Source organism: Sceloporus undulatus, chromosome 3, assembly GCF_019175285.1.
Source record: "Sceloporus undulatus isolate JIND9_A2432 ecotype Alabama chromosome 3, SceUnd_v1.1, whole genome shotgun sequence".
NCBI lineage: Eukaryota > Metazoa > Chordata > Lepidosauria > Squamata > Phrynosomatidae > Sceloporus > Sceloporus undulatus.
In genome coordinates, this window is record NC_056524.1 from 95473399 (window position 1) to 95529352 (window position 55954).

The following is a 55954-nucleotide window of genomic DNA, read 5'->3' on the forward strand; positions in this document are numbered from 1 at the left end:
TGTGTTTTATTTGTTCCTGTTCGAGTTCCAACTTTAGCAACAATTTATAAAATTTAGAAATTTTCTTTTTCCCTCTATCTAATATGATCACATCTAATTCAGTCTTTTTTATAGTTATTCCAAATTGTTTTATATCCATCTTATATCTTTCTATTAATTGATAATATAAAAACCAATTTACTTTAAATCCTTCCCTATTAAGTTCTTCTCTTGTTTTTAATATTAATTTCCCTTCTACCAATTTCAATATATCTTTATATTTAAGCCAATCCTTCCCTTCTATTTTTCCTCTTTTTAGAATCGCTTCGTGTGGTGATGCCCAGTCTGGTAATTCCTTATATAATTTTTCTCTATAAGTTATCCATACTTGCCAGAGTGTTTTCCTTAGAATATGATCTTTAAATTCCCTGTTTAAATCTACTTTATCCCACCACATATAAGCATGCCATCCATATCTTAAATTAAAGCCCTCTAAATTCAACAGTCTTTCGTCTTTCAATTCTATCCATGTAATCACCCATTCTAGACAACTGGCGTAAAAATATAATTTTAAATTTGGAATCCCTAATCCCCCTCTGTCTCTATCATCTATCAGCGTTTCCCATTTTATTCTTGCCTTTCTTCTTGCCCAAACAAATTTTTTCAGATCTTTTTCCCATGTTGTAAAAATATTCTTGTTATATATTATTGGCAGATTTTGGAATAGATAATTAATTTTCGGTAGTATACACATTTTAATTAATGCTATTTTCCCCAATAAAGAAAGTTGTAACTTTGACCATTTTTCCATATTTGTTTTAATCTCTTGCCAATTAACTCTATAATTATTATCAAATAACTCGCTATTCTTTTTTGTTATGAATATTCCTAAATATTTTACCTTTTTTTGTATCTTAATTCCTACTTTTTTTTGTAAATTATCTTGTCTTTTCTTGGTCATATTACATATAATCATTGCCGATTTATCTTTATTTATTTTATTTTTAAGCCCGCATGTTCTCCAAATTCATTAATTATTTTTAACGTTTTATTTACATTTTCTAGTGGGTTTTCTGTTACTATCATCATATCATCTGCATATGCTCTAATCCTGATTTCTTTCCCTTTAATTTTGCATCCTTGTATTGATTTATCTGATCTTATTTTGTTGCATAATATTTCTAAGCACGTTATAAATAATAATGGTGATAGTGAGCATCCCTGCCTTGTTCCCTTTCTAATTTCACACTTTCTTGTTCTAATTCCATTAACTATTATTCTTGCTGATTGCTCTTTATAAATTTCTTCTATCCATTTAACCATATTTTTCCCTAAGTCCAATTTTTCCATTAATTTCAACATAAACTCCCAATTCAGATTATCGAATGCTTTTTCCGCATCTAGAAATATCATTGCTGTTTCTATGCTTGGATTTTTTTCATAATACTCAATTAGATCTATGATTATTCTTATATTTTGTTTGGCCTGTCTCCCTGGGAGGAATCCACATTGATCTTCATTTATCCATTCTTTTAATACTATTTTTAATTTATCTGCTAGAATTATTGTTAACAATTTGTAATCTGTGTTTAGTAATAATATTGGTATATAATTTTGTGGGAGTTTAGAATCTTTTCCTTCTTTTGGGATGAGAGTTATATTTGCCTCTTTCCAGGTGTCCGGTATCCCTTCTGTTAATATGTTATTAAATACCTTTTCTAGATGTTCTAATAAGTCTTCCTTGAATATTTTATAATAATTTATAGTAAATCCATCTGGTCCTGGGGCTTTCCCTTTTTTCCCTTTCTTTATTGCATCCTTTATTTCTTCCTTCGTTATCCTTAAATTTATCTTTTCTTTCATCTCTTCTTTTATGTTAATTTTTTTCTATTCCATCTAAGTATTTAGCCAGATTTTCTGTCCTTATTTTGTTGTCTTCTCTCCCCCCATATAAATCTCTATAATATCTATAAAAAATTTCTCTAATCCTACTTTGATCCGTTATCACCTCTTTATTTTCCATCATCTCTAATATCTGTCTTTCCTCTTTCATTTTCCTCACTTTGAAAGCTAAGAATTTACCTGCCTTATTCCCATGTTCAAAAAATCTTTGTTTAGCAAATTTCATTTTTCTTACTAATTCATCCGCTAATTTTTGATTAAGTTGATTTTTAATGCCTTAATTTCTTTATCTATCTTTCTATTATTGGGTTTTTTGATTTTTTCCTCTTCTTTTTCTTGTATTTTTTCTGATATTAGCCTAATTTCTTCCTTTTTCAACCTATTCTTTTCCGCTTTTTTCTTTATCAAATATCCCCTAATTACAGCTTTTGCTGTATCCCATATTACCTTCATGTTTGTATCTTTTTCTGTATTCTCTTTAAAAAAAATTTTAGTTGCTCCCTTATTTCTTTTATAATTTTTTTATCTTTGAGCAATGTATCATCTAATTTCCACCTAAAATCAGTTTGCCTTTGTGCTAGCTCTAGCCAAATCTGATTGTGATCCGATTTTTTATTTATTCTAATTTTGGTTTCTTTAATATTTTCCAATAATTCCTTTGAAATTATAAACATATCAATTCTTGAAGCTGAATTGTGTGGTTGTGAAAAGAAAGTATAGTCCTGACTTCCCCCATTTTTATACCTCCATGCGTCTACTAGTGAGATTGTATCTAATAAATCAAAAAAGCTTTGTGGCAATTTCCCTTGTTTTTCATTTATCTTTTTTGATGATTTTCTATCAATTTGTGGGTCCACTACCCCATTCCAATCTCCCATTAATATATGCGAATCATAATTTGATTTTTTAATTTCTTTGTGTAATTTTTTATAGAATTTGGCTTTATTCTCTGTGGGTCCATATATACCTAATACCAGGGTTTTTTTTCCCATTTATTATCATTTCTAATCCTACATATCTCCCTTCCTTATCATTCATTACCTCTAGCACCGGAATGTTATTTCTGACATATATAGCTACTCCATTCTTTTTTTTCCCACCCGCAGATATGTACACTTTCCCCAATTTTGGATTTTTAAAATATTTTTCTTCTTTCCTTTTAATCCTTGCTTCCTGAATACTGCATACATCCCATTTTAATTTTTCCAATTCATGATAAATTATTTTCCTTTTGTAGGCCGAATTCAATCCTTTTATGTTCCAAGAGAGGAACTTCATTTCCGTTTCTTCTTACATTTCTTCTAGGTCTTTGTTTCTTTCTTCTTCCTCCTTCTCCCAGTCTTTCTTCCAGTCAATTAGCAACTCCGTATTTTCCTTCGTCAGTTTTGTTTCTTCATCCCATTCTAGATCCACTCCTCCAACCGCTCCCAGCAGTTGTACCTCTTCATCTTGGTCATTTTCTTTTTCTGGATCTATCTGTCCTTCTTCTTGTTCTTTTTCTTCCTGTTGCTTTGTCTTTTTCTCTTGTCCTTTCTCTTTCTCTTTCTCTTTTTTCATCTGTTCTTCTCTCATGTCTCTGTTCAGCTTTTCTTCCTCTTTCAGCCATCTATTATAAAAGGCTTTAGCTTTTTCAATCGTGTCTATCTTATAGAACCTCTGTCACCATGTGAAGGAGATGCCCTCTATTGGTTCCTACCTGTATCTTATATTCTTTTCCTGTAATATTTTTGTTAGGTTTGCATAGTCTCTTCTTCGTCGCAGTATCTCTCCAGGGACATCTTTAAATACTTTGATCTCCACTCCGTCTATTGTTATTTTCTTCGCATAGCTCTCTTGTATGATTTTGTCCTTAATCTGTTCTCTTGTAAAATACACCACAATGTCCCTGGGTAAATTCTGATTCCTAGCTGCTGCTGAATTAATCCGGAAAATCTTATCCACGTCAAGATCCAAATAGTCTGGTGTACAGTCGATCAATTTTGCCAATACTGGTATCACTTTATCATATAGGTTTTCATTATATTTCTCTTTTAATCTTCTGATTTTAATGCATTTCCTTCTATCTTTTAAGTCTCTCAATTTATTTTGCTCCTTCTCTTGCTTTTGTGTTATGGCTAGTTCTTGTGTTGTCCTCTCGAGTTCCTCTGTTTTGACCTCTAATTTAGTTGTCTTCTTTTTCACCTCTTTTACATCTTCTTGCATTCCTTTTGTAGTATCTTTCAGTTCATCTATCTCTCTCTTAAAGTCCCGTCTGAGTTCATCTCTAATTTCTTGTCTTATGTTAGTTTCAATTTTTTGTATAGCTTCTAATATTTTCAAATTCGGGTCAACTGTCTTTAATTCCAGAGAGGGTCTTCTTGGCATGGTATATCTTGCTTCTGCTTGTTGCATCATTTTCCTCTCTTTTTCCTTTTCACTTCCTCTTGTTACTATTGTTCTCTCTGGTTTCTCCATTTTGTTTGGTTTGTTTTTCTTTATTTTATTTTATTTTATTTGTTTATGTTATTTATTTATTTATTTATTTATTCTTGTAATAACTCTTCCCAGTCGCTGGGTGGCGCAGTCTTCCTTATACTCCCTGTCTTTCTTAGTCGCTTTTCTCTTGCCGCTTTTCTTTGTTAACTTCCTTATTCTCCTCTTGTAATTATAGCTCCCAACCTCTTGGTGTCGCTGCTTTCTCTGTCGCCTTCTCAAAATAGGTTAAGTCCACTCTCTTGCTTCCCCTCTTTGTCAACTCTTACACTTCCTCTTCCTCTCTACAGCTTCCTATCTTACATGCGGTTTCCGACCTTGAAAACGCCCAGCCCAGCCGCCATTCCAGCCACACCACCCCTCACAGCAGCACCCAGGTATACTTAAATTCCAGTTCCTTTGTCTTTTTCTCTAGCACTTTCTGTCCGTTTTCCTTCTCTTTCCTTCTCTTTCTATCACTATCGTCTACTTCTCTTCCTCGTCCGCCGCCGTCTTCTTCTCCTCCTCGTCCGCCACTGTCTTCTTCTTCTCCTCCTCGTCCGTTGTCTTCCTCTCCTCCTAGCCCGTCAGCCTCTGCTTCTCCTCCTCCTTAGCTTCTTCCAGAACTCGCTGATCTGTCTTTAATTCGGTTCCAGGCCCCTTCTTCGGTCGAGTTTTAAACTCCCGCTTTGTGCCTTACTCTTGTCGCTTCAGAGTCAGGACAAGCCTTCAATCCTATAACCCCAATTTTTGGTCCTCTCCTCCCTTCTTGAGTTTCTTCAGATCCTCTGACCAGGTCTTTCCGATGAGGATCTTCCTTATTATAGTAACAATTTCTTTTTTTTTTTCCAAGTCTTTAGCCCCCCCCCCCCCAAAAAAAAGCCGGCTCGGCGAAGCTTGGTTTTGCCCGTTTGCGGTCGCGGTTCGCTCTCGTCTTCCAGCTTTTTTTCACCCAGAACAGGTGTTTAGCTAGCCCAATTCCAGGCTCAAAAGCTGAATGAAGACCCCGTGAGCCCACCTGGGTCCCCTTTAACGGGGGGAACGATTTTCCTTCTGTTAAAGAGGCCGCAAACGGAACAGCAAGGCCACCTGCTAATGTGGGTTGCTGTTAACACTTCGCCATCTTGGCCGGAAGTCTGCATGCATCCTATTTCATTGGAATAATAAGGTGATGTTATTTTAGTATGAAGTCATATCCCAAATGTTGTTTCTTATAAGCCTGGGTGAGTTCATGTTAACAGAAGCCTAATTCGTTGTTCTCATATTACAGTTCTGGTTTTTTAAAAAGTAGCATTTCCTTTATTAGCATACTTTTTCACTCAGAAATGCAAATAATTGTTGTACTCTATATGCCCAGCTTTTAAAATATAGTTTATATCATAGTGGGAATCCTGGTGGTAAATTTTACAATATTTTTGACCCTGCATTTTCAAGTTAGAAGTTCAAATGTGTTTAAAAATATGGCCTAAATTTTGTTGTTAATCCTGGTTAGAGTAGACCCATTCAGTCAGTGTGATTTATTGACATGTTGATTCATCATTCAACAATTGTTTGCATAGATCTACTCTAGCTGGGACAAATCAACAGAATGCTAACCAAAAAGTTCAAAAGATGCTGTGAATGTACCAAATAGGAAGCATTAAATGGATAGGTCTGAAATTTGTTCCTGGGCTGTCAGTGAACTGAAAAAAATATATGAAATTTGGCTATTCTCTTAGAAGAAAGAAAAAGAAGGAAGGTGATATCGGTTCTTGATGGAACCAAAATATGAAATGGAGTATCAAAGGACTAGGAAATGAGTAGCTTCCAAAGGTGATTTAGTGAAAATCCATATGATGCCTTTTTGCTGTCATATTCCAGAGACATAATAAGAGCCTTGGTGGTGCAGTGGTTAAATGCCTGTTCTGTAGCCACTCACAACCCACAAGGTCGACTCAGCCTTGCATCCTTCCAAGGTCACTAAAATGAGTACCCAGCTTGTTGGGGGCAATTGGCTGACACTGTGTATATCACTTAGGGAGTGCTGAAGTGCACTGATAAGTGGTATAGAAATGCAATTGCTATTCCTATAATAGCTGAGTTTTTGTAAATTAGGCAAGCAAACAGATAAATGCTATACAAGCAGAAAGAAGACAGAAAGTTGTGGCTGGCCTGCCTTGTCCAACCAAGTTAAAGACACATCAACTGCTGGCTGACTGAAATCCTCAGTATGGGTGAGGGTACTCCGATTGAGATATTGGTCTGAAACAATGGCACAGTTAAGATGAAATAACGCAATGTACAGTGGTGAACTAATCTACAGAAATAATGTACCTTCACTGTGTGATGTTTATAACTAAAAGGTAACATGCCTAGGCTGAGATGTAGTTTATGTGATATGATGATCCTCCTCATGGAATGTGTAACTGCATAAGTAAATTGTTTATTTAATAAATATATGAAAGCAGCAATGCCTCATGATTATTCCATGTTGTATACATTTTCTGGAAGTCTACCAACTGCAAGATTCTTAAGGAGATGTTGATATTTATCTATCTTCTAAATAATACTGCTATTTATAGCCTTGAGAGCTCAGATGACTAAAATGATAATCCTAAGGGACTTCACTTAGATTCAGACTGACAAAACTTTCTTCCCTCAACTAAGAGATAAAAGTGGGCAACCATGCCTGTTTCAAAAGAATAGGTTGCACAAGAATACACACTGACTGAAATCTTAGAAGCATCAATATAGATGAGAAGGAAATAGTAGAATATAACAAGCAGATCCATGCATGCCCAAACTCTGCCAGAAACTAGAGTACCCCAGAGAAATCAGCCTTATGCTAATTGGGTTTAGTGTAAAAAATGCTTGTAAAATGACAGAGTTTGAAGTTCATGATAATCAGGGAAAGGAATTGGGGGGCACTTCTTCACATAATACCAGCAATGTGGTACATGTAATTCAATGCATTTCTCTAAGGAAAAAAGAATTTGACCCACAAACTGGGGAATGTCAGAATGAGCAATGTTTTGTGAAGTACATAACAGCATTGGTTATAAATTTGAGGGAAGCTGACAGATTAAACACCACTGGAGAAAAGATGTGTATTAAAGCAGAGGAAATGAGTGGTTGTTCTAATTTTCAAAAACCTTTAGAAGAGCCTTAAAAGGATTCATATTAGGATTTCTCTTTTGTAACCAAAAATATTTATATGTGTAGTCCCTTAAGATTCCCTTTCCTATCAAAACAGAAGATTCCCTGGCTACTAATCCCTGAGTTATGCCCAACCTCTGTGGAGACAGAGAGCTATTTAAACTAATTATTTCAGCATTCATTCTAGTAGCAAGTTATTTGCTTAACAGAGTTCTTTGCAGGCTTTTTAGTTTAAGGAAATATACATAAGCCATAGGGCAATTACTGTTTAACCTATTTGATCCTGCCTTTATTATGTATGGCATTTTTAATGCATTTGACATTTTATTTTATAGTTCATCAGGAAGCTCCAAAGTCTGGAGCAAGCCAAAGCATTTTAAGTTTATTCTTATTTATCAGAATCAAAATTTGTCTTTTGGCCTTTTGAGGCTTGATCTCCCTTTGTTTTCATCTGTTGATGGATGCCTGGCAGTATTTCCCCCCTTTATCCCTCATTTATTTCTCTGATGTAGTCCTCCTTCAGCAAATTACTTGTCAAAGAGTAAAGGCAATGTCTAGATTTCAGGCTTTGGTTTCAGAAGCCAAAGTTGTTTGCTTTCTTACATTTAGATTGATGATCAACTGTATTCTTAAGAGTGAAGCCATGAAGCATATTGTTGGCATATTTATCTTCTTTCTAAAGGTTCCATAGCCCCTTTGAGACGTTTTCATATTAGGAAATGGAGTATGTTATAGATGGTGTAGATGCTAGAGGTGGTGATGGACACACGGACACACACACACACACACACACACTTGTGAAGGAAAATACCTATCTATCTATCTATCTATCTATCCATCCATCCCAAGATAAGCCATTACTATCTATCCCAAGATAAGCCATTACTCAATCTGCTATCTATCCCAAGATAAGCCATTACTCAAGTGAGCTAGCATTACAAATATAAACTCTCAGGCATGTTCTGTTGTATCATCATCATCATCACCACCACCACAGTCTGAAATCTTTTATCACAATCTACGTTATGGACCTTATCACACAGGGCCAATCCAGTTATGATCCCATCATTAACCCATTATTATGCCATTATAGGTAAATCATAACCTATATTTTCACACCATAGCACACCACAGCATATTCATAGGTTAAAAATGGGAGAATCACACTTTTAACTTACATACCTGGAGTGACTGAAGTGTTAACCTCTTGTGTTTGAGGCTAAGGCGACCCCAGGCTAATATAACAAGAGTTTTAGTGCATCCGAGAATTATATAATTATGGAATAAAGAACAGAAACAGCATGGAACAATACAAATGCACGTGCACATGCGCGCACACGCGCACACACACATATATATAGTGTGTGTGTATGTATGCACACACACACATATGTATACACATGTACACACTATTATACACACACACACACATTCACACACTGTTTATATATATGTATATATATTGAATAAAGAACAACAGCATGGAGGATAGGAATTATAGATAGCTATCATTATTGACTCACAGGAAGTAATTTTGCCACATAGCAAACTGGAGTTAAAAACTAATCCCCACAATAGCGCTAATGAAGCATTATTGAATTTCGTACTAGTGATACTAATGCTTCATTGGCACTTTCAGCAAATTAATAATGGGATAAAGCATTATTACAAACCTACAGGATTATGACACTTTATTGGCAGAATAAGAGCGGATCTGCGTGACGTCGTTTGAAAATCTCAAACCCCTGCCAATTCAAAAGTCGTTTGAATTGGCAGGGTTTTGAGAATGGGTTTTTTTATTATTATTATTTTCACTTGTTTTTACTCTATAAATTGTTATGTACTTTGTTTTGTTAACTTTACTGTATTTTTTGTTGCGATTTGAACCTGTGTTAAGGGATTAGGAAAGGAGTTAATTATGAATTTTATTAGATTGTAATGTTTTTATTTTCTTTGTTTGATTGATATTGTATTTTTTTATTGTTATTGTATTTGTTAAATTTGTTTGCTGGCTTTTGTAATTGTATTTGTATCTTATTGTTATTTTTATATTGTATTTCCCCACTGCTGTTAGCCGCCCGGATCCCCCGTATTTGGGCGGGATACAAATAAATTATATTATTATTATTATTATTATTATTATTATTATTATTATTATTATTATATTAATATTAATTGTACAACCCCCCCGTGTGATAAGGTCTTATGTAACTTTACTTATGCTTAACTATATAGCAGAAATGCTAAGAAACCGTGTTAGTGAATTATGAATCTGTGTAATAGGACATGACAAGAACATCCCAATGCACACTGGGTTCTATCAATACACATTGGCACTTCCTAGCTGGCAACCCAATGCATCAGTCACTTCTCTGGCTTCCCATGTAGTAGGATAACACCAGCCTCTTATTGGATACAGATGTTATGGAACTGTCCAATTCTAATTCCCACAAATGTAAATCCACTTACAAAGACATATATCTCCAACAGGATCCTGGCCACTATTGATGATGATGATGATGATGATGATGATGATGATGATGATGATAATAATGATGGTGATCCATACATTCTCCGTAAAACTGAGATTTAAGACAGCTCACAAATTAAAACAAATACAATATAGTTTAAAAAAACATACAAAAGGTCAACATTAAAATAGAATTAAAGGATTGTTTTTATGCCAACAAGTCGTTTCCAGTCTAAGACAAAACTATTGCAGGATTTTCTTGGCATAATTTGTTCAGAGGAGGTTTCTCTTTGCTGTCCTCTGAGGCTAAGAGAGTGTTACTTGTCCAAGGTCACCTAGTTGGTTTCTATGACCAAGCAGGCCCAAATCCTGGTCTCCAAAGTCATAGCACAGCACTCAAACCACTACACTATGCTAGACTAAATATTAAAACAATTTAAAACACAAATTAAAAAATAATTAAAAGAAATTTTAAAAACAGCCTAGTAGAGCACCCTCTTAAAAGTGCTTTCTTTCAATACCTTCAGTTTGTCAGAATAATAAAGAAAATGTCTTTGTTTGCCAATTAAATGACAACAAAGAGGGGGCCACTCTGGTCTCCCTGGAAGGGAGACATCAAAAAGGCCATCTTGTGTGTCCCACCAACTGATGCCATGGTCGCCCTCCTTTGGACACGCTCCAGTTTCTCAATGTCCTTTTTGAATTGTGGTGCCCAGAACTGGACACAATATTCCAGGTGGGGCCTGTGAGCTTCTCTCCCCACTTTAATTCTTGTCTGGCTCTTTGCTATGGAATTCTGGGAGTTGTTTGCTTGCTTTTGTGTGGTGCTCCAGAGGAGCTTTTGTGGGTTCCTTCCTGGAGGGAAGGAGGAGAAGGTCCTGGGCATCCCTGCCATCCCTGTTTCCTGCAGGCTGCCAGCACAGGAGCCCCGCTGGACATGACACCAGAGCGCCGCCCCCCCCCCCCCCCCCCGCAGAAGCAGCAGACCCTCTCCCTCTTGCTCTCTGCCCTGGCCCCTGTTTCCCTCCTCTCTTTCTCTCTCTTTCCCTCCTTTCCTCTTTCTCTTCCGTCTCCCCAACTTCCCTCCCTTCCCTCCCTCCTTCTTTCCCCCCCCACCACACACCTTCCCTCACTGCAGTCGCTCGCCTGCCTGCCTCCCTGCCTCCCTGCCTGTCATTCTTTCAGCCAATCATGGAGGAATGAGAGAACGGATTTGAGAACGGATAAGAATACCGCACAGACCTCTGTTGGAACGTTCTCATCACGTTTCAGCTCGCTGGGAACACATTCAATCCGTCCCCTCCTGGAACACATGTAGAACACATTTAGAGCGTTCTGAGAACCCGATTGGAACACATACGTGCGGTATTCTTAAATGTGTTCCGTTCTCATCACGTGATGAGAACGTTCTCAGAACGCAGTGCGGTAATCTCCACTATTAGCTTAACAGTGACAAAAAACTGGAAATGTCTCCTAAAATATAACTTCAGGCCTAGCATCTCCAGTTTGAAAGGATACACTCTGAGTATTATTAACTAAATTGAGATTGAATTACTGCCCCTCACATCATGTATTAGCCCACTGCTCTGTTCTCATTATATATTTTATTGTGTTTTTAATAGATATTTTAATTGTAACATGTTTAATCCTGTTTTAAGGGGGGGGGATTTGGGACATAATGTTGTGAATGTGGATATTTTAATGTGTTGTGAGCCGCTTTGATTGTCTCATCACAGAAAAGTGGGATACAAATAAAAGTTTTATTATTTATTATAATATTTCATGCTTTAATATAATTTAGAAAATTTTAGGGTTTGATTTATTAGGTTGTTAGTCAAGCATTGTTTTGGAAAAGCACCAAAACATTGCTGTTAGAACATATATCACTTAACTTACCTTAGTCAATGAACTTTCAGATAATTCTACATTAGTTGGAAATATGAAATAAGATGATAAGGAAGTTTGGATAATAATAAAGTTAATTAAATGTAAGATATTAGAATTGACTGACCGGGATAGAGAAACAGGCAGAATATAAATGATACAGATGGTCACTGTTTGTTTTGTTAATGTCATATTTCATGTTGTGTTGTACGTTTTGTGCTATGTGGAATGTGTTGTAGGTAGAAATGTGTGTTTGTTGTATTTGGATTTTTGTATTCTCTTTAATGCAATAAAATCTAGTCTTAAAAAATTAGTTGGAAATATGAAGCTTTTTATCTTTGGACATCATCTATTTGGATACTTTTAAGTTCCTTCCTACTAAGACCTTGAGTTGGGTAATTGATTCAGTGTTCAAATCGCTTTTCTTATATCTTGGTTAAAAAAAATAGGGATGCTTTTTTGCAGTTTTTTTTAATACCATTGCCTCAGTTGATGCAACTTTAAACTCAATTGGATTTCTTTAAACTATTTAGATCTAGTTACATGTACACACTTTCACACAGACACAAAACCCTTTTCTATTTTAAATGAAAGAGCTGCTAGGAGGAAGACTCTGGCCCCAGTAAAATATCCTGAAACCACAGTTGAAGACATCATTTAGAAACACTACCACTCCCTCTTGCTGACAGCTGCTCACTTGGACTATTTTTAGAGCCAATAGATTTGTGAGGGAAAGGAATGACATTCCATATCTGTCCCATGGAACAATTCAGTGTCTCTGACAAAGCTGCATGATAGTGATTCATCATCTCTGACAAGACCTTTGACAAAGGCTGCAGAAGTAAACAGAAGTATCTCAAATCTTTTTTTAAAAAAAAAAAAACAAGATAGAGATTAGAGGAGGGCTGTATGTTTATCTCCAAGGCCCTGAATGTCTTTAATTTGTTCTTCCTGTGATGGTGATCTCCAGAAGGTCCATTATGTGATTCCCCAAATTCATCCAGAACTGTCCTGTTATGGGGGAACATAACAGTTCTGGGAAAAGTATACTCACCACAAACATCCCTTGCATTTGTGACCTCTCATTTGACTCTTCAGAAGTCAACCAACTACTGAGTCATTCAGTCACCAACCACTGAGCCACTTTTTAACATTGTTGAAAGTGTGAACATTAACAACAACAAAGATAGACTAATAGTTACAGCAAATATAATCCAAATTGCTTCAAAAACAGGTAGATCATTTGCTACATACTATATTAAATGCAAAGTGTGCAACTCAAGACAAGTCACTTTTAAAACTCTTTAACAGACTCAATTTACATTGCTACCCTTGCTACCAATGGAGTGAAGCTTGAAATCTCTCACCACTTGACTTATAATCTAAAAATTAGGGATGCTCCAGATTATTTTTAAAAGTAGGGGATATGAAAATATCCCATTGGTTGCCAGTACAGCTTTTTTTCAAGGGATGGGGCTAAAGGTACAAAATAGATCCAGTGGAAAGATTAAACCTTTCTGTCCATTGCATGCAGGTCCTGATGCAGTCTGCTTACTAGAATTTAAAAAGGCAGTAATCTTATATTGCACTCTATTTGTTTAAACTAACACATAGTTTGAACCAAACCTATCCTTGAAGTGACTGAGTCCAAGAGTGAAAGAAACTGTGAGAGAAGCTAATGGAATGGATGAGATAAGGAACACAATCCGTACAGCTTAGTAAGCTTTCCAAGGAAGGACTTTGTACACTGTTATTCAGGGTTTCCTGTCAATTTTTAACAAAATCGCTGTCACTGAACTTTCATGCCAAGGCATTAATGCTGGGAGAAATAGAGACATTGAAAAAATGTAGAGAAATTTTTTTGAAGGCTCTTACTTCCAAACACCTAAATGACCAATGATGCTTAACAGGTTGAAGACTAGGTGTTCCAGGTAAGAGAGAAGCTTTCACCCAGTTTATTCCTCATGCTTATTTTTAAAGGGAAATAATTTGCAGTTCTTTTAAGTAGCAACTAATAGTGGGTCTTCTCAGGCTGTCAGCTATTTGTATATTTTGAAGAGTTGCCAAGAAAAGCTTTTGTGTCATGGTTGTGTATGCTGTGCAGGCAAATCCCAGCAGTACCAAATCCTCTGTCGTTCTCCCCTGATGTCTTGAAATTATGGTGGTAAACATGGAAACTGACAATATGGTATGGAGTGAACTGTTTTAAGCAAGAGTGACCTTAAAAAATTCCCCCCAACAAAAGTAGGGGGCATCCCACTGCTGCAGCAAATAAGAATTACTGGGCTGTTTCTGAGGGAGCATTTGGGGGCTGCTCTTGCAAATGATCAAGGATTTACAACTGGTTCCTTCAGGACAGGAGTAAGCAACTGCGATGAGGATACAAACTATTTCTTCTCTCACACCATAACTTGTGACCCAACTGCAGATGACATTATGTCACTTCTAATTCCAGAATTTGGAGGGAAAGGCAAGGTAGCTGAATTTTTACATTTTTTCCAGAATGTTAGGGATTGTGGTAGGCAGGGGGATCCAAACCACAAAGTTTTTTAGTGCCAAAAATTTTGGTCAAAACTCCAACACCCCCCCCCCCCAAAAAAAAACTGAATGGGAGATGTAGGGGCTTCAAGGATTAGAAAACACAATCCCAGTATGTTTCCATGTACTACCTGCAACCTATAGACTGTACTTTTCTCATCCAGGCTTCAGAATGAAGAGTTGAGGTTATTTTTGCATACAGAATGATAATTTTATGATTGTTCATAAAAGTAGCTGTTGTTGTAAGACTGTGGATTCTGGCCCATGGAATTGACCATCTTACTGCACATCCTTAAAACTGGTTAAGATCAAATAGATGACAAAGCAACTACAGAGTGGGTGATTTACATTGAAACTGTGGTTTTGTGTGAGTTTTCTGGCAGCATGCAAATACCAGTTTCTTTTCTGAGTAAGTTGAATCATGGTGGCAAGGTGAACAAAAACCTAAAATCGCCTTGCCACTATATTACCACTGGTATTTTTAAAAAATGTTTCATATATATTATTAAAACAACTGAATATGTCAGACATACAGAGTTTTATGAAGTTATAGTCTAAATGGTTTAATGTTGTTCATCTAGATGCAGTCTACCTACTTTACTAATTTCCTTCTTTCTTCAAACGTATGGACTGAATGTGTCAAGACCCAACATTTTACTGATAATGGCAGATGATCTTGGGTATGGCGATTTGGGATGTTTTGGTAATGATACCATCAGGTAAGTCTTTAAATATAAGTTAGGGCCCCATGGTTCCAAAAGCAGAGTAAGGAAATGCATCTATATATGAAATTTGCAAATAAAATGAAGGCTACTTTGAAGGAAGCAAGATGGCACAGAAATTCAAAAATAATATACATAAATAAAATAGATCCCCCTTCTATGTTGAAGAAAACACCTGAAATAAAATATAGTTACAATCAAAAGCAGCCAAATAGACAATCAGCTTTATGTTATAGGAGGGAGGAGTTGGGCATATTGTATGGGACTAATGCTACAGTGCCATCAGGATGTGTTGTTCAGGTGCTGTCCTGAGAAATGATATGTTGGTTTTCTGAAAGTGGTGTTCCAGCCTGTGGCTGATGGCAAATATTTCCCCCTTTGGCCTACACCTGGGTTATGAGGAGAAGCTGTGGTCCAAGTTTTTTTTAGTGCCATCACTAACCTGCCTATTCCCCCTTCACCTGGAGTACATGTCCTCTTGCTATGGTTACAGGATAGCTGCTAGATAATCGTAGAATCATTGAATCATAGGATCTTAGAGTTGAAAGGGACAACAAGGGCTAGCGAGTCCACAGTGGCCATCTTGTCCAAGCCCCTGCCATGCAGGAATAGCCAGCTAAAACACTGTAGTTTCAAATTGTAATTTGAATTAATGGTTTAATGTTTTAAACTCTGGAGCAGCTGAAAACAAGCTTACTACTGCTTCAACATGATATTCCTTTAAATATTTAAGGATAGCTACCGTGCCAACTCTAAAGATGGCCAGGGAAAGAGTTTTACCCAGAATCCTATGAATTTTCCCACTGCAGGGGTTTTGCCTTCCTCACAGCAATGTTGTTTTGTGGGCTAATCATTTATGCCTCACAATATAATTATCACAGTGATTTGGCAAATGATGGAAACATTTTCTCTGTTTATTAAGAAAATTGCATTTTTGTATAGTGTTGTTCACTGGATTATTTTTATATAAATCTGTCTTTGTCCCTTCTCTGACCATTAATATTCCTTAATTACCAATGAAAAATTTGATATTGCTTTAATTATTCTTTCTTTAGTCTTCTCCTGAAGATAAGATTATATACTACTGAATCATGATAAGGCATCCTTTCCACTTCTTTTAGGACCCCTAATATTGACCAGCTTGCAAAGGAAGGTGTGAAACTCACTCAGCACATTGCTGCAGCCCCACTTTGTAGCCCAAGTAGAGCAGCTTTTCTGACTGGCAGATATCCAATCCGATCAGGTTGGCAGCCTCTTCAGCAGCTTATTGATCTACATGTTCCCTAGGGGTGTACAATCCCAGAGGGTCTGGGGAGGCAACCTTATCCCTTTTCTCATGAATCTGGGCTCCTTGTGAAACATGCATCTTCTTTCTAGCAAAATCCAAAATGATTGCTCACTCCAAGTCTCATTTTATGGTATTTGGGAGTTTATAAAAAGTGTGTGGATGCATCTTGTTTTAAACAAGTATCCCATCCTCTGAATACTTCCTCAGGTGGAACTCTCCATTTTTGTTCTTTAAATTTTTTTACATGAACAGTGCAGCACCAGGGACTGCAGAATTTCAACGTCAATGTACAAAGAAGAAAACCTGCATTGGTGGTGCAGATTAATCATAAACATCACTTGCTAGACAACTTTGGGGATTGGGAGGACTACACTGGCATCTTCCTAAAAACCACTGAGGAAAGACTGCAAATCAGCAATAGAGGGTGTCTGAACAGTTTGGGTTTGGCTTGTTGGGTTTTGTCTGTTTGGTTTGTTTAGCTGTGCCAAATTTTGTCAGCTTAATTTGTTGATGTAGGGAAGAAGCTCATATCACTGAGCAAGGGAGGTGTGATAGTCCTTTTGTGCATTCCAAAGTCTGATTTTGCATTCCAATGGCTTTTGGCGGCATTCTTCATGCAGCTATTGTACCACTCTCTGGATTTCTCTCCAGCTCCAGCAATCCTTCTCCTTCTGAACTCAGCCAGCAAGTATAGCCTGTTGTTTGGGGCCTCCCTACCCAGTGGGCCAAACCAATACTCATGGGGTCTTATTATCACTTCAACAGGATAAAAAGGAAGACTGAGTAGGTTAGATTGGAGACAGATTTACTTTTTCTGCCCTGTCATATTTCAGGCATGTCATCCAGCTCAGAGCCTCAAGTCATTATCCGGACCGGTAGCTCGGGAGGGCTCCCCCCGAATGAAACAACATTTGCTAAGTTACTGCAGCATCAAGGCTATACAACTGGCCTTATAGGTACGTGATTCATTTATCACAGACACTGCCAGGCTATAGAGTTTTACCTGATATTTCAGATCCAAATTTGAACCACCCATTTTTCCAAGCTGATCTTGAGGTTTTGTTTCTGGAAAGATGACTATGAGGATCCATCAAAAGATGTTACGTGTATACTCTAATTCTTTTCCTTCTTAACTTGTTTTCTGAGAGAGGGGAATGCAGAACCAATACTGGAAATACACAGGAAGCTAACAAGTTGAAAATGTCCCGACCTGCATCTTTCATAACATTCTTTGGTTGAAGTATGACAACTGTATAATAAAAGCCTCACCAGAAGTATTTGTAGGTTGCTTCTTGAAGTGCTTTTACTCTGTAATCACACTCCCTCTTTTACAAGAGATCTAGAAGATTTGTAGCCCTTTCAGTGTTTTCCCATTGTTTATTTTTTCATATGTTTTACCACAGCAAATCCAACTTGGAAAAATTATATGGACTAGCTTTCTATGGATAAACTATGGACTAGCTCAGTCTTGTTTATTTGCTATGTGGCAGGAGCACTTTATATAGAAGCACTCTTAGGCCCGTTACAAACGGGCACCCTAGGACGGACTCAGTCCATGCTAGGGTTAGAAAGGGATGTCTCTTCCAGATGCCCCTAACCCTAGCATGGCCTGAGTCTGTAACAAATGACGGTGGCTGTTCCACATGGCCGCCGCCATTTTGACGTAATGGACGCTCTGCGTCCACACATCACGCGGCGGAAGTGATGCCGCGAGTGCGCGACTAGCGCCTTGCGGCATCTCTTCCGGGCTGCAAGAAGGAGCACGATTTTCGCACTCCTTCTTTGCTGTGTCCGGGAACTGCACTGTTTGGCTGCTGTGGTTCCCGGACACAGCAACTGGCGGCGGCAGCAGACGGCCGCAATCCAGCAGTCTGTAACACGCCATAGTGTCTTTTTAAAAAATCTTTATAGAGGAGAAACACTGACAGATCAGCATCAATAAAGATGCAATAAGTTTTTCTCAGGCGCATATGATGAAAATAGCACTAATCTTGTGCTTGGTATCAGATAGAAAGTAATCATTGAAATCTCTCTTTAAGAAACCACCACTTGCTTCTGGTTTTGCTCCCAGTCCCAACTGATGTCACACCTAAACTCACAGACTCCTCCCAAAGCCTCTCCGAATATACCTGACAATACCACAATGGCATGCAGATTTTAAATATTCTTGAAGCTGTGTTCCTATGTAACATCAGGAAGATAATTGATATTGTAATAGGATGGGTTCTCTGTACACTTAAAGGTGGGTGGGTTTCCATCTCTATCAAGGTGAGGAAAGCTGGAACTGAATTATTCTTTTCCTCACTCTGGAAGTACATTGTGGTGTCTCCCTGATTCTAAAGCTAGTCAAGACTCTAAATGGTCACCAAAGCCACCATGAAAATTTGCTTATAGTCTCTGTAGTTGTTGTTTTTATGAGGGCTGCTTTTCAAAGTTGCCACTGAAGAAAATGGAAGGTAGGAATAAAAACTACCTTGGCTCCCATCTCACTCCACCTTTAGATTTTAGGCAACAGCCCAAAAATACAGTGATCTTCTAATGGGTTGTTGGTGTTGTCATAGCATTTTATTTAGTAACTGAGTGCTAAATGTCTAATTAGTTTAGCATCTCACTGGTACTTTTAATATGTTTTTGTCACTGTGTGTGTAAATAAATGACAGATGGATTACTTTGTATTGTTCTTGCCATATTTCATGAACTACCCTGAAGATGGTTGAACTGAAAAGTGCAATATAAATAAACAAACAAGCAGTTAATAATACAATCCTTCTCATTGCTGATAGTGCCTGCAAATTATACCCCACTTACTGAAACCCTAAGGTGACCCTATCACAGGGTTTTCTTGGAAACATTTGCTCAAAGGAGGCCTGTCATTGCTTCCTCTGAGGCTAAGAGCATGTGACTTACCTAAGGCCACCCAATGGCTTTTCCTGGCCATGTAGGGATTTGAACCTTGACATTTCAGAGTCCTAGTGCATCATTCAAACAAACACTTGCTGTCTGTAACAGGTCTACACAAAAGTCCTGTGACCTAAACCCAATTGCTAGTACCAACTGGAGTAAAGTAAAGGCAAAGATAGTCCCTTGACATGAATGTCTAGTTGTAACTGACTGTAGTGGGTGGTGCTCATCTCCATCACTAAGCTGAAGAGCCAGCATTGTCAGAGGACTATTCCAGTGGTGATGTGATCAGTATGTCTGCACCAAACACTGTTACCTTCCCACTGAGAAGTGGTACCTATTTATCTACTTGCATTTGTATGCCTTTGACAGAAGCTGGGTTTAGTGACAGGAGCTCACCCCATCATGCAGCACTTGGGCCTTGATGCAGCACTTGGGCCTTGAACTGCCAACTTTCCAATTATCAGAACTGGCATCTTAGCCACTAAGCCACCACATCCCATCTAGTACTAACTAGAGTAGACCCTCTAAATCAATGCAATGTATGTTAATGTTGACTTTCCAATGATTAAGTCGATCTGGTCTAGTTGGAACTAAGCATTGGACTTAAATGAGGGTTTCTAGGTGCCCCACTTTCCATGGTATAACCATGTGTGGGGCCTTGAAGATACTGGGGCCATACAAGATACTCTAACATCCTGAATTGCTTGATTTATTGTGAATAAGTGCTGGCAATGTTTCCAACAGAACAATCCCTGAACATTTGTTATGCAGCAAAATGGCCATATGTATCAAGTGTGGGGGTCTGTCCACTGAATTTCTTCAGACATATTGCTGCTTTTCTTTCTCCTCCCACCCCATCCCCCTCAGTCAGCAAGGCAAAGCAGCCCTAAATCTTGCCTCATGTGTTCCTGACTCAGTCACTCTCACTCACATATAGCCAAGCAAATTTGATAAAGATCAAACTAGTTATCAGAACATAATATGCATTTTGAAGCTGCCATATTAGAAAATAATTTTGGGATTATGATGATATATCAAAATTTATCTTTCCAGGAAAATGGCATCAGGGTGTGAGCTGTGAATCACGCAATGATCACTGTCACCACCCTTTAAACCATGGCTTTCATTACTTCTATGGCACACCTTTTACATTGGTGAATGAATGTCAGTCTGGCAAGAATCCTGAGATAAGTGAAAAATTACGAGCTACATATTGGTTTTATACACACCTTGTTTCCCTCTTGGTGCTCACTCTTCTGCTGGGGAACATTTTTGGTCTGACCTCTGTGAAATGGAAATCAATTGCCTTTGTTGCATTGTGTGGATTCCTGTTTTTTATCACCTGGTTTTCCTGTTATGGGTTTTCAAGATACTGGGACTGTCTCCTGTTGAGAGATCATATTGTCACTGAACAACCCATGAAGCTAGAGTCTGTAACTTCGAAGATACTGAAAGAGGCTGTCTCATTTATTGAACGGTAACTAATTAATTAACTCCAGTGTAAATATAGTTTTCACATTTGATAGATGCCATCTGATTTTTTAAAGTTTATCTAGTCTTTCACATACAAAACATAAATTCTTTCACATATAACATAAAGCCATCCAATATTCATATCATATATTCCTATACATAAATGAATTATTCTGTTTTTCCCTGATCTGTTCCTCTTTTCTTTTTCCTCCTCTGATTTTGAAAATTTTATCAAGTCAGTGCTCAGGATGGGCCCAAGCCTATTTCTTTATGTATCACATCTTGACTTACCATATTACACCAGTGTCACGAGGAAATGTTCCAGACACCAATTAATGTTTATTTGTATCTTCAGGATATTTTGAACATTTTGTACAAAAATGTGATACATTTTACCCAAGTACATTTTGGACATTTCCTCCCATCTCTGGCAGTAATGATACAATCCCTGCAAATCTCAGGATTCCATAGGACTCAACGATGGTAGTTAAAGTGGAATCATAGTGGTATAGCTGAATAGTGTGAAAAGGCGGAAGCTCATGGATCACTTGCATCCCTCAGTCTAAATGTGAATAGACAAAGTGAGATGAAGAATGTTTTGATTCAGATATGCAGTCAGAATGTTCATATCTGTGCTTAGCCCTGAATCTCAGCAAGTTAATAATGCCTGCATCTGTAACAGGGTTGGGGATAGAAACAGTTGAAGGAATTATTTTATTTTATTTTATTTTCAGAAACAAACAAGGACCATTTCTCCTCTTTGTTTCTCTCTTACATGTCCACACTCCATGTTATACTACAGAGCTGTTTCAAGGGAAAAGTAGGCATGGTTTATATGGAGACAATGTGGAGGAAATGGACTGGATGGTGGGTGAGTAGCATTTTTAATAAGTTTTATTTATCAAGGAAAGTATGTTTAAATCCAGATTCTAGTCTCAGTTAGAACTGATGGACTGAATCAGCTGCTGCCTGGAAATTCAATGTTTAGAGAAATCCTATTGATTAAGTGGATCTACACTAGTTGGGACTAGCAACTGATTTAGGACAAAGTAATAACCTTCTTGGAGCCACATATTCTTTTTCTCTTCCTCCTCCTCCTCCTCCTCCTTCCCAAATTTGTAGCTTTCTCTTTGTCCACTAGTTTAAAATAATGAGCTCTTACAGAATTGTCTAAAGAAATATGACTTCTCATAATAAACTGGATTTTGACAGGTTTTGCCAATTTTCATTGCCTCTGCGTCTACTCATTCCATGTGGCTGTTTGTAGTGAGCTGCATTTGGGCTCTTCAGGCTTTGTTTATTTTTTAAACCTGGGACATAGTTTGCTGAGATAAATTATGTTTTGAAGGGGAATTTTTCTCCTCTGTGACTGATAATTTTTTAAAGAATTTTAGAGTTATAGTGCAAATATATCATTTCTAAAGTACTGTAGCTCTTAAAAAAACAAGGAAGGAAGGAAGTGAACAGAAGGGAACCTATTGTTGTGATATGTCTTCAGAAAGAAAGACATGATTGTGGAAATAAAATGTCACAGTTAGTGCTGGTAATTGTCAGGAAAACATCTGAAACAAAAAATATTGCTTGGATATTTAAAAAGAAGAATAAGAATTACAGCAACAAATAGAGCAAACTTCTGACTTGTTTGCCTTGCTGGAAGGAACTTGTAGTACCTGATCTGCAGATATTTGGAAACAGAGGTTCATAAATCTGAAATGTTCCCCATTGTTGATGCATCCAAGGAAGGATGCTCAAGTCTATGAACACTCATGCTACCAACTTCTTTCTTTCAGTTAGTTTCAAATGTGCTACAAGATACTTTTGCATACTGATTTTCCATAATAACATGGCTATTTCCTTGAGTTCTCCATCCATCCATTAAATAATTTCACTGTAGACCATGTTTATCCCTTGCCAGGCATTTCACTTGAACTGTTCAGAAATGTGTATTGTATTCGCAAACAACCTGGTGACATTGGAAAGGAGGAAGGACAAGGTTGTACGTCTCCAGTTCTACAGTGGTACATTTCAAAGTCTGACAGGGAAAGATACATTTTCTTTACAGTGTAAAAAATCAGTTCTACAAATATTGATTCTGTTTGGCTATAGCTGAATATATTTTCTCCTTTCCTGTATAGGAAAAATACTTGTTGCCATTGACAAAGAGGGCTTAAGGGATAACACTTTTATTTACTTTGCTTCTGATAATGGAGGATTTTTGGAGGCCAGAGAAGGGAAAGTTCAGTATGGTGGCTGGAACAGTATATATAAAGGTAAGATGATCTGCTTCAGTTATCTGTGCACGGATCACCTGCTCTTCCTCTGCTTTCCACATTTCAGTTACCCAGGTTTTAGGTCTTCAAGCTATGGAGGCAGACACTCACACACATGCACAGACATTCAGTTATAGAGAGAAAGAGAAAAATTACAAGATAAACACAAGTATAAACACAGCTGACTATAATGATATAACTACACATCTGAAATCCCATGCTGAAAGTCTTTAATGGAAGTCAGATGGTTAGTTTGTAGCAAGAGTATAAGCACGTGAAGGTAGCCTCTTCTCATTTCTGTAGTTTTCTGTTCATGTGAGTAACAAGGTCTTTTAAATGCTTTAAGCAGCTGATTGGCATAAACTGAACAGTCAGAACTGTGGGGTTCAACTGGTTTATTGTAACTTTTAGTTCAAGAGCTGAATGACATATCTGTCTTAACTGTTTTCTTCATGCAGGTGGGAAAGGCATGGGAGGCTGGGAAGGAGGAATCCGTGTGCCTGGAATAATCAGGTGGCCAGGAATAATCCCTGCCAATGCTGTCATTGATGAACCCACAAGTCTGATGGATATTTATCCCACAGTGGCTCATTTGGCTGGAGCATCAGTGCCACAGGACAGGTACAGAATACTGATCTAAAAGTAAATTGAGATCTATTCCATTTCAGCAATGAAACACTCTTAAAATGCATTTCAATTCACCCAATTCTCTATGTGGCCTTTTTGGCACATTCTAATCTTGCAGCATTTTTGGCTGGTTTCTTTTTCAGTAGTTACAAGATTGTAAGCCACACTTAAAATTCTATAACATTTGGGATTCATCAGTGACCAAGCATGACCTTAAAAACCTAAAATCTAAAACTAGGACCCAACTAAAGGGTTCTTGAGGTACTGCAGATCAGAGTGCTGGGAAATGATGACTGAAGCACTCTCCTGTTCATGTTGAGGGAAATGTGTGTCCATCTCAATGCACCTCATGACTTGGGGAGTACTCCAGTCACCATTCCCCAGCACCACAATCTGCAGTACATTGGAAACCTTTCAGCTGGTGTGCCTGATTTAAGAAGCTGGCTGGGGGATGGAGGCATCAGCAGCAGCAGTAGTTCCAGTAGCAGACTTTGCCATAGCTGTCTGATGGTGGAGGATCACAGCCCTTCATTATTGTTCATCTCTAATGCTGTGCTTATCAAGGTCTGGCCTTAGGAAAATGAAAATATTTTAGTCTTTGTAGAATATGTAAAGAGCCAACATGGTACAGTGGTTTAAGTGTTGGATTATGACTCTGGAGACCAGGGTTCGATTCCCAGTTTGGCGATGAAACCCACCGTTGACACTGGTGAGTCATATTCTGTCAGCCTCAGGGGAAGGCAATGGCAACTCTCCTCTGAACAAATCTTGCCAAGAAACCCCCATGATAGATAGGGTTGCCATAAATCGGAAACAATCTGAAGACACAACAACAACAACAACAACAACAACAACAGGATATGTATAATTGAGCCAGCATGGTGTATTGGTTTGAGTGTTAAACTAGATCTCCAGGAAACCAAGGTTCAGATCTCCAGTTTGGGCCAGAATCCTCTTGGTATGAATGCATAACCAGTGAAGTTACAGGGCTATACAGTCAATCCCAGCCCAACCCCTCCCGAATCCCCCCCTTAGTGGGCAGCAGCCACTACAATCAGCAGGAGTCTGTTCCTCCATCACTCAGGAAACAGGTAACTAATGTTTCAACCCCCTGCTGTAAATGATTCCCATTGTGACAGACAGAAGTGGGTCCCTGTAGCAATTCTCCCTCAGACTAGAGATCACTTGTGCAAGGAGTGTGTCAGTCAGCTGCTTCTCAAGCAATAGCTGAAGAGACCACATCTCTCTCAGAAGCTGTCTTATAACATGTATAAGATATAATAATATAATTTTAAAAAATATTATAACATATGGGGATTGGGGGATTTTCACAAATGTAGGGGTTGTGAATATATGGCGCTTTACAGACCGCCCAAAAGGGCCTTCATTTGCTGCATGGAGGAGCCTCAGCGGCCAAACCGCGCGGCTCCTCCGCACAGCAAAAAGCTGCAAAATGTAGCTTCCTCTTGCGGTGCACTAATGATGCCGCAAAGCGCCAATGGTGCACTTGCACTTGCAGCATCATTATCGCTGTGCGGACGCTAGGTGTCCGTGACGTCAAGATGGTGTTGTTAGGGATGATGGGAGTTGCAGCTCTTCTCCTGGCTTTCACTCTCACCACCCTGGTCAGCGGAAGAACAACCAGTTTGACCAGTAGCTCTGAGAATTGGCTGAAGATGTCTTCCAATCTTCTCTGCAGTCTGCTGGTTCTTGTTCAGCTCTCAAGACACCAGTCAACACAGTAGTCTTCTTATATAAAAGATCTACTTTTATTCTACTATATACACTATGCACAAAACAATTCACTACTCACACTACTATACTCCTCAATACCCACGCTACTATACTCCTCTATACCCACAAAAAGTATTGCCATACATTATTGCTTATATAGACATTTGTCTCTCTATTCATTATACAGTTGCCACCTCCTGGGCGTGTACATACATTATGATTGACATACCATACTTGGCTCAATCTAGACCTCACATTGCATCATACATTACTGTCCACTCAATGACTCTCAGGTGATATCAATTTGCATCTTTTCACTTTGTCATTGCCTCATATGTCCTTGGCTTTCAGGACCTTCCAATTACATTACTTACAACACCTGTGTGACAATTCAATAACTTTTGCTGTGTCATGTTAGTTTCAAATACATTCATATACATATTATATTTCTTGTGACTATATATCCCATGTGGCTTTTTCCTGACAGGTGTTGCCTTGTAGAACGGGCGCTGCCATTTTGTACGCGCTGAGCGCATACTAGGGTTAGGGGCATCTGGAAAGGACGCCCCTTTCTAACCCTAGTACGTGCTTGGCACATACTTTTGGCGCGTATAATACATGACCACAATGAAATTTTTAAAAAGATGGAAGAAATACACAGAAGAGCTATATTAAAAAGTTGAAGTGCTGAATCACAAATGGGAAGAAGAAACCTATGAAGACAAACCCCAAATTTTGGAAACCAAAGTGATAGCAGCACTCAAATTGGGAAGAATAAATCACCAGGAATTGATATACCAATAGAACTGCTATAATCCACAGCAACAGAGTCAAGTTCAGTTCTAACTAAAATATGTCAATAAATATGGAAACCAAACAGTGGCCCACAGATTGGAAGTGATCAATATACATTCCTGTTCACAAAAAAGGAAACCTAAAAGACTGCAGTTATTACAGGATCATTGCACTAATTTCTCAAGCAAGCAAAATAATGATAAAAATTCTGCAACAGAGAGACTGACTGACAAAGCAGATATACTGACGGAGTAAATATTAAACCACAGGTATATCAGTAGTTATGCAGTTGTGTAGATGGGACCTGAAAATAATAGGATATAGAAAGTGATAATTTGTGGCTATAAACCTTCAAATATTGGTGTAAGAGGAGGCAGGTCTGTCAGATTGGTCTGTAGTTCTGAGGTGTGAAAGCAAAAGTCTGCTAACCAAGACTGCATCTGCACTGTGGAAATAATCCTGTTTGACACCACTTTAACTTCCATGGCTCAAGGCTGTGGAAATCTGGGATTTGTAGTTTGTTGTGGCACCAAAGCTGACAGAGAAGGCTAAATATCTCACAAAATGACTATTCCCAGAATTCTACAGCATTGAGCCATGGCAGTTAAAGTGGTGTCAACCTGGACTATTTCTGCAGATGCTATCCAAGAGTCAGTTCTCTTAAAGTCAGAAATTTTATTGGGAAGAATTATTATCTTTCATGCCATGTTGTGAGGACACATATATTAATATATTCAGTGTGCCAAGAAATCATTGTCTCTGTCCATATCTCTGTAAGAGGATCAGAATTTATGCATATATCCCAGTTCAGCAGTCTTACTTTCCATTTTTCCTTTGATATTTTTGGTTGTTTGAGAATTGCTACTTGCACAGCAGTGATTGAAATGTGAGGAAATACAATTTCATATGCATTAAATCAAAAACTAGATGCAAACAAAAGGCTCCATTCCTAATACAGGAAGATGCGAGGTGGTACAAAAAAGGATCTCTTAGCATGTGAAAGTAAAAACAAATTGGTGAGTTTTTTATCCCTTTCCCCTCTTCCCAGACAAATTTAACTCACACTTCCTTTTAAACCTTTTTTTTTAGTCATTTCCCTATTAACTTGTTGGCAATGTTATTTTAAGAATCAGTGATCAACATAGCATTATGTTCAGTTTACTTTCCCCTTCATTTTAGGGTAATTGATGGCAAGAACCAGATAGCTTTACTGCAGGGATCAATGCAACACTCAGAGCATGAATTCATGTTTCACTACTGTGGAGTGTACTTGCATGCAGTGCGCTGGTACCAGAAAGAGAGTGAGTACAAAATGTTACTCGTGCAGCATATTCATGTAATTGGTGAAGAAAATATTTAGCTTAGCTTGAACCATTCTACATGATGAACTGGGCTGTATGAATTCTATGCTTCCAAAGCCCCTATGTTGGCTTCTGTCTTTTAAAAACAACAGGTTTCTTTCCCTCTGTTTCAGTTTTCCTATGCTTGCTAGGCTAAGCCACCAACTGTTTTTAGAAATGCTTAGTGAAACTTCAGAAAAAAACAGAACTGACCCTTCACTGACAAGTCATATACTCAATCATCTTTAAGGCCTGTAAACTGTTGAAGCATTAAGTGTTTACACCTGTTTGCCAAAATGCAAACAAAATAACATATTTGGGACATGTATTTAAACCTTTTTATGCCCAGTCCCAGTCACTGCAAACATTCTGACTCCTGGGAAGAGAGAAGCAAAAAAAGCAACAACAAAAAAGCAGTTTCTCGCCTAAAGTAATTATCATAAATTGTATTAAGTGACTGTCATGTAACTTTCCTGTGGTCATTTGGCTTTGGAGTGCCAACACTATTATCACCACCTTCATTGCATGCCTCTCTTATTCACTTAAAGCAAGAGGGAATAAAAATGCAGACCTGCAGATGCAGAGTGGCATCCTGTTAATGATATACATACACCTAAGTGTAACTTTCACATATATATGTCTCTTTTGGGATAGGTACAGGGACCTATTCTTTGTGCTTCATTCAAAAACCTCTCCTTAGCAGCTGTAAAGCACCAGAAGAGGCCACTGCTACTGCTGCTTACAGCTGTGGAGGAGGAGAAGGGAGGCAATTCTGAAAATTCAGATGCAGCTGCTGTGGGTTTCCAGTGAAAGGAAAAAAGAGGCTACACTTTACACCTGTGAAGTCAGCCTCGTTTCTTTCTTCATCTCAGCTGAAACCAGCTGCTTCTTCATTTGAACTGCCTCTCCCTTCTCTCCCCAATGATAAGAACCAGAAGCAGCTTTCTTGTGGCAACTGGGTCACACCCAAAAGATGTAAAATACATCACGCTAGCATTTGTAGCTTCACATACTTCTGCATCAGGCAAAGACAGTAAAAGAAGATATAGAGAGGAAAAAGAGATGGTGTTGTGGTTTAAGATGTTATAGGAAGTGTTTGTGTACGAAAAGTGAGGCCAGCCCATGACCTCAAACAAGGTGGAAGGAAAGGCAATAAAAGAGAGGCAATAAAATTAGGTATCTCTGTTTTGAAGTTACAAAGCAATCCCCTTTCAAGAATTGTTTTTACTGATGCCTCAGGTCCCTATGATGGAAGAATGCAACTAAAGTCTCCTGGAATATGGGGGAATGGAGACAAACATACATGTTGGAGAAAAGATAATAATCAGCTGAAACAGAATCATGTTACTTTACCTAGAGTTAGAGAGGTTATATCCTCAGAAAAAGACTGCCTGGCCTATGATGACACAAAGTCCACTTCCTCGTGTACAGTATCTCCTGTTTGCAGCTAAATTTGGTGGTTTTGTATCAAAAATAACATAGAGGTAACTGTGTTAGCCAAAACACTAAACAAGAATTCAAAGATATAACCATGTTGCTGCCAACCTCTTTCTTTCAGTAAGGCCCTCTTTAGACCAGCCATTAAAGCTGGCCTGGAGGTGAAGTCAGGATGACACATGCCCTGACTCTGCCCCCAGGGCACCATGATGCCACACACTACTCCACACGGCGTGCGGTGTCATGGTGCTCATCTGGCACTGTGTCCATATGATGCAGCGCCAAAAAGGCAGCACAGCTATGGCACCCATTCCAGGACACCAAAAGGAGCCGCTTTTTGTGGCTCCCTTATGAACCCTGTAAAGGATGGATTGTGGATATGGCATGTGGTTGCCATGGCTCCAATCTAGCTAGGAAAATTGTGGCATTGCGCCACTCCTTTGGGGTGGTCTGTTGAGCCTCTAAGTCTCAAAGATGCTACAAGACCTCTCTACATACTAAACAACAACTACAACTTGTGTTGACAATATACCTTCATTGGCTTACCAAAAGGTGTAGAATAACTAGAGTGCAACATTTCCATGTGCAGATGTGCTATCTTTTGTCATACTGCTTCAAGCTATCTTTAAAACAACAGAATTGTGCAAGGCCTGTGATGCCTGAGAAAGGAGTAGCTCCCTTTTAGGGTTAGCTGCCCTAGAAGTGGAATACAAATAAATACACAAATAAATATCTTTGAGAAGATCCTGAATGCCTCCTTATATCACTAGTAGTCAGGTAGCCCCAAATGAATCCAGGAATACACCTTCAGGCAGGCTTAAGGCCTAGCACCACCTACTTAAAAAGATGAACTGCCAGTATTGTGAACTCAGTAGCATTCCCTAAACCTGAGATTAGAATCCTGTGTGAACATATTAAATTTTAGCATCCAATTTATGAGGAAGTAAAAAGGAATACAAAAAAGCCTGAATTTTTAATATATTTTCTATTCATGTCCAAAAGGGTTTTCTGTTACATATGATAATGTTTTAGTATAACAAAAGCAAGAAAATAAAAACACAAAAGAAAGAAAAATAACTGCATCAGTTACATTTCTTTAAAAGCCGACCAAATGTCCAAATATAAGTCAATTTGTAAATTTTGTCTATACAGCATTCTTTCAAATTTTTCAAACATTGTTAGATCTTCTATCCAAAAGATCACAGGTGGAAAAAAATTATCTTTCCAGTAACAAACTATCAATTTTTAGGGCATAAAAAAACACTTCTGTTGGCCATTTATTAATTTCCAAGAAACAGGGAAATAATTCAAAAAACCATGCATGTCCCTGAATATCAAGGAACTTTACAATACCAAATTTATTCACATGATTACTTCCTCCCAAAATGCCGCTACTATGGGGCTACTGTAAAACATATGCCTTAAGGAAGCAGTGGCAGTATTATCCTAATAATTTGGTGATTTAGAAAGCCCTTTCTTGAATAGATGTGGTGGCAGTCAATATACCTGAAAGTACCATTTCTGCTATATAATAGCCATACTAGTTATAGATGTTAAAAGTACTGATTAGTCAGAATTCCCTATTCCATTCTTGTTGCAAACATCACATCATATTTATTTATAAAACAGAAATGTATGTGTATTTTGTTGGCTTGGATACTTGGTTGGCCTCCATTAGTTTCTCTAATTTCTCTAATATTAAGGTAACCACACATGTATTGATGCTGTAGGGCCAAATCTGGATTGCAAGAAGTGCTTCAGTTGCAGAAATTGCCATTTAGCTAATATAGTTTAAACTGCTCTTGTAAAATTGAAAACAGACCATTTATAGCTACTCCAGTGCCATTCTATGGTCAGTGTATGTTGGACATTGACCACAGAGTTGCACTGGAGAACCTAGAGATTCCTAGAGAGGTGTCCTCTCAGGTAAAAACAGTGCTTTTGTTATTTGCGGTTTTTCCATATTCACGGGGGTCTTGTTCCCCTAACCCTAGCGAATATGGACAATTGTATAGACATATATATAACTTCATATTGGGGTACAGATATGGGCATACGACAAGATCCTGTTCAGCACCAGCAAAGTGTAAACCTCTGGCAGGATAGTCACACAGACAACAGAGGCAGCTACAGTGGAGAAGTACAGAGTAGCTGCTAACCACCCAGTGCATTCCACAGCCAATCACAGGCTACTCACATTGTTAGGAAGGCAGAACTGTGTATAAACATCAACTGTTCTGTTGTGCTATGGGCAAGTGGGATATCAAATGCACCAGGAGGTAATGGAGATCCCTTATGAAAGCTCAAAAGTAAACCTGCCAGTATAACCATGAAAATTCCATCTTATATTGTCTCATCTTTCCTTCAACCAGGAATAACATTGTTGTTTATCTAGTAGGATTTTTTTACATCTTCAGTTTGTTCATTCTTAAGGTGGTGCTCTCTGGAAGGTCCATTATGTGACTCCCAAATTTCATCCAGAGGGGGCCGGTGGATGTTATGAAAGTAGACTCTGCTCATGTATTGGAGATGGTGTAACCAACCACAGTCCTCCCTTGCTTTTTGACCTCTTACATGACCCTTCTGAAGCCAATCCGTTGTCACCAACAACTGAGCCACTTTTTAACACCATTGTAAGTCGCATTGAAAAAGCTTTGGAAGAGCATAAAAAGACACTCACTCCTGTCCCAGAACAGCTTGATGTGTACAATGTTATATGGAAGCCATGGCTGCAGCCATGCTGTGGGACATTCCCTTTCTGTTGGTGTGATGATGAAATTGGCAGTGATCCCACAATTAATCAGATATAGATTGCTAAAGGAACTGTTTTGTCTACAATAAACACTTCTGCTGCGTAAAACATGATGTCTATTCCATACAGCTGACAAGGAACTGGGGTTTGTTCTACATTCCTTGATTAATGAAAGGGGGAAGCTAAGTAAAAATCTGTTTGTGTTAAGAATTTCTTATGCATGCAGTAAAAAAATGTGATGTTGAAAGCTGTGTAATGGCTAGGATATTGGACTAAAACTGGAGAGAACTAGGTTCAAATGGCCACTCAGCCAGGACCCTCAGAGGGTGCTTGGGTCTTTCACAATCTCCCTGCCCAAGCTATCTTACTTATTTTTATCCTTGTTGTGTAAGTATTAAAAGTTGAAGGAAGACCATGTTGGCTTGATTTTGGGGGGAGAAAAGGTGGGATGCAACTGTAACAAATCTTATAAACTGAGGAATTTTGTTTACTGAGTTTTTAAAAGTAACAAATTCAAGTCAAAAGATTTTGAAACACTAATGTAAAAACACCTAACTGTACCAAACTGGATACTTTTGTGCTCTGTTTGTAATCATAATATATACCTGAAAACACAGAATACTGTCAGAAGATATCATTTTGAGCTCTATCTGCAAATAGCCTCATTGAAAATATTTGTATACACATGTACACAAACACACTGATAAGTTGCTCAAAATCTTTCCAGTTTCCACATCTTTCCAGACCTAAGTAACTAAGGGCTGGAACAAATGCCCCTGAAGTGGTGGACTGAAGCCCCCTCCCCCCAAAGACGGATCAGGGTTGCAAGAAACATACACCATGGCTCCAATCCACCATGAAGTTGGCCTAATAGGATTAGAAAAGATCTGCTCCTATTGGGCAAGGAAAGATCTGGCTTTCCTGGCCCTGCCACAGCCCCAGGGTGGCATCAAGATGCTCCAGTAGTAGATAGCATATAAACACCATGCTGCAGGAGTATCTTGAAGCTGCCCACATCCAGCTTCAGAGTGTGCAGCATATAAACGCCACACTCCGAAGATGCCCAGGCTTTAAAGGGGTATCTGTTTTGGTCCTAAGTATTGGTAGTCCTTACAGCTACCTGGACCTAGTGGAAGTTACCTTGGCCTAAACTACAAATCCTCTGCTTGGAACCCTTGTCATGACCCTGACTACACACGATCATGCAAAAATTCCACATTAGAGAATATTCCATGGACACATGCATAGCCTAGACCACATCACAACTAAATCTAAAGTAAAGCACCTCTTTCTCCAGATTTGTCTATTTTACCCATTGGGCTGAAAAATGAAGGGGGAGGAATGCTATTCAGACAATTCCCCACACAAAACCACAAATTGTCTCATACAGCTAATTGTGCACATAGCATATGCTGCAGTGGGTGCATCTACATGATAGAAATAATAGTTTAACATCACTTGAAATGCTGAAGCTTCATCCTATGGAATCCTATGATTTGTAGTTTTACAAGGCATTTAGCCTTCTCTGCCAAAGCATGCTGATACCTCACCAAACTGGGAAAAAAAATCCCAGGATTCTGTAGGATGAAGCCATAGCAGTTAAAATGGTTACACGCTCCAGTTTCAATTTCCTACATTTTCCCCCATAAACAGTTCTTTAAAAAGTTGCTTGCTTAAAGAAAACAATTATTTCCCCTTGGCAATAGATTCTGTAGTACCATGCCTATGATTCCATCTATGCTTAATCCTCATTCATTTCAAGCGCACATAACTCTATACAATATAAAGTTATAGCTAGAAGCTTCTGCTTTCAACTTAACAGTTCTGTCTTCAACACTGCTAAATCCAAATACTTGGAGTTATGATGATTAATTTCATTGTGGATGATGGAACTACAGGAGCATCATTCTATATATGCCAGCTTAGCTGTTGTCTACATTGAGTTGCTAGGCACCTAAAATAATTGGCTAGCTTCCCAGCATGAAGAAGCGATTAAAAGAAAGCTCACTGTGCTGAGCCTCTAAGAGTTTATGCACTGGATACTGTGCCACCCTTGCCCAGCTTTCCTCTGACATCAATGAATCTAAGAGTTAAAAGAGATAATCCAGATATGATTTACAAGCTGCTTACTTGATCTGTGACGTACCTGATTTAAGAGTGTAATAAGAGCCATTCGATTATACACTTGCTTCATCTCGGATGAGACAATTACCTTTATAAGATAATGCATGATTCAGGATTCAGTGTGTTTTGATAGACAGAATTATTTGTTTCATATAAAAATATTTAAGGTTCATCCTTTTACCCCTCTTACTTCATTGATTAACCCATCATTAATTCACTATCATTCAACAGGCATAGGAAATGGAGCACTGTAAGTACTGAACCTTCCTTGCTTTTCTTCTCTGGTTCTTATTAAGCAGATTCATATTATATCAAATCCTTCACAGGAATATGGTTTTCCCTTCCAAAAACACAAAGGGATAATCTTTTGCAAAAGGCATTCATTTTAGAGACCAATGTGCCCCCCCCCCCCCCCAAAAAAAAAATCTGGCACACACATTTCACATATGAAGAAGTGTGCATCTTTTTTGTATTCAGCATGTGAGGCAACATGGTGTAGTAGTTTGAGCATTTGACTAAGACTCTGGAGACCAGGTTTCAATTTCCTGCTCAGCCATGGAAACTTACTGGATGACCTTGGGCAAGCCACACACTCTCAGCCACAACAAACAAACAAACAAAAACCCATGAAAGTTTCACCATAAGTCAGAAACAACTTGAAGGCACACAAGAACAACAATGGTACCAGATGGCCATCCTCCTACATAAGTAAGTGAATGCAACAAATCACTGATTAGATAAACCTAAATTATGATGGTCTTCATATTGTCACTGCCATTTGAAAAAGCTGACTAATTTATTAAAATACAGCCCGAATGTGCTGCCTAGTAATTCACACTACCTATATTATCTATAAATAGTTAACACAATTCCCAAACTAATTAATAGGATGATGAAAACAGGCCAATATAGAAATTAAGAATATAAAATTTTTATTCAGTAATGAACAATGTTACAAAAAGAGGGTAGGACTAGAGAGGATTTCAATCTTTTGCTATATATGAAACCAAACAATATCAAAGTAGAATTACTGGGCAGCAAGTGTGAACAGAAAAGCAGATATACTGTTAAGAAGAGTGTCTCCCTCCTATAGCTTACAAAACTAAACTAGCATCAGCAACTATTAAAGAAAACCCTACTTAGAAAGAAAACAAATGGTCAGTTCTGAATCTGACCCTTCCAACTAAACCAGCACCATCAAAGGAGGAAAGGAAGGTGCCTTATACCAAGTCAGACCCTTGGGCTAAGTAGCCCAGTAAATCTATCAGTAGCTTTCTAGGGATTCAGACAAGATCCTTTCCTAACCCAATCTGAAGATCCTCAATATTCTCTCATGGTCTTCTATCAAGTAGTAACAAGGCCTGATGCTGCTTAGCCTCCAAACCCAGATGAAATCAGTATGTTCAGGGAAATATGGTGGTACAGTCTATGCATTTCTACACAAAAGCAAGTTCAAGAATTCAATGCAATTTAATTCCCAGGTAAATGTTAAGTAGGATGGCAGCCTAATTAACATTCAGAGTAAGAATACAGAAAGAAGATCAACATCAATTAAATCTAATTTAATACAAACAAAATTATATGGGTTTTTCGGAAGGGAGGTAGTTTCTTGTTGTTGTAAGAAGTATAATACAGTACTCACACAATTCTTTAGTAATTAATCTGACATTTATAAGTACCCTAAATCCCTATACTGTGGGCCCTTGGTATCTAGTGGAGTTTGGTTCCAGGACCCCCTGGAACCAAAGGCATGGATGCTTATGTCCCATTAAATACAACAGCATAATAAAATGGTGTCCCTTATATAAAATGGCAAAATGAAGGTTTGCTTTTTGGAATTTATACATTTTTGAAATATATTTCTAACTGTGGATGTTTGAATCTGTGCATAAAAAAGTCTATGAATACAGAGGGCTGACTGTAGTAATACGTGTGGGTACAGAAAATCAAAAGCTATCTCAGTAAGCTGTTGCTTCACCATGCGTAGTGCAATCCTATATGTATCAGCTTGAAGTAAGCACCACTGAGTTTAATGTGAATCTTTCCAAGGTAAGTAAGCAGATTGTAGCCAAAGACCAAAACCTTATTGACCCACTAGGAAAGGTACACAAGAACACACTGATGGGAGTTGCAGTCCAATAACACTTGGGCTGATGGAAGTTGCCATCCAACCACATTTGGTGCCATACATTTTCCATTCTTGGAGCAGAATGTAGTGACTGGTTTATTTGTAGAAAGCAGTTTTACCATTATTTTAAATGAAGATGAGAACATTTCATCAGATACTGTGAATGATATTAAAAGCAGAGTTTTGTATTTAGCTGAGAGTCATCACGCTACATGAATAAAGAGGTCTAGTCAATTCTATCAGAAGTTGGTCTCCCAAAAAAGAGAATGCAAATGAATCCTGAAGAACATAACATTGGTCCATTACATTGGAAAAAATATCCCCATTAAAACTGGCATTTCAGTTTAAAAAAAATTCTCAGGCAGCAAGGCCAAGAAGAGTATGTAGCTTGCTAACTAGCAGAATAGTATGGATGAGATGAACCAATGGTCTCACTCAGTATAAGGCAGTTTTACAAGCTCACTGTGTTTCAGTCTCCAAGAACAATTACTGCCACAGTACGTACAATGATGTGTTTAGAAAATGCAGCCATTTTGAAAATGCAGCAAGCGTCTTGGAGATTTCACAGACATTAGCAAATGTAAACAGTAATCAGGTTCCATATGAATAGAAAAGCTAGATCTATAATAGAAAGGAATCTAACTTCTTTTGAATGTTTTCAAAAGCATCCTTCCCTAGATAGTCTATGTGGCCTTCCTCCCATTTTCTTCGTTCAGCTTCTGCACTTGGCTTCTCTGGCTGAATGGATAGCTCAGAAAGAGAACATGTAACCTTATTCTGTGAGAAAACAGAAAGACAGGGGAGGTTCAGAATCATAGTTTGTATCAGATTAATTACCCAACAGCTAAGTCTAAAAGTCTTCATGTTTCTAAATAATGCAAACAGTTGAATTTGCAGTGCTCTGAGTGACACAAATATGAGCTACATATTATTACAGAAAATCAGGTTGTGCAAGAATATCAGAATGGGGATAAGTAGTAGTAGTAGCAGCAGTAATTATTATTATTATTAGTATTAGTATTAGTATTATTAGTATTCCACTTTTTCACAAAGGAATCAAAGCGGATTCCAACAGTATAAATAAAACATCAAACAATTTAAAATTACAATTTAAAAAACCCCAAAGCTTAACCCTCCCCCCATCATAAAAGCAGTGATCAACACATAAAAAGAGATTAAACATCAAAAAATTTAAAACTATCCAATAGAAATACATTAAAATTTCGGGCAGATAGCAGAAGAAATTAATCTTCCTCTAGAAGAGGGGGGATTGGGGGGGGGATGGTATCAAACAATTTTGGTATCGGTAGCTATAGAGGTGTTAACAGAGGTGTCAATAGAGTATTTGCCCTGAGTGTCTCATGCCTAAAGAAAGCTAACCCATAACTTTGGATTCTGAGTGCTGTCAATCCTCTGCATGTGAGTGCCAAAGTAAGAGTATATGTGTGCTAGGTGACAACTCTAAAGTAGGTCCTTTTGTGCAAAAGGATGCTTACTCTGAAGGAAGTATAAATAAGATTACAGTCTGTGTCTTTAATCCCCATAATATGCTATAGGAAATATATTCCATTTGCATCTTTTCAATATGCAAAGGGATTTTGCAGCACCTTTGAGACTAAGAAGCTGGTAGCATGAATTTTCATAGATGCATCTGAGGAAGTAGGCTTAAGTCTTGTCCTATCAGCTTTTTTTTTCAGCTAGTCTAAAAATTGCTACAAGATCCCTTTGCACACTGATTTTCTAGGTTAACATGGCTACATCTTTGGCAGAAGATTTACTTCTGCCACCACCACTACTTCAATGGCTTCAGACCATCTAGTTTAGACTAGCTCCACTCATTAAGACACACTTCAGATGTTAAAATATGGGGCAAATTTAACAAGTCATGTTGACAATTAACTCTCTGTATAACTTTATTTTAGGAAGCAATGTATCAGCCTTTTCCAAAAAGATGTCTTCATGCTATTTAAGGTTGTAACTCCCATTATTCCCCAACCTCATAGCTGGTTGACTAAGGAGGTGGGAATTCTAGTCCAACACAACTGGAGGACACTGGAATTGAAAAAGGCTGACATAGATGTAGCCTTGTTATAAAATGAACCCCCCCCACACACACACACACAAATCGTTGAGCTGAAAGTAAAGCATAAGAAGTCTTTACTGTTTCCACGGATGGCTGAAGAACAGGTTGAAGAAAAGATGCTGCAGATGATTTGCTTGGCTCAGAAATGTGGACATCAGAACTGCATTCAGCCTCCTGTACAAACTGGGAGTGAAAAAGCCTCTGTTGTTTTATGACCATTTTTCCTTATGCACACCCAGATTAAAGGACAGCCCCCCCCCCCAAGGCCAGCCCTCATTATTCCCAATAATCCTAAATATATTTTTCAATGGAAATAATTTTCCAAACTGAAATATTATAGCTTCAGTAACAGCCACCAGTTTATTCTGTTGAAATGCATATAGTCATTTTGTTCTACATCTTACAATGGATAAGAACTTGAACACCACTACAGAGTACATTTATTAAGAGAGATTATTTCATAAAATGCAAGAACTTCATTCCATTTAAGTATTTTTAAGGCCTGTTACAGACTGCCAAAATAAAGCTGCTTCGAGTCTCTTTGGCGGTATGCTGTTTAAATGATGCATGCATTCTAAGAATCTGGAAGCTGCACCCAAGCTGCACTCCAGTGCTTAGGAATGGAGTGTGGCTTTGGTGCAACCTCCGGACTCTTAGGACCCATGCATCATTTAAATAGCATACCTCCAAAGAGACTCGAAGCAGCTTTATTTTGGCAGTCTGTAACAGGCCTAAGTTTCCAGGCAGAATCAGCTAAAGACTGCTTATTCTGAAAAGAGCTGCAGATTTAACATGGAACTTAGGTCATTTAGTAAGATCATAACATACTGGAAAATGAATTTGTTTAAGACTGGATTGCAGACATTTGATAAGCCTCATCCCTATTCTAGAAGGAAGAAACTGTAATCAAAGGTTGATCTGCATGAAACAGAATAGAAGAAGACTGGCAGACTAGCCTTATTAATAGGGCTGTATCAAATGTGTGGAAGCCCACAAGCCTTGCCCCAAGTCATTGGTTTCTTCACAGAGAGAGTGATTATCTGAAGAGAAGAACCCTTGATACACATGGAGGCACTCCATGTGAGTTAGAACCCTAAAAACATTTTTCAAAAAAAATCACAGTGGGGGGAGGCTTTCATACAATTCAATTATAGCACATAATTCAATTATAGCACTCTGATTTCACCTACACTGTCATGGCTGCATTGTATGGAATCTTGGGATTTGTATTTTAGGGAGGCACTAAAGCCCTCTGAGTGATAATTCAGAACACGCATCCCTAAACTGTAAATGCAAGAATTCCATAGGCATCACTAAGGGAGGCAGGGAGTGCCACCCACTGCAGATGACACTCTAGAAGAAGGCTGACACCGAATCAGAACAAATCTTGCCAAGAAGACTAAAATTGCTGCTGCTTAAGATAATGAAATATTATTTTCAGTATCAAAAGACACTAAGCCTCTTGGTAACAGTTCCCAGGGAACCCAAGCAGGAGAGTGCTATTGTACTCATGCCCTGCTTGAGGGCTACCCACAAGTATCTGTCTAATCACTGTGGGAACAGAAACCTTTGGTGTGGTCCAGCATGGCTCTTCTCACGTTCTTCTCAAGTAAGTTCATCTTCTCCTAAGAATCTAAGAGAGTTATCTGTAGGCTTCAGGTGAGATGCAAAAACCTTATGAGAAGAACCCAAGTCATTATTACTCCTTCTATCTGTCTCATACAAAGCCAGCATTTTAAAAGTGAAATGTATTTTTACACATTTACAACTGAAAGCCTAATTTGACAAGATTGCTAAAGTTGAAGGTAATCTCAGAAAACGTTTTAGATCAAATGGTTGAAATCTCTATAAACCTAACATTTTTAAGCAATTCAAATTCTTTAAATCAAGGCTGCCATAACTAATTAGCAGAAACAGAAAAAAAGTACTTACATCTTTAGCAGATAACTCATCAGGTAAACTTTCAATCATTTCTGACACCTGTTCTTTGTCTGCTGAGATTAGCAAAGCATTGCTAAAGCTGGGATTTTCACTTTCACATTTATTGCCATCTGTACTGGAATCACGCTAATAACAACAAAATGAAATGAAAGAAATGAAACTTTGACATTTTCCAGGAAGCATCCTGGAGCAATTTGGGAGAAGCTGTTGATCCAAATTGCTCTGTGGACACTTTCGCTTCCACACATGCACACAACATATCCTCAAACCAGCCAGTAATTTATGAAAACCACGGAGCTGGCCTATATTAATTCCTCCCCATTGGACTGATTGGGATGGAACAGATTAAATAATTTTCAAAAAATTAATATGGCCAGGGAGAAAAATAGGAGTTGAAACAGCATTTCTTTCTCATTTCCCCTGTGCTGGTAGAACTTTGCCTCCCTATGACATTTCTTCTAAGTACTTCCTCAGCCAGTTTTCTACTTTCTTCTTGATGATGCTTTTCATTTTTAAATGAGAAACAACTCTGACTATGATCATTCAATTCTTGCAGTTAACTATACCACATATACCCAGCTTTCATCAAGCTCAGATGGAAGTCTAGCTGTGTTTTAAAGGTATATTTTACAGATGAATAGCTGTACCCCCATATGGAGGGAGGGGGGTAAACATTTAACTGTACATCCTAGTAGACATGATTAGGACAGCTACTCCAAGTGTATACAGTGGAATTTTTTTTATCCTTTTCTCTTTGAATAGCAAACTCCTGTGCCTTATCACACACTGTTACTGAACATAACCTCAGTATTATAAAGTCTATGCCAGTCACAGCACAAAGGGATTACATGGAATTAAACACAATAATGGATCAAATTCATGATCACAGTTTCAAATGCATTAAACTAGAGTTAGGCATTTGTAACTTATTCATATTCATGACTGCCCCCACCCCCAATATTCAATAGTGTAAGGGACATATAAGCATCATAAAAGTTCCCCAATCCTGAGTTACTGGCCAGCAGCTGCTGCAGGCAATGAAATCTGTTCTCTTGTTGACTGAGAAGACTGATATTTCTACTCTCCCCCCTTTTTCATGAGTGATCTCTGGTGCAAGGGAAAATTGCAACAGGAATCCTTCTTCTGACCATCACACCAAAGATCAGTTGAGAAGGGGGTAGATATACCAATCCACTGTATCCTAATCAACAGGACAACCAACTCCTGGTGTTTGCAGCAGCTGTTGCCCAGTAAAGTAGGACTGTGCGTGGGTCAGGCCAGAAGAGTAGCTGAGCTAGAATCTTGGCCAATAACATCAACAACAAGAACAGCGATGCCTTCCCATTTCAAAAAGCCATTTCACCTGCTCCATCTGGATTTTTGATTCAGAAGACTCCTGCAGTTCATTCAGCAATGGTAAAATCCTTGAAATGTATGTCATCCACCAGAGTTCAAGGAATGACAGTTGACTTGGAGATACTGGTGCTAACCCGTCCTCTGTAACTGTTCTTGTCTGCGGACAATATTTGTAGTTCCAGGGCTTTGTTGGTCCCAGGAAATGAACTACTTTTGCATCTTTTCCATAACTGCAAGAACATATAAAATAATGTCTTAACAAGTTTCTGTTATGCACCATTTTAAAATACTGATGCGAGATGTTTCCCAATGACATCATGAAAGTAATCATTTTATTAAATTCATTCATTCAGTCACTCACAGATTTTGCCTAGGCTTCAAACAAATATTAGTCAAGTGTCTCACATCAATTCAAATTCAAAACATGATGCCACTGCAGACATTGTACATTAGTGAAAATAAGACAGATGTTCAGGCTTGCAAATTAATAAAAATAAGATTAAAAAGGGAAAGGATAGAAGGCAGTATAGTTTGATGCCAGTTCTAAGATGTAATTTATACTGTATTTAATACAGCATTTACGTTTAGTTGCAGGTTACACTGTTTGCTAGTGTTCTCTGAAAAGAGACAAAACAAGTGGCAGCCCTTGATCCTCTATGGTAGGGACTAGAGTGACCTTCATTTCTACTTTTTAGTCAGTGAACAACAGTTACAGCAGTGTTCTTACTGAGAGGGATGGTGGAAGCAAGCTCCCTGCAGCCACTCATTCTTCAACCAGTGACTGAGGCCTTACATGTCTTCCCCTGGCCATGATGTTCTCCCTGGGAAATAGGAAGTGACCCTTGGTTCTCTGGATGGGACAAAAAAATTACCCTCATCTCTATAGACATAGGACAAGTGACAGGAGAAGCAATGTTCTTAATGGGACTGGGGGTGCATCTCCTCTTCTAACACTGGAGAATGAACCAGCCTATTGAAGTGAAGAAAGTCCATGTGTGAGCATGAGACAAAGACTGCTAGTCCTTGCATCCATGGGCAACTCTAGGATCCTTTGCTGGGCATTATGATTTATTGATTTTTTTACAGTATTTATATCCCACTCTTTAGCCAAAAAGACTCCCAGAGAGCTTACAAATTGTTAATTAGACAGTTCCCTGCCCTCTAGCTTACAAATTAAATAAGGCACAATACGCAAGAAAAATGGGCAATGGGGCAGGGGATTACATCCAGCAGATTCTAGCTGCTCTTCTCTCCCCCAGAGGTCACAGCGGCTGGAAGTTGGAATGGAGCAAGGCCCAAGGCAGAAATAATGTAGCTCACTGTCAGTAGACCATAATGGCACCAGAAACACTTCAGTCTCATTCATCCCCTTTTATCTGACAACCGACATCACTTATCAATAAGTCTCCCACCATATCACCATTCAAACAGTTATGGAATGCTAGGTTCTTCAGAGCCACCATATATTCCACACGTTTCTTAAATTACTCTTTTTGACCAATAATGTACATCATTACAGTCATTAACATATCTGTATGCTATATTAGGTTTGCTTCCAAAATAGTATCAATTTATTGTCACAAAATAAAGAGCAAAATGTAGATGATGTTCAACATTTGTGCACAAATCATCTATTGCCAGCAAGGACAAATATAATTCCATGAGTATATGACATTTTCCTCTGCTGTTCAAAGAAAACTATTTGTCCATGCTAGGCTGGACCACCAGGTTTGCAGCACTGAATTCATGCAACCACTCACTTGTATATAATTAATAAACACTTGTATATAATTAATTTAAGTACTTACTGTTGGAAAGCAGGGGCATAGCTGTAGACAGCACTACTGCTTAGATTATAGATAAATGGCAAGTGTTTGTTAATGTCTTTCGTAGCCCAGTTGCTAAAGAACATGTTTAAGAGTCCCTGATCACCTCCTTAAAAAAATAAAAAAACAATATATGAAAGAGGCTGAATCAATAAATGAATCCACCAACTTGATCTCACCCAGACAGCATGTCCAACTAGAAAACAAAACCAAATAAAGGGCAACTGATGCTCTTTAACTTATTGCTCCATTGACTCAGGAACAGAAATATACTTACGTAAAGTCTTGTGCATTTTATCCACAAATTAAGTATGCCATTCTGCTCTGACAATAAGCTAGCCATAATAAGCAATGGCTATCTATGAGCTCATAACAGGCCTTTACTGTCTGTATGGTAAAAACGCAAGACACACAAATGATAACCAGGTGTCTTTGAGTGCTCAACACTGTCCTAGCAGTTTAGTAAGTTTCCTTTTCATTTAAATATGACCAGCAACCCCCTCCAGTGGTTTATAAAAAGCACAGCAAACCACTGTGTGTTTTTACCCAATTACTGTACATAAAACTAAATATTAATCTCAACTAGAACACACTTATTGAATCAATGGAATTTAGTAAGGTTTCAGAAACTGATTTAATCATGGGATCAACAATTGAATAAGGAGCATAACTGTTAACTTACCATCAAAGCTTCCATTTTCACTTGCAAACTGCAGGAGGAGGTTAAAGGTTTCTAAGGAAGGTTGGAAAACAAAGACACCACTGTTAAAACAATCTGGCCAACCAGAATCTGGAGCTGCTGAGAATTCCTCCCGGTCGAACAGCTCGTCAATATTGCATAGTACCTAGGAAGGACATGTCAAGGTTGAATTATCAGAAAAAGTCCACTAAATCAACTTTACAGAGCTGCAGTCCTTCATTCATTCAACTAACGGCTTTATTTTGGCCTGTCTGTTCAGGCCCTACATTATCCTCACAACATTCACCATTCTCCTGATGTCATTATCAATACAAACATGGTGTTATGATTTATGTGGAACTATGTGATACATATTTTAAGCTATTTTTAAAGTTAATGTACTGCCTGTGATGCTTACTGCTAATGTCCTAAACAATAAAGAAAAGGGTTTTTTTACTGTGAAATTGAAGGCTTTCACAGCCGGCATTCATAGTTTTTTGTGGTGTTCTGAAAGAGTTTATTCCTGATGTTTCACCAACATCTGTGGCTGGCATCTTCAGAGAATATTGTCATGGAAGTGAGTGAGGTATATATACTGTGTGACCCTTGGTTGAGAGGAAGTGGTTTACATGTTAATCTGCGTGTTGGTCTGTTGTTGAATGGCAAGGCTTACAGGGTGTCTATTTAATTAGCGATCCCCCAGCAGGCAATGGATCACTAATTAAATAGACACCAAGACCTTGCCATTCAGCAATAGATCAACACACAGGTTAACATGTAAAACACTTCCTCTAAAACTAAGGTCACACAGTATATATACCCCACTCACTTCCATGCCAGCATTCTCTGAAGATGCCTGTTACAGATGCTGGTGAAATGTCAGGAATAAACTTTTCCAGAACACAGTTTTTTCACTCCTTGTGTTCATATGCATGTTATGCACATGTTCGTGTAGGTATCAGAGATTATCTCCTGAACCTAAATCTCCACAGATTGAATTCCACAACAAAAAACAAAGAGATTTCCACAAGTGACACTGTAAGAGTTCTACAAGTGGGAAAGAAGGATGCTGTCACATTTCCATGGCAGTAAAAATACATTCATAGTGCAATAAGAGTGTTGTATAAAACGTTCCAAGGGTTCCAAAGAAAGGAAATACTGATAGGCTGAGAACCTGCCAACACCAATCTGTCCATCTACTCAGGGAGTTCCTGAATGCTATGGCTGAGGATTCTTCTTTGGACTTCTTCTTCAGATGCACAAAGTTAACAAAACCTGGCCAAACTCTTAAGAAACCAAGAGGTGCATTGTAACCATGCAGTCTTACATAAGGAGAAGACCTTAGTGAGAATTATTCCTTTTCAAAACAATACAGTCAAACATCCAAATATTTTAAAAGTGATGCACTGGGGAGGAAAGGGAGAAATAATCACAAACATAAATAATGCTACATAAAATCAAAATGGACAACGCACTATGGCTTGTTACATGTTGTCTACTTGGGTAATTTTTTTCAGAATACATGCAAAGTTGTTGCAGAAAGTCCTTACTTTTATGGGATCTGTGTTTTTTAAAAAAAACTTATCCTTTTAGCAGAACTTGATTTGTTTATCCACTAGAGTGACAGCATATTTCATATATTAATGATCTAGCTAGCAAATCAGAAAGCTATTTAGCACCCAGCATTGCATTCATAATGACCTTAATCTTGTATCTCAAAAGACAACTGGTTTAAACCAAATGGATAAGTATAGGTATCAGAGAATAATATATATATTGGACCTATTCAGTTTGCCCAACAAAGTTCTATAAATTGCTTCAGGATATAGGGGTTTGTCACATACACATTCAAGGACTATGGCAAACATTTAGGATATTGCTGCCCTTACCAATGTGTCGGCATCCATAAAGACACATTTGCTATACTGAATAAGAGTCCAGCAATGAAGTTTGGTAAAGGTTACACCCAGTTCCAGCCTCTTCAGTAGAGCCAAGTGCACTGAGTCATTGCTGTCAATTTCATTCACATCAACCACTGTGTCAAATACAGTGCTGAGGGCAGTCCTAAAAAAAAGAAGTAAAAGAGAAGATTGAGATCCTTAAGATCTCTTATTTTACAAGAAAAGCAGTAGAGTGTTTTTGACATTAAAGCAACTGAAAACTGCAGCTGATATTCATTACAAATTCACATCAACTAGATGTAACCTTTTTTTTAAAAAAAAAAAAAGACCAAAATCACAGTGAGAAAACAGAAACACAGATCTACAAACTTAAAAGCCTTAAACAGTGTCTGCTGATAAGAGAAGGCCAGGAGCAAACTATTGGGAAAACAAGCCAAGCATTCCACACAGAATCTAAGATTCCAGAGCACCCCTAACCTGAATATTCCATATGATAACAGATAGCTAAAGATAATCATCTATCAAATGATGCTGGGAATTGTTCAGTTCATATGTTTGAACTGATAGCAGTGGAATTTGGGGTGAGGTGGGGCGGGGCAGTTATTTCTCTACAGGAGAAAATATTTGAGGTTTTTAAGAGAATAAAGTGAGTTAAGAACAGAAGAGTTCTTTCACATCCAATCCCATATTAATTTACTCAGAGATTCTGTTTCTAATTGGAGGTAGACAACCACAGGCATGTTCCTTTCTTGCAGAAAGGCTCTCCACTACTCTTTGATCCCACCATCTAGTATTCAGAGAAATACTGTGTCTGAATATCAAATTCCCTCTAGCTATCATTTTCATCATTTCTGATGTTCAAGAGCTTCAACTTGTGTGTAGCTAAAGTGGCATCTCCCATACACACAAGAAAATTATCAGAGCATTAGGAAAATAAATGCTGACTCACTGTCTCGGCTGGGGAATGGAAAACTGGATGGCCAAGAAAATTGTACGGATTTTTGAGAAAGCAGGCATGGCCAACACTTGTAACAAATAAACAGGAGCTGCCTACTTTACCTTTTTATTGCAGGCTGCAACTGTTATGGCCAATAGCTCTCCATAGACTGATCCTCCATGTTCTAATAATTGATGAAGTCATTTAAACTTAACTATTTATATGTAGTGAATTCCGTAGCTCACAATACAATTGTAAACTTGTCTACTCAGAAGAAAGGCTCACTAATTTCACCAATCCAGTTATGGGATCACAGGCATAGCAATTCATTGTACAAAGTAAATTCTGTTTATGTGCTCAAAGTCTATTCCCAATCAGTTTCATCCAGGAAGCCTCACAATATTACAGGAGGAAAGAAAGAGTTCTCTTTATCCATTGACTCAACACCATGAATAATTTTAAATGGCTTCCTGGGCTGTCTTTTGCTGAACTGGACCAAATATTTCAAACAGCGTCATGTATATATTGCTTCATACTGAACTAACAGTGCCTAAGGAGTTTATCACACCTGAGTGCTCCTGTCGTCGAAACATCATCAAACAGCAATGGGAGCCTCCTGGTGGGATCATTCCTGGTGCTATTAAAGGGGAACTCTTCCGTTTTCATCATGGAAGTGTTATCATAATTGTTTTAAAAAGGGGACTTTTTAATAAAGGATTAAATCGTTATTAAAAAGCCCCCTTTTTAAAACAATTATGATAACGCTTCCATGATGAAAACAGAAGCGTTCCTCTTTAATAGCACCAGGAGTGATCCCACCAGGAGGCTCCTATCGCTGTTTGGTGACGTTTCGGTGACGGGAGCCCTCAGGTGTGATAAACTCCTAAGAGGTTTACAACTGTAAGCTAATTGCCCCCAACAATCTGGGTACTCATTTTAGCATCCTCGGAAAGATGCAAGCCTGAGTCAATCTTGAGACCTTTCACTGGTATTGAACTCGCAACCTTATGGTTTTGAGTGAGTGGATGCAGTACAGGTATTGAACTGGTATTGAACTCGCAACCTTATGGTTTTGAGTCAGTGGCAGTAGTACATATTTCAGCCTTTTCTTATAGTTTATTTAAGTAGTATAAGAGAATGAGTTGGAAACGGGAAAGAAATACCATAAAACACTATTATTAAATTTTACGAAAACAAATACAATCCATAAGTATGGTATGTGTTAAAATATGATTTTGGAATTAGCATGGCTAAGGACCCCAAAATCCTTAATTGAGTCCATTTTTCATATAGTTATTGAAACATATCAGTGTCTGCTTAGTTCTGGACCTGAAGAAAGTAAAATAAAGTGACATGTCTGGAAAGGTGCTTTTTAGAAAGTTAAAGCAATCCTGGATCAAAACCAACGATATTGTCTGCATGTTAACCTGCAGGTGATTTTAATTGCACTAATCAGTTGGGAACTGAGGTACACACTCAACACAGTGTTTGCTTATTGTTATTTGTAATTAGGTAGTTGAACAGAATTCAATTTTCTAATTATAGTGTTAATTGCATTTGGGAACACAGCCTTACCTCATTGCACTGGAAACCTGAGGTGTAATTAGTATTGCCAGCCTTCTAGTTGTTCTGTGGTTCCTCAAGGATTCTCCAAGAACCAAAGCTCCATGGCAGTAAGCATCATTAGTAGCAAGGGTCACAAAGGCCTGGTCTGTCACTGTAAACAAGCATTTACAATGGTCACTTAAGGCTGTACAAGGGAGCTGATTAGACAGTCCCTTACCTTGTCTAACTAAACTGTAATTGCTATGACAACATGCCAAATCAATAAGCTCTTTTGTTACCCACAATTCCTTGGAGAGATAAATAAATAAAATTATATATGCCAGATGGATTTTGATTCCAGTTTAACTGTATGACATCATGCCACACTTTTCTTTGGGAAAGAAAATATGAAAAAATATGTTTTTGGTGTCAGCCATGAATATCCTTTAATATCTAGTTCCATGCTTACAGTTGATTCACACATAGCCCTGCTGTCAATGTTCTATGTGTGGATCAGTGCAAAAGCAAACTTTTACTTTCTGTTTATCCTCTAATGTACAATGAGGTCCATCCAGGCAATTTATCCTCACTGAAACAAAGGCAGTCATACTAAGGGAAGAGGCTTATGTATGTGCTAGCATACATGTATGCAAGTTGATCGATCTGAGCCTTATATCAGACATAAGAGAACAGGAGAGAGATAGATGCTTCAGAGCTCTTAGGACACTGATGCTAAGCAACCTCAGTTATAATCCTCAGTTTATCAATATGGCCAAGATCCTAAATCTACACATAACTCTGCACGCACAATGTTATGTTCTCTCACTGCCTGGCAACTGCCAAGCCATGAGAGAGACTGCTTCCTGATATCACTTACCAGAAGAGAAGGAGCTGATTCATATAATGAAGGAGATGGTCTCAGCTCGGTCAGGGTGGGAGGGATAAGGGTGTGCTCACAAATGGACTGCCTTCCTCTAAGAGCCCAGAGCAGACAGGTCATGGTCTGAATCATCTCCCCAAACCCTGCCCTACCCACAAATAAGAGACAGCAGGAATAGACCCTTCTAGAGCTTGATTGCTGCCAGACAGAGGAAGTTTTGGGTTAGAGTACAAGGACAAGAGAGCAGCCCTCTGCATCCTGTCCAAAAAGAAGAGACAGAGAGTCTGTGCAGACCAGCCATAAAGGTGGCTGGAGGTGGAGTTCAGGCATGCCATCCACATGACACACCCCCCCAACTCCGCCCCCAGGGCAGCATGATGCTGTGCCACGCCACATGGCATCACGGGGCTCCTCTGGTGCTGCATCCACACAATGCAGCATCAAAGTTGTGAACTAAAGCTGCAGCACCATGGCTATCACATCCTTTTCAGGGCACAAAAAAGAGCTGCAAAAAGCAACTCTTTTTTGTGCCCTGGAAAGGCCAGATTGAGGCCGTGGCGTTTGGTTGCTGCAGCCCCAATCTGGCACAGGTGAAGGCGGCTGCAGGTGGTCCCTTAGACGCAGTCTGCACAGCCCCTTACACATCCATAAGCAACATTTACACACATGAGTCATTAACAAGATGCCAGCCTATGTGTGACAGCTATTTACAGTCTCATTCATACATGCTGAATAGTAGTGATCAACAAACCTCAACAAATGTTCCCAAAGAACACAAAACAGTGATCAGAATAAGTATAACAATAGACACTGTGGCCACACTCCCCAAATCCTCTTGTGCACTAGGCCATTCCTCCTCAGTTTCAGTACATTAAGTACTGATGTTTAAATTGTAGAACGCTCTGCACAATGATGAGCCTTGTTGACAAATGTGAGGCTTTGATTGTGAGTTCCTCCATGGCAAGGGGTTGGACTGGATGGTCCTTGCGGTCTCTTCCAACTCTATGATTCTATTATTAGTATCACATGACAGTAATCAATCTTGAAAATAATTATAGCAGTAAGCAACAGATTCGAATTGCCTTATTTACTTCCACAAAATGTGTCCCACACAGTTGGATCCACATAGAGTCTTCATGCACTGTTTTATGATTTCCCAAACCACTTCTGCTGGGCTTACTGGGATATGAAATAATAAGTCCCTGGTTGGAATCCTGCTGGTGACTTACACAAGTGGAAGCCTCACTTACATTGGAGTAATTCTTAACCAAGATGTAGCAATAGCAGGAGGAGGTGACAGCAGCAAAAGCTGTCTCTGTTAAGAGATCATGCTGCTTTGCAAGCTATTCAAGAGCTGGCAAGACAATGTCACTGCAGTGCCTATGGCCCCTTTTCCTCTGCTGTGGTATCATTCCCCTTTTCACCAAAATAGTTTCACAGGCAATCATAATCTATACTGTTGGGAGCAGGTTGCAATGCTTGGAATGTCACTTCCTTTTATTTTTTACAGCACTGGACAGTAAATGGGATTAAGGAAATGTAGCCAGAGCAGCATATGAAATAATATTACAAAACTGGCACAACAATGTTATTACATTGATATGTAGACAAATACGCATACTTATTTATTTAGGAACTATAATCCACAGTTGTGTAATGAAAAACCAGCATATTTGTCTTCACTTCATTGTAATAATATTACTACATCAGTTTTGTAATATAGTTTCCTTAGGGATGATCTAGCTACAGTTTCTTCATCCCAATTACTATGCAGGGATGTAAAAGGGGGAAAGACATCTCATACATTGCAAACTGACCATGGTACAATGGCAAGTAAGTAATGTGAAAAAATTCTAAGGATGTTTACATCTATTTTTTTAGCATGAATTCCTCCTTAAAAGCAAGTGGGTGTTGAGCATTAAAATCAGGAAACAAAGCAAAACATGTAATTTTCTTTCTGCATCTGAAAAGCATTCTCCACTATTATAACTGGATGTTTACCTTTGAAAGCAGATGTGCTGCTCATCAAACAAACTCTTAGTAGTTAAAAGGAAGAATTGCTTCATTATAGGCAATTCTGCATTCTACCAATTCTAAACTGTATTTCCACAAAGAGTGATTTGAAAAATCTGCAGGAACAATGGAGAATCATCTTAATCAGAGGGAGGATGTGGCAGATCCGCCAGCCAATATTTTGCTCCAGGATTCTCCACGGTCTTCAGAGACTACCAACCTCCCCATACACATCCAAAGAAACCTCTAACCCAGAAGTGGCTGGAAGCCCTTTTCTGATTTTGAGACTGGCCAAATGAAATAGCTTCTGGCTGCTTTGAAGGCATGCCATTTACATGATGCATGCCTCCAAAGCAGACAGAAGCCATGCTGAGGTTGTGCTCTGGGTCCTTAAGACCAGAGCAAAAAGGAGTTGGGAAAAGATGGTCAGTCTCTGCATCCAAAGCCTGCCTTGGGAGTGGGCTGTGAGGACAAGAGGATTCTGACCACATCCAGTTGGAATGGACCCAGGCCACTCCTTTGCACCCATTTGGTCCACCCCATAGATTTTCTGAAGTTAAAAGTCGGGAGGGGTTGAAATCTATTTAATATTTGAATTCCCATTCCAAGAAAGAACTACAGTGGTACCCCGGGATACGAAAGCACCGCCTTACGAAATTTCCGGGTTACGAAAAAAATCAATAGGAAAAAACTGTTCCGGGTTACGAAGGTTATTTCGGGTTACGAAAAAAAAATTTGTGCTTTTCGGCGCTATTTCACACGAAATCGCGGCTTTTCCCCATTAGCGCCTATGGCTTTTTCGGCTTACGAAGGATTTCGGGTTACGAACGCGGCGGCGGAACGAATTATTTTCGTAACCCGGGGTACCACTGTATTTCATCTCTCTCTTCTTGTTGTTTTACCAGAAAGAAGAACTACATGCAGTGTGAAGGGGTCAAGGGCCACAAACAGCCTTCAGGAATAAACTCTTCTAGAACATGGCCACATAGCCCAAAAAACCCACAAAAAACTATGGATGCTGACCATAAAAGCCTTCCACTTCACATTCAAAGGCACAGTTTGCCAGTTCCAAGCCTAGATCATAGCTAATGCAGATAGTGAAGCCAGACAAAAAATAAAAATGGCCTTCCACTTCTTATAGAATCATAGGCGGGTTACAGACGGGCAAAAAGGGATGTACTAGGACAGTATATTAATATAATAATAATAAAATAATAATACTAATAATTAATGATAACTTTATTGTATCCCATCTCTGCTGAACATTGGGGCGGCTAACAAGTTAAAAATACAAAACATATCAAAACCTTAGTACCTCCCTCCCCTTAAAAATGTGTTAAATCTGATAGAGAATTAAACCATAGAAATTAAAACTGACCCCCAAAGGTCAAACAACATAACAATAATTAATATAATAATACTCAATTTTGATGAAGAAAACATTAGAACACTGACTGAATATTCATAATGACAATACAGTTGGCCTTCTGTATCATAGACTTTTTATCCATGGATTCAACCATCATCTGCTGACAAATTTATAAAAATTGTGAAGTCCAAGGAAAACATTGTTACAATTTTATATAAAAGACACCGTTTTACTATCCAGTGTATTAATAGACTGAATATCCATGGATTTGGTATCCACGGGAGATCTGGAACCAAACTCCAGCAGATACCAAGGGCCCACTGTGTATAAGTGTTTTCATTTGTCTTCCGCCGGCAAAAGAGGCTAATCCCATCTGGTAGTTGTTGACTGAAGCAGGCCTCATAGGACAAATAAGTAGTAAGTAGAGATTTCCCAGCCTCCACCTTCTCCTCCTCTAATAGAGGCTTTAGTCTGTCAGCAGCAGCTTAGCCTGTTGGGTTTAAAGATGCCGGGTAAGTACTGTAGATCCCCCCCCCTTGCATTTCTCCTTCTGTTGTTGTTTCTGTTATCATTTTCGGGCATTTTGGTACATTCATGTATGGCACACGATATGGTATAGCTCACAAGAAGGAAGAGAGGATGCAGCTGTATTTGGATTTTTTGTTGTGTCTTGTTTTAGGGTGAGGATGCTTTTGGAACCTATGAAAATGGTGTTTATCCATTCTAGTGATTTGAAGCTTTAAGGGTTTGGCAGGCTGCCAAACAGTCCCCAGAGGAGCTGTCTGCACTCCACAGTTGCTGTTCCCCACCAAATTTAAGCAAATAACATTTTGTTGAAGTTGGTTATAATCAAGTTGTTAGTCACTACAGAGTGGATGCCTTATATCATTGTGAATAATAAGCCAGCAGTTTTTGTTGATTTGTTAGGTTTATTAATTGGGACTAAGAATTGGATTTAGGCCTCTGTTTGACATAAAACACAACTAAAACAGAGTCCTGTGACATCTTCAAAATTAATGTTGTGTGCTTTCTGAGTTATGGTGACTTATGGTATTCTTGGCAAGATTTGTTCAGAAACATTTTGCCATTACTCTGAGCCCTGTCCAGCCCCAAACTACTACATAATGCTGGTTCAATTCAAGATTAAGATACAGTGGTACCTGGGATACGAAATACCCAGGTTACGAAATTTTCGGGATACGAAAAAATCCATAGGGAATTATTGTTCGGGTTACGAATGTTTTTCGGGTTCGAAAAAACTTTTGGTGCTTTTTTCGGCTTTTTCGCACGGAATGCGGCTTTCCCCATTAGCGCCTATGGCAATTCGGCTTACGAAGGCTTTTCGGGTTACGAAAGCGGCCCGCATTACGAATAATTTCGTAACCCGAGGACCACTGTATATGCTTAAATTTGTTTTTGAACATAGGCCAGTCCATCAGATGCATTTCTATATAAGTATACAGTTAGAAATGGAATGGATTCTTGGTGTATTATGTGGGGGTTTACTCCGAGTGTGGTGGAGTCTCCTCCTTTGGAGGTTTTTCACAGAGGCTGGGTGGTCCTCTGTCAGGGTGTTTTGATTGTGTCTTCCTGCAGGCAGGGGGTTTGCCGGATGGGTTGTTATGTCTCTACCATCTCTGTGACTCTATGGCGGGTTCAGACGGGCAGGGGCGGACGTCTTGGGTGTATTTAGCTGAATGCGGAGCCTCCAGACGGCCCGCCCCGGGGGCGTGCTTCAGGTGTTGAACTTCCAATGTTCAAAACTCTGTCCTTCCAGGCGTTTGGACTTCATCTCCCAGAATCCTAGACGACAGGGGCAGGTGGCTGGGGATTCTGGGAAGATGAAGTCCAAACGCCTGGAAGGACAGACGTTTGGACATGGCTGTTTGGGGACCAGTGAGCCAGGCATGGGGGGAGGAGAGAACAGAGGGTAGATTAGATAGATAGATAGGCTGAGGGAACACATGTCCTGGGAGGCGAAATGTGTCTTTATGGGACATCATGGGACCTAGTGCCTTGTCAGTGCTCCCTGCCCCTTGATCCCAGGCCCAGGCCCCCTGTAGTTGCCCTTTGCCTTTGGGGGCAAGTTTAGAGGGCATCAAAAGGTCTTGGGCACTTCAAGCTCCGGGGTCTCTTTTTTTTTCCTTTGCCGGCTGGCGAATGCGCAGCTGCGCCGGGCTAAGCAGCGGCGGCGAAAGCCTATGGGCACATTTAAAGTGCCCAAGCCCCTTTAAAAACAATGGTGGTCTCCTGCCAGCTGGTGATCGCTGGTGTTGGCATCCTTGTCCGCTTGCACTTTTCCAGTGTCAGCAGCATCCTAGATGCCTCCTCTCCTTTGGTCCCCGCGCTCCTGCTGAATCTGCATTGCGCAGCAGCCAGCTGTCTCCGCTGCCACCGCTGTCCCCCTGCCATCTCCCCTCACCTCCCTTGTACATATGTCAATATTTACAGTTTTAGTTTTTATTGTTAGGTGAAAATGGCACAGGATGTTTGTAGGGGGGCACTTTAAAGTCCAAACTTTCCAAGCAGCGCATGCGTACATGTTGCTCTAGGGTTAGGGTTAGGGTTAGGGTTACGAGGCTTAAAATGTGCCGCCTGTGCCTCAGCTTCCACAGCTGCATGGCAGCGACGTTGCAATTAAAGCCGACTGCAAACTGCGCATGTTCCAAGACCCCAACTCACTATGCGACGGAGCTTTTAAATGGGCGTAGCAATTCTGGTTGTACCGGTGCAGCAGCTCTCATGGCTTCTTCCCTTCTCGATATGTGTCAGCATTCAGGTAGGACTGCTCCAGTCTTTTGCAATGTTTGGCTGGGACCATATAGCTATCAGGTCAGCCGTCTCAGTATGAGACCAAGACGTCCCCCTGCCTCTTTTTCGGGGTGCTGGTGGTGGCTGTGCCATCCTGCCTGGTGGCAAAGGGGAGCCGCCACACAGCTGTGCCAGGAGCAGCCGAACTGTGCCCGTTCCCAGGTGAGAATGGCGCGAGGAATGTGTGTGGGGGGTCACTTTAAATCCCAAACCTTCCCTTTCACTTTCTACAACCAAAGCATCCGCCGGCAAAAGTTACAACTTCCCGCGGTTCTAGCAACGCATGCGCCACAAGGCTCTAGGGTTGGGTTACGAGGCTTAAAATGCGCCGCAGCTGTGCCTCAGCTTCCACAGCTCCATGGCAGCGGACGTTGCAATTAAAGCTTGACTGCAAAACACGCATGTCCCGGGAACCCGACCCATTATGCGACGCAGCTGACATGGAGCTTTAAACCGGCAAATTTATTTGCGGCGTAGCAATTCTGACGTATCGGTGCAGGGGCTTACAGACGGACATGCGCAGGTACATATCAAAACAGAAAAGAAGCGGAAAAAAGCAGCACCTTTTTTAATGCGCTTCTTCCCGCTTGTTGGGGCGTGCGGGGGGCGTGTTCATGACGGCATTCAGGTAAAGCCTGTCTGAAGGCTCTACCTTCATGA

The 55954-nt window shown here is 39.1% G+C and overlaps 2 protein-coding genes across 6 annotated transcripts; one reads left to right on the top strand and one right to left on the bottom strand.

Annotated features, from left to right (window-relative positions):
* Positions 1 to 11251: 11251 nt before the first annotated feature.
* On the top strand, positions 11252 to 32317 carry LOC121925487 (arylsulfatase D-like). 3 transcript variants are annotated; one of them, XM_042457691.1, is made up of 10 exons: positions 11252 to 13752; positions 14941 to 15078; positions 16203 to 16324; positions 17203 to 17325; positions 20327 to 20750; positions 21481 to 21617; positions 22882 to 23016; positions 23475 to 23637; positions 27352 to 27473; positions 31383 to 32317. In XM_042457691.1, exons 1-10 carry the CDS (start codon positions 13718 to 13720, stop codon positions 31757 to 31759), a joined length of 1776 nt encoding a protein of 591 aa, XP_042313625.1. In that variant the 5' UTR covers positions 11252 to 13717; the 3' UTR covers positions 31760 to 32317. The 3 variants fall into 3 exon arrangements, with proteins under 3 accessions (XP_042313625.1, XP_042313626.1, XP_042313627.1); XM_042457692.1 differs by having other exon boundaries at positions 11253 to 13752; positions 15004 to 15078; XM_042457693.1 differs by lacking the exon at positions 16203 to 16324 and having other exon boundaries at positions 11255 to 15078.
* Positions 32318 to 34734: 2417 nt separating this feature from the next.
* On the bottom strand, positions 34735 to 51726 carry GYG2 (glycogenin 2). Of its 3 annotated transcripts, XR_006103037.1 has the most exons (10): positions 49099 to 51726; positions 48252 to 48393; positions 45728 to 45902; positions 43842 to 44004; positions 43142 to 43268; positions 41341 to 41563; positions 39969 to 40103; positions 39604 to 39710; positions 38115 to 38219; positions 36702 to 36730 (listed from the first exon to the last, which is right to left on the bottom strand). XR_006103037.1 is itself a non-coding variant. In XM_042459574.1 (9 exons), exons 2-9 carry the CDS (start codon positions 48254 to 48256, stop codon positions 36575 to 36577), a joined length of 1080 nt encoding a protein of 359 aa, XP_042315508.1. In that variant the 5' UTR covers positions 48257 to 48393; positions 49099 to 51726; the 3' UTR covers positions 34735 to 36574. The 3 variants fall into 3 exon arrangements, 2 of the variants coding, with proteins under 2 accessions (XP_042315508.1, XP_042315507.1); XM_042459574.1 differs by lacking the exon at positions 39604 to 39710 and having other exon boundaries at positions 34735 to 36730; positions 41350 to 41563; XM_042459573.1 differs by lacking the exon at positions 39604 to 39710 and having other exon boundaries at positions 34735 to 36730.
* Positions 51727 to 55954: the final 4228 nt, after the last annotated feature.

Coding starts and splice junctions, on each gene's coding strand:
- LOC121925487 (XM_042457691.1), top strand. CDS start 13,718: ATGATGCTTAACAGGTTGAAGACTAGGTGTTCCAG. Junction 20,751..21,480: donor GCTGTCTCATTTATTGAACG/GTAACTAATTAA, acceptor TTTTATTTTCAG/AAACAAACAAGGACCATTTC. Junction 21,618..22,881: donor GGAAATGGACTGGATGGTGG/GTGAGTAGCATT, acceptor TTTCCTGTATAG/GAAAAATACTTGTTGCCATT.
- GYG2 (XM_042459573.1), bottom strand. Junction 44,005..45,727: donor TTATGGATGCCGACACATTG/GTAAGGGCAGCA, acceptor TGTCCTTCCTAG/GTACTATGCAATATTGACGA. Junction 36,731..38,114: donor TTCAGCCATCCGTGGAAACA/GTAAAGACTTCT, acceptor GTTTTCTCACAG/AATAAGGTTACATGTTCTCT.